The sequence below is a fragment of the Ascaphus truei genome, chromosome 8, assembly GCF_040206685.1.
Source record: "Ascaphus truei isolate aAscTru1 chromosome 8, aAscTru1.hap1, whole genome shotgun sequence".
In the NCBI taxonomy this organism is placed as follows: Eukaryota; Metazoa; Chordata; class Amphibia; order Anura; family Ascaphidae; genus Ascaphus; species Ascaphus truei.
The window spans coordinates 36,647,918-36,720,006 of record NC_134490.1 but is presented as its reverse complement, the minus strand read 5'-3'; the positions used below and the strand labels follow the sequence as shown (position 1 = coordinate 36,720,006).

The window sequence follows — 72,089 nt, the reverse complement described above, 5'->3', positions numbered from 1 at the left end:
GGGGTATACAGACAGGCTGTGAGGCGGGGGTTAGAGGCGGGGGGTATACAGACAGGCGATGAGGCGGGGGTTAGAGGCGGGGGGGTAAACAGACAGGCGGTCAGGTGGGGCTTAAAGGCGGGAGAGTATACAAACAGGCGGTGAGGCGGGGGGGTATACAGACAGGCGGTGTGGCGGGGGTTAGAGGCGGGGGGGGTATACAGACAGGCGGTGGTTAGAGGCGGGGGGTATACAGACAGGCGGTGGTTAGAGGCGGGGGGTATACAGACAGGCGGTGAGGCCGGGGTTAGAGGCGGGGGCGTATACAGACAGGCGGTGAGGCCGGGGTTAGAGGCGGGGGCGTATACAGACAGGCGGTGAGGCGGGAGGCGAGGGGTATACAGACAGGCGGTGAGGCGGGGGTTAGAGGCGGGGGGGTATACAGACAGGCGGTGAGGCGGGGGTTAGAGGCGGGGGGTATACAGACAGGCGGTGAGGCGGGGGTGTATACAGACAGGCGGTGAGGCGGGGGTTAGAGGCGGGGGTGTATACAGACAGGCGGTGAGGCGGGGTTAGAGGCGGGCGTGTATACAGACAGGCGGTGAGGCGGGGGTTAGAGGCGGGGGGGTATACAGACAGGCGGTGAGGCGGGGTTTAGAGGCGGGGGGGTATACAGACAGGCGGTGAGGCGGGGTTTAGAGGCGGGGGGGTATACAGACAGGCGGTGAGGCGGGGGTTAGAGGCGGGGGGGTATACAGACAGGCGGTGAGGCGGGGGTTAGAGGCGGGGGGGTATACAGACAGGCGGTGAGGCGGGGGTTAGAGGCGGGGGGGTTAGAGGCGGGGGGGTATACAGACAGGCGGTGAGGCGGGGGTTAGAGGCGGGGGGGTATACAGACAGGCGGTGAGGCGGGGGTTAGAGGTGGGGGGGTATACAGACAGGCGGTGAGGCGGGGGTTAGAGGCGGGCGGGTATACAGACAGGCGGTGGTTAGAGGCGGGGGGTATACAGACAGGCGGTGAGGCGGGGGTTAGAGGCGGGGGGGTATACAGACAGGCGGTGAGGCGGGGGTTAGAGGCGGGGGGGTATACAGACAGGCGGTGAGGCGGGGGTTAGAGGCGGGGGGGTATACAGACAGGCGGTGAGGCGGGGGTTAGAGGCGGGGGGGTATACAGACAGGCGGTGAGGCGGGGGTTAGAGGCGGGGGGGTATACAGACAGGCGGTGAGGCGGGGGTTAGAGGCGGGGGGGTATACAGACAGGCAGTGAGGCGGGGGTTAGAGGCGGGGGGGTATACAGACAGGCGGTGAGGCGGGGGTTAGAGGCGGGGGGTATACAGACAGGCGGTGAGGCGGGGGTTAGAGGCGGGGGGGTATACAGACAGGCGGTGAGGCGGGGGTTAGAGGCGGGGGGGTATAGACAGGCGGTGAGGCGGGGGTTAGAGGCGGGGGGGTATACAGACAGGCGGTGGTTAGAGGCGGGGGGTATACAGACAGGCGGTGAGGCGGGGGTTAGAGGCGGGTGGGTATACAGACAGGCGGTGAGGCGGGGGTTAGAGGCGGGGGGGTATACAGACAGGCGGTGAGGCGGGGGTGTATACAGACAGGCGGTGAGGCGGGGGGTATAGACAGGCGGTGAGGCGGGGGTTAGAGGCGGTGAGGCGGGGGTTAGAGGCGGGGGGGTATACAGACAGGCGGTGAGGCGGGGGTTAGAGGCGGGGGGGTATACAGACAGGCGGTGAGGCGGGGGTTAGAGGCGGGGGGGTATACAGACAGGCGGTGAGGCGGGGGGGTATAGACAGGCGGTGAGGCGGGGGTTAGAGGCGGTGAGGCGGGGGTTAGAGGCGGGGGGTATACAGACAGGCGGTGAGGTGGGGGTTAGAGGCGGGGGGGTATACAGACAGGCGGTGAGGCGGGGGGGTATACAGACAGGCGGTGAGGCGGGGGTTAGAGGCGGGGGGGTATATAGACAGGCGGTGAGGCGGGGGTTAGAGGCGGGGGGGTATATAGACAGGCGGTGAGGTGGGGTTAGAGGCGGGGGTTATACAGACAGGCGGTGAGGTGGGGGTTAGAGGCGGGGGGTATACAGACAGGCAGTGAGGTGGGGGTTACAGGTGGGGGGGGTATACAGACAGGCGTTGAGGTGGGGGTTAGAGGCGGGGGTTTAGAGGCGGGGGGGTATACAGACAGGCAGTGAGGTGGGGGTTAGATGCGGGGGGGTATACAGACAGGCGGTGAGGTGGGAGTTAGAGGCGGTGGGGTATACAGACAGGCGGTGAGGTGGGGGTTAGAGGCGGGGGGTATACAGACAGGCGGTGAGATGGGGGGTTAGAGGCGAGGGGGTATACACAGGCGGTGAGGTGGGGGTTAGAGGCAGGGGGGTATACACACAGGCGGTGAGGTGGGGGTTAGAGGCGGGGGGTATACACACAGGCGGTGAGGTGGGGGTTAGAGGCGGTGGGGGATACACACAGGCGGTGAGTGCAGGAGGGGGCGCACGCCGAGTGTGGGAGGGGGTGCGCGGGCGCACCGAGTGCGGGAGGGGGGCATACGAGGCAGATTGCCAGGTGGCTTCCCCAAAAATACTGGAGGTGCTATTATCTACATGCTTGCGACGCACATTCTGCTCCATGTGGTTTTCTCCTCTCCTTGGCCCCACCCCCAGGCTCCTGACACCTCATTAGTTACTGCTGTATGGTGGAAGCTGCCCAGCTCCCTGCTAGGGGAAGTCCCACAGCCCCAGCCTGTCAGGTCACTAATGTCCAGAGAGGTAATACCGAACACACATACATGTCCAGTATTATCTCTTAATTTTTTACTGATCAGTGTGTCCAAATACAGGATAGTACGGTTCAATACTGGACACCTGGCAACCCTACGCAGAAGGCTGGAGATTGGGTAGAGGGCACAGGAGGCAGGAGATTGGGTAGGGGGCACAGGAGGCAGGAGATTGGGTAGGGGGCACAGGAGGCAGGAGATTGGGTAGGGGTGCAGGAGATGGGAAGGGGGTACACAAGGCAGGATCTGTCACTCCCACAATAAGATAAGACTTTGTGCTTCAGGCCCAGCTGCTGGGGCCAGAGTATTGTTCTCTTGCAGACCCACTCTGTAAGTAAGAGGACAGTCAAAACTCACCACTTCACTCTTTGTCCCGCTTTAGATTCCGCCAGGTGCCTGTCACTGTGCAGCGGCGGAGTCCCTGGCACCGACTTACAATGGGCACTTTCTCCAAGGACTTCTCAGTATGGGCTTTGTGATTGTTCTCTCCTTCCTCCTTTTCCTCCGCCCTCTCTGTGACATCATATGTGATGTCATCAGTGTGCATCAAGTCTGAGCTGTCCCTGGGCTCTCTTGCAGCACTGCATAAAACAACAGCCCATATATCCATACCTGATAGATATACATTGTTAGACGGCTAAAACTATTGGCAACAAGTTATTATGTTGACTATATTATTGCAAAATATGCAATGAGACGTTTACCCTCCCCCATACCCTTGTTTATGCTTTTGCACCATCTTTCATATTACCTAATAAAAAAATGTTTTTTGGGGGGAAAAAAGAAAACACGTTAATAGTGTATATATCCAAAGTGTGGATATACGATACCGTTATGTGGCTAACGAAACGCTTTCATTTGTGCGAGCCTTTTTATTTGTGCACACGGGAGGGGGAGGCTTCACCCACGGACAATGTTCCAAGCTGCCCTGTTTCAAAGTAAGGATTTTTTTTTTTTTGGCTTAATCCATTGTAACACCGCCCGAAGAAGGGATCAGTGTATCTTGAAAGCTCCCACAAAGAAAAGCATTTAGTTAGCCACAGAACGGTATTGACTTATTTTTTTTGTGTGTGTGTGTGTATATATATATATATATATATATATATATATATATATATATATATATATATATATATATATATATATATATATATATATATATATATATATATATATATATATATATATATATATATATATAAACAAAAAGCAGCAACCAGCACTCCAAGCAACAAATGTAAAGTCAAGGTGCATGCTCCATAGAAATCAATATAGAAACCCTGTCTTCCCATAAGAGAAGGCACAAAAGCAGCAACACTCAGATATAGCAAAAAGACATATATTAGCAGTGACAAAACAGCACACTATAAACCCAACGTTTCGGTCCTGGCAGCACCCCCCTGAGGAAGTTCCTGCCAGGACCGAAACGTTGGGTTTACAGTGTGCTGTTTTGTCACTGCTAATACATGTCTTTTTGCTATATCTGAGTGTTGCTGCTTTTGTGCCTTCTCTTATGGGAAGACAGGGTTTATATATATATATATATATATATATATATATATATATATATATATATATATATATATATATATATATATATACACATATATATATATATACACATATATATATATATACACATATATATATATACACATATATATATATATATATACATATATACATATATACACACATATACACATATATATATATACATATATACACACATATACACACACATATACACACGTAAAGTAGTGCTACGTATAAATATATATATTTATGTTGCCATTCTGCAGCGCAATGTGGGGCAGGGACAATAATAAAAAATAGAACGCATACAACTTAAAACATAATGAAACAATAGGTAATGTGATCCCTATTTCACTGTTGGATTGATGGTGGTGCTATCGGTGCTGCTGCACCGTGGCCTCCTGTGCTCTCCTGGTTTGCTGAGAGAGTCCCGGATTTTCAAGAAATGTTCCGGTTTGTAACTTTTGATGGCAGCAGCAGCAGAGGAGGCCAGCAGCGGATGGCAGCAGCAGCAGAGGAGGCCAGTGGAGGATGGCGGCAGCAACAGAGGAGAGTGAGGACGGTGAAGGCAGCAGCAGGGGAGGGTAAGGATACACACCCCACCTCCCTCACACACAGGCACGTGCATGCACTTACCCCTGCAGACGCACTTACCAGAACTCCCTCCTACTGTCTCTGTACGTTCTACCTACCAATTAGACTGTAAGCTCCTCGGGGCAAGGACTCCTCTTCCGAAATGTTACTTTTATGTCTAAAGCACTTATTCCCATGATCTGTTATTTATATTATCTGTTATTTATTTGATTACCACATGTATTACTACTGTGAAGCGCTATGTACACTAATGGCGCTATATAAATAAAGACATACAATACACACACGCCATCTCCCTCACACACAGGCACATGCACACACCCCATCTCCCTCAGGCACGTGCATGCACACACCCCACCTTCCTCACACACAGGCACGTGCATGCACACACCCTACCATCCTCACACACAGGCAAGTGCATGCACACTCCCCCACCTCCTGTACACACCCCCACCACCCTCACACACAGGCACGTGCATGCACACTCCCCACCTCCCTCACACACAGGCACGTGCATGCACACTCCCCATCTCCCTCACACACAGGCATGTGCATGCACACTCCCCACCTCCCTCACACACAGGCATGTGCATGCACACTCCCCACCTCCCTCACACGCAGGCACGTGCATGCACACACCCCATCTCCCTCACACGCAGGCACGTGCACACACCCCATCTCCCTCAGGCACGTGCATGCACACACCCCACCGTCCTCACACACAGGCACATGCACACTCCCCAGCACCCTCACACACAGGCACGTGCATGCACTCTCCCCACCTCCCTCACACGCAGGCACGTGCATGCACACTCCCCACCTCCCTCACATGCAGGCACGTGCATGCACACTCCCCACCTTCCTAACACACAGGGGCGTGCATGCACACACACCACCTCCCTCACACAAAGGCACGTGCATGCACACACCCTATCTCCCTCACACACAGGCACGTGCATGCACACTCCCCACCTCCCTCACACACAGGCACGTGCATGCACACACCTCATATCCCTCACACACAGGCAAGTGCATGCACACTCCCCACCTCCCTCACACACAGGCACGTGCATGCACACTCCCCATCTCCCTCACACACAGGCATGTGCATGCACACTCCCCACCTCCCTCACACACAGGCATGTGCATGCACACTCCCCACCTCCCTCACACGCAGGCACGTGCATGCACACACCCCATCTCCCTCACACACAGGCACATGCACACACCCCATCTCCCTCAGGCACGTGCATGCACACACCCCACCGTCCTCACACACAGGCACATGCACACTCCCCAGCACCCTCACACACAGGCACGTGCATGCACTCTCCCCACCTCCCTCACACGCAGGCACGTGCATGCACACTCCCCACCTCCCTCACATGCAGGCACGTGCATGCACACTCCCCACCTTCCTAACACACAGGGGCGTGCATGCACTCACACCACCTCCCTCACACAAAGGCACGTGCATGCACACACCCTATCTCCCTCACACACAGGCACGTGCATGCACACTCCCCACCTCCCTCACACACAGGCACGTGCATGCACACACCTCATATCCCTCACACACAGGCAAGTGCATGCACACTCCCCACCTCCCTCACACACAGGCACGTGCATGCACACTCCCCACCTCCCTCACACACAGGCACGTGCATGCACACTCCCCACCTCCCTCACACGCAGGCACGTGCATGCACACTCCCCACCTCCCTCACACGCAGGCACGTGCATGCACACACCCCACCTCCCTTACACGCAGGCACGTGCATGCACACACCCCACCTCCCTCACACGCAGGCACGTGCATGCACACACCCCACCTCCCTCACACACAGGCACGTGCATGCACCCACCCCACCTCCCTCACACACAGGCACGTGCATGCACACTCCCCACCTCCCTCACACACAGGCACGTGCATGCACACTCCCCATCTCCCTCACACACAGGCACGTGCATGCACACTCCCCACCTCCCTCACACACAGGCACATGACGGCACACTCCCCACCTCCCTCACACACAGGCACGTGACTGCACACCCCCCCACCTCTCTCACACACACACAGGCACGCACACACCCCACCTCCCTCACACACACCCCACCTCCCTCACACACACACAGGCACGCACACACCCCACCTCCCTCACACACACAGGCACATGCATGCACACACCCCACCTCCCTCACACACAGGCACGTGCATGCACACACCCCACCTTTCTCACACACAGGCACGTGCATGCACACTCCCCACCTCCCTCACACACAGGCACGTGCATGCACACTCCCCACCTCCCTCACACACAGGCACGTGCATGCACACTCCCCACCTCCCTCACACACAGGCACACTCCCCATCTCCCTCACACACAGGCACGTGCATGCACACTCCCCATCTCCCTCACACACAGGCACGTGCATTCACACTCCCCACCTCCCTCACACACAGGCACGCACACTCCCCATCTCCCTCACACACACAGACAGGCACGTGCATGCACACACCCCACCTCCCTCACACACAGGCACGTGCATGCACACTCCCCACCTCCCTCACACACAGGCACGTGCATGCACACTCCCCATCTCCCTCACACACAGGCACGTGCATGCACACTCCCCATCTCCCTCACACACACACACAGGCACGCACACACCCCACCTCCCTCACGCACAGGCACGCACACTCCCCATCTCCCTCACACACACAGACAGGCACGTGCATGCACACACCCCACCTCCCTCACACACAGGCACGTGCATTCACACTCCCCACCTCCCTCACACACAGGAAGAAGGGGGTAGGATGGTCCGTGGTTCACAGCAACTTCAGCAGCCAACGCATGGATGTCTAAAAAAACTTTATTGATCGCTAGCAGCAAACATCAGGCAACCACTCTAACATGTTTCGTCCAGGCTATGGACTTTTTCAAAGAGTGCTGATAGTGTATGGCAGCCAAATAGATATAGGGAGTGGTGAGTGTATGCCACCAATAGGAACAGGGAACGTATTTAAACCTCACCTGTGGTAAATTAATCATTAAAGTGGATAACTATCTCCACAACAATCCCCATAGCAATGGCTGCACAACAAGGTATTTACAACATACACATGAGAAATCTTAAAAACAAAACAGAACATATAATGGATAAATTTAAAAACACAACTACTGATGTTTTAAGTTACCAGCATCATTATTATTATATAAAGCTATATCAATTAATGGAAGTATACAGATGTATAATAAAGGATTTCATATATCTAGTACTTATAAAGCATTTTCAGTATCAAGATTCACCTTAAAGGGATATAAACATTTTATCAATTTATTCACATAATTCATATCCATGGATACAGTGGCAACCGCATGACAGACGGTAACATCATATGTCACCTCCCAGATCACAATGTAATTGGGTGAACACTGTGAACCCACCCCAAAACTTAGCCATTACCCCATCAGAAAGTGTTTCAGTTCCCACTCCTGATTGATGCCGGCCGGATGGAGTGTGTTCAGAGTGTACACCCAATACATTTCCTGTTTATTTAATACCCCCTCTCTATGGCCTCCTCTAGCGTTACAAGGGATATGTTCAATTGCCATATAGGAAAAGTTAGCTATTCCCCCTTTAGGGCATCTGGAGAAGTGTCTGGGGACTGGATGAGATACATCATTCTTTTTAATAAGCCTGACATGCTCGGCAATGCGGGTCTTGACTGGCCGAATGGTTCGTCCCACATACAATTTTTTGCAACCACATCTCAAAAGATAAATGGTATAGGATGTATTACAATTCAAAAATTCTTTAATAAAATATTTTTTTCCATTGATGTCAGTTTGGACAAATTTTGTACTATGAACATATTTACACATGGAACAATTTCCACATGCAAAAAAGCCTTTAGGAATACTACCAATTCTTTTAAGATCAGTTTTAGTTTGAAAGTGACTTGGCGAGAGGTGCGATGCTAGTGTCTTAGCCCTACGGAATGAAAATTTTGGTCCCTTCAAGGTAAACTCAGCAATATCCTTATCAAGGGACAGGGTGTGCCAATGTTTATGCACAATGTCGCATATAAGCTTGGATTGGCGACTATAAGTGGTGATGAATAATGGACTCATATCACTATACTTGCTCTTAGATTGTATGTACCCTTTATGATGTTTGTCTTTTTTCTTTTGATCAAGGATTCCAGGGCGATCCAAAGTCATAGCGTACTCGTATGCTGTCTGGATATCTGTATATTTGTAACCCCTGGCTTGGAATCTCTCAAATAATGCTTGTGACTGCAAAGAGAAATTCTCATCATCAGAACATATCCGTCTCAACCTTACAAATTGGGCTCTCGGAATACTTTTGATTAAAGATTGTGGATGACAAGTTTTGGCTGACAGTAGTGTGTTCCGGGAGTTTGGCTTGCGAAATATGTCAGTTTGGATTAGCATGTCATGGTCTATGTAAAGGAGCAGGTCCAGATAGTTAATGCAATTTATATTTTGTTCATAAGTGAATTTAATATTAACATTATTGATATTAAGTGTATTTATAAATGCTACAAGTGATGATTCATCGCCGTCCCATATAATAATGAGATCGTCGATGAATCTTTTATAGTAAATAATTTGTGAGCGATAAGAATTATTACTGTGATATATGTATTGTGCTTCCCATAACCCCATGAATAAGTTTGCATATGATGGTGCAAAACTTGTGCCCATTGCAGTGCCTAATAATTGTAAATAAAAACGTGAATCAAATAAGAAATAATTGTGAGTTAATAAAAATTTAATAGATTCTAATAGAAAAGTGCAAAGTGAAGTGGACAGATGTGATAATTGTAAAAAGTGCGTGATAGCTAATAACCCGTGATCGTGATTAATGATGGAATACAGAGAGATCACGTCAAGGGTGACCCATCTGTATTCCTTTTTCCAGACCAGATCCTTTACATCTACCATGAGGTCCGTGGAATCCTTAATGAATGACGGTAATGCCAGTACCAATGGTTTGAGATAAGAGTCCACATACCGCGATAACCCATCTCCCAAAGATCCAATACCTGCCACTATAGGACGACCAGGAGGGTCGACCAGTGACTTATGGATCTTTGGGAGATGGTGGAATACCGGAATCACGGGATGTGGACTTCTCAAAAATTCAATCTCATGTTTGTCTAATGTACAAAGTATCTTTCCAAATTCAATAATTTCATCTAGTTGACTAATAAAGTCCTGTGTTGGATCCTTTTTAAGAAGTTTATACTGATCCGGATTCCCTAGCTGCCGTAATGCCTCCTGTTTGTATTGTAGGGTGGATAAAACCACAAGGGCTCCACCTTTATCAGCATTTCTAAACATGATGTCTTTGTTATGCTTCAAGGTGTCTAGTTCATGAATCTCCGTGTATGTCAGGTTATTGGCATGCATAGATGAGCAGGAGAAACCTTTAGATAAAATTTGAAGGTCTCTTTCTACCAACCTTTCAAATGCCGTAATGAAAGGCCCCCTATTGGCATTGGGGCAGAAGATAGACTTCTTTTTAAATCCTGAGGAGTGGGTGCCAAAGAAAGGTTGGGAGAAAGCATTGATTTCTTCACCTTGCTGCTCAAGTAATGCGTCCAAGTCTGATAATACACAGGTTTCCTGAAAGGTATCAAGAGAAATATTAGTTAATACATCGTTAGTAACAATATTAGGTAGTACATCATCAGTATTGGGTAATACAACATCATTATCAGAGTCAGACAAGTTATTGGTTTGAAAATGTCCTCTTGATATAAAAAACTTTTTTAAGGATAATTTGCGGGTGAACCTTTGGAGGTCAATCACTGTCTGAAACAAGTGGAAGTCCTGAACCGGGGCAAAACCCAGTCCCTTATTTAGTAGAGATAATTGTGCATGGGAGAGTTCCACTCCTGAGAGATTAATGATGTTATTATCACACTCATCTATGTGTACTTCTTTCTTTTTGGTCTCCCGCGAGTTTCCACGTTTTCTCCGCGATCGTCTGGTTCGCGGCGTGATCGTGTTCCTGTGGATAAAAAAGAAGACGAAGAGGGAGCCTGTTCCTGATTTTTTGATCTGGCCCCATTAGATGTGATAGATGACCTGCTGTCGCTCCTAGATCTCCCATGGTTATCCCGTATACTCTCAGTAGAACCTTCAAAAGATACAGAGTGAGATCTCAATTCACACTCTGAGTAGTCTGACTCTGCACCTGAGTTGTCAGCTGATCTTCCCTTTAAGATAGACTTATTAGGGTTGCTTTTAGACCATCCTTTGGATTGAGGTTTAAACCCCCTTGCTGTATTAGATCCCACATTCTCTCTTGTTTGAGGTTTCTGCCAACAATAAATTTGTCCTTTTATGTAATCTACACGGTCTCGTTCGAACTTGCTGTGTTTTTTGTCACTTATTGTGTCCTCTATGGTCTCAATATTAGTCAGCAGGGTTTTGTCGTTTTTTATAAATTGATCCATTTTAGTAAATGGCTTCAAGTTATTCCTCAAAAGGTTTATTTCCAACATTAATTGCTCCTTTTCTTTTGACTTCTGCTGAATGATTAGTTCCATTAGCTTTAGGGAACATTGGTTTAAAGTATCAGTCCAGTCCTGCTCAAATTGCATATTGGTAAAGCCAAATGTTGGTGTCTTTTTTATTCGCAAACCTCGTGGTATTCTTTTACATCTAATATAGTTGTTCAATGAGGTGATGTCCCACCATAGGCGTATATTCAACACCAACAGTCTTTCTAGCTTTACAAAATAATGTGTGAGGTCTGAAGGCTCCTCACATATAACCTCAGTACTTTCATTAAACAAGTGGGCAGCTTTTTTTGAACGTTTGGCATTGTCCCCGCATGCATTGACATATGTATCCACATTTGTATCCTCTAATTCAACATCAATATCTTCCATGGCAACAAACCAATATAATAGTATTGAAAAAATAAAAAATTATTTATTAATATCTTGTTAAAAACTCTCATGCGTTGGCTGAAGCCTAAGTGCAAAAAACAGTAATCCTTAAATTCTTGAGTAAATAATGTCCTTTATATTTTGGAATTTTCCAGGATAGTCCAAATAAGCATATACAATTTACTTATTCACTTATTCACTTGCCCGTGAGCCATCAGGTAGGAATAGATTGCTAGAGAATTTGGAATTACCCAGTATACCGAGGCTGCTAACAGGTAGTGCACACACTTTTTGGCAACTTGATTGAAGAGAGACCCAGCAATGATTAATGAAACAATAAGCCTCCGGTATTGAGAACAGGGAGTTGGGTAATAGTAAGCCGGATAGAGGTACAGGGGGACACCTCCCTAGGGGGCGCCCCCAAGTAAATCACAGCCCGGCACTAACCACCTCAATAATCTCCCTGAAATACCGCGTGGAGGTTAGGAGTACTCACGAAAAAGCCGTCCCTGTTGGTGCAGGGAATTCTGCAGCGGCTTCCTCCTCTAGTGTAGCTGGCGTCAGCGTGCTCCTCCGGAAATGATGACACAGGAAGAAGGGGGTAGGATGGTCCGTGGTTCACAGCAACTTCAGCAGCCAACGCATGGATGTCTAAAAAAACTTTATTGATCGCTAGCAGCAAACATCAGGCAACCACTCTAACATGTTTCGTCCAGGCTATGGACTTTTTCAAAGAGTGCTGATAGTGTATGGCAGCCAAATAGATATAGGGAGTGGTGAGTGTATGCCACCAATAGGAACAGGGAACGTATTTAAACCTCACCTGTGGTAAATTAATCATTAAAGTGGATAACTATCTCCACAACAATCCCCATAGCAATGGCTGCACAACAAGGTATTTACAACATACACATGAGAAATCTTAAAAACAAAACAGAACATATAATGGATAAATTTAAAAACACAACTACTGATGTTTTAAGTTACCAGCATCATTATTATTATATAAAGCTATATCAATTAATGGAAGTATACAGATGTATAATAAAGGATTTCATATATCTAGTACTTATAAAGCATTTTCAGTATCAAGATTCACCTTAAAGGGATATAAACATTTTATCAATTTATTCACATAATTCATATCCATGGATACAGTGGCAACCGCATGACAGACGGTAACATCATATGTCACCTCCCAGATCACAATGTAATTGGGTGAACACTGTGAACCCACCCCAAAACTTAGCCATTACCCCATCAGAAAGTGTTTCAGTTCCCACTCCTGATTGATGCCGGCCGGATGGAGTGTGTTCAGAGTGTACACCCAATACATTTCCTGTTTATTTAATACCCCCTCTCTATGGCCTCCTCTAGCGTTACAAGGGATATGTTCAATTGCCATATAGGAAAAGTTAGCTATTCCCCCTTTAGGGCATCTGGAGAAGTGTCTGGGGACTGGATGAGATACATCATTCTTTTTAATAAGCCTGACATGCTCGGCAATGCGGGTCTTGACTGGCCGAATGGTTCGTCCCACATACAATTTTTTGCAACCACATCTCAAAAGATAAATGGTATAGGATGTATTACAATTCAAAAATTCTTTAATAAAATATTTTTTTCCATTGATGTCAGTTTGGACAAATTTTGTACTATGAACATATTTACACATGGAACAATTTCCACATGCAAAAAAGCCTTTAGGAATACTACCAATTCTTTTAAGATCAGTTTTAGTTTGAAAGTGACTTGGCGAGAGGTGCGATGCTAGTGTCTTAGCCCTACGGAATGAAAATTTTGGTCCCTTCAAGGTAAACTCAGCAATATCCTTATCAAGGGACAGGGTGTGCCAATGTTTATGCACAATGTCGCATATAAGCTTGGATTGGCGACTATAAGTGGTGATGAATAATGGACTCATATCACTATACTTGCTCTTAGATTGTATGTACCCTTTATGATGTTTGTCTTTTTTCTTTTGATCAAGGATTCCAGGGCGATCCAAAGTCATAGCGTACTCGTATGCTGTCTGGATATCTGTATATTTGTAACCCCTGGCTTGGAATCTCTCAAATAATGCTTGTGACTGCAAAGAGAAATTCTCATCATCAGAACATATCCGTCTCAACCTTACAAATTGGGCTCTCGGAATACTTTTGATTAAAGATTGTGGATGACAACTTTTGGCTGACAGTAGTGTGTTCCGGGAGTTTGGCTTGCGAAATATGTCAGTTTGGATTAGCATGTCATGGTCTATGTAAAGGAGCAGGTCCAGATAGTTAATGCAATTTATATTTTGTTCATAAGTGAATTTAATATTAACATTATTGATATTAAGTGTATTTATAAATGCTACAAGTGATGATTCATCGCCGTCCCATATAATAATGAGATCGTCGATGAATCTTTTATAGTAAATAATTTGTGAGCGATAAGAATTATTACTGTGATATATGTATTGTGCTTCCCATAACCCCATGAATAAGTTTGCATATGATGGTGCAAAACTTGTGCCCATTGCAGTGCCTAATAATTGTAAATAAAAACGTGAATCAAATAAGAAATAATTGTGAGTTAATAAAAATTTAATAGATTCTAATAGAAAAGTGCAAAGTGAAGTGGACAGATGTGATAATTGTAAAAAGTGCGTGATAGCTAATAACCCGTGATCGTGATTAATGATGGAATACAGAGAGATCACGTCAAGGGTGACCCATCTGTATTCCTTTTTCCAGACCAGATCCTTTACATCTACCATGAGGTCCGTGGAATCCTTAATGAATGACGGTAATGCCAGTACCAATGGTTTGAGATAAGAGTCCACATACCGCGATAACCCATCTCCCAAAGATCCAATACCTGCCACTATAGGACGACCAGGAGGGTCGACCAGTGACTTATGGATCTTTGGGAGATGGTGGAATACCGGAATCACGGGATGTGGACTTCTCAAAAATTCAATCTCATGTTTGTCTAATGTACAAAGTATCTTTCCAAATTCAATAATTTCATCTAGTTGACTAATAAAGTCCTGTGTTGGATCCTTTTTAAGAAGTTTATACTGATCCGGATTCCCTAGCTGCCGTAATGCCTCCTGTTTGTATTGTAGGGTGGATAAAACCACAAGGGCTCCACCTTTATCAGCATTTCTAAACATGATGTCTTTGTTATGCTTCAAAGTGTCTAGTTCATGAATCTCTGTGTATGTCAGGTTATTGGCATGCATAGATGAGCAGGAGAAACCTTTAGATAAAATTTGAAGGTCTCTTTCTACCAACCTTTCAAATGCCGTAATGAAAGGCCCCCTATTGGCATTGGGGCAGAAGATAGACTTCTTTTTAAATCCTGAGGAGTGGGTGCCAAAGAAAGGTTGGGAGAAAGCATTGATTTCTTCACCTTGCTGCTCAAGTAATGCGTCCAAGTCTGATAATACACAGGTTTCCTGAAAGGTATCAAGAGAAATATTAGTTAATACATCGTTAGTAACAATATTAGGTAGTACATCATCAGTATTGGGTAATACAACATCATTATCAGAGTCAGACAAGTTATTGGTTTGAAAATGTCCTCTTGATATAAAAAACTTTTTTAAGGATAATTTGCGGGTGAACCTTTGGAGGTCAATCACTGTCTGAAACAAGTGGAAGTCCTGAACCGGGGCAAAACCCAGTCCCTTATTTAGTAGAGATAATTGTGCATGGGAGAGTTCCACTCCTGAGAGATTAATGATGTTATTATCACACTCATCTATGTGTACTTCTTTCTTTTTGGTCTCCCGCGAGTTTCCACGTTTTCTCCGCGATCGTCTGGTTCGCGGCGTGATCGTGTTCCTGTGGATAAAAAAGAAGACGAAGAGGGAGCCTGTTCCTGATTTTTTGATCTGGCCCCATTAGATGTGATAGATGACCTGCTGTCGCTCCTAGATCTCCCATGGTTATCCCGTATACTCTCAGTAGAACCTTCAAAAGATACAGAGTGAGATCTCAATTCACACTCTGAGTAGTCTGACTCTGCACCTGAGTTGTCAGCTGATCTTCCCTTTAAGATAGACTTATTAGGGTTGCTTTTAGACCATCCTTTGGATTGAGGTTTAAACCCCCTTGCTGTATTAGATCCCACATTCTCTCTTGTTTGAGGTTTCTGCCAACAATAAATTTGTCCTTTTATGTAATCTACACGGTCTCGTTCGAACTTGCTGTGTTTTTTGTCACTTATTGTGTCCTCTATGGTCTCAATATTAGTCAGCAGGGTTTTGTCGTTTTTTATAAATTGATCCATTTTAGTAAATGGCTTCAAGTTATTCCTCAAAAGGTTTATTTCCAACATTAATTGCTCCTTTTCTTTTGACTTCTGCTGAATGATTAGTTCCATTAGCTTTAGGGAACATTGGTTTAAAGTATCAGTCCAGTCCTGCTCAAATTGCATATTGGTAAAGCCAAATGTTGGTGTCTTTTTTCACACACACAGGCACATGCATGCACACACCCCACCTCCCTCACACACAGGCACGTGCATGCACACACCCCACCTTTCTCACACACAGGCACGTGCATGCACACTCCCCATCTCCCTCACACACAGGCACGTGCATGCACACTCCCCATCTCCCTCACACACAGGCACGTGCATGCACACTCCCCATCTCCCTCACACACAGGCACGTGCATGCACACTCCCCACCTCCCTCACACACAGGCACGTGCATGCACACTCCCCATCTCCCTCACACACAGGCACGTGCATGCACACTCCCCATCTCCCTCACACACAGGCACGTGCATGCACACTCCCCATCTCCCTCACACACAGGCACGTGCATGCACACTCCCCACCTCCCTCACACACAGGCACGTGCATGCACACTCCCCACCTCCCTCACACACAGGCACGTGCATGCACACTCCCCACCTCCCTCACACACAGGCACGTGCATGCACACTCCCCACCTCCCTCACACACAGGCACGTGCATGCACACTCCCCACCTCCCTCACACACAGGCACGTGCATGCACACTCCCCACCTCCGTCACACACAGGCACGTGCATGCACACACCCCACCTCCCTCACACACACACACAGGCACGCACACACCCCACCTCCCTCACGCACAGGCACGCACACTCCCCATCTCCCTCACACACACAGACAGGCACGTGCATGCACACACCCCACCTCCCTCACACACAGGCACGTGCATGCACACTCCCCACCTCCCTCATACACAGGCACGTGCATGCACACTCCCCACCTCCCTCACACACAGGCACGTGCATGCACACTCCCCACCTCCCTCACACACAGGCACGTGCATGCACACTCCCCACCTCCCTCACACACAGGCACGTGCATGCACACTCCCCACCTCCCTCACACACAGGCACGTGCATGCACACACCCCACCTCCCTCACACACACACACAGGCACGCACACACCCCACCTCCCTCACACACACACACAGGCACGCACACACCCCACCTCCCTCACGCACAGGCACGCACACTCCCCATCTCCCTCACACACACAGACAGGCACGTGCATGCACACACCCCACCTCCCTCACACACAGGCACGTGCATGCACACTCCCCACCTCCCTCACACACACACACAGGCACGCACACACCCCACCTCCCTCACGCACAGGCACGCACACTCCCCATCTCCCTCACACACACAGACAGGCACGTGCATGCACACACCCCACCTCCCTCACACACAGGCACGTGCATGCACACTCCCCACCTCCCTCACACACAGGCAAGTGCATGCACACACCCCACCTCCCTCACACACACACACAGGCACGCACACACCCCACCTCCCTCACGCACAGGCACGCACACTCCCCATCTCCCTCACACACACAGACAGGCACGTGCATGCACACACCCCACCTCCCTCACACACAGGCACGTGCATGCACACTCCCCACCTCCCTCACACACAGGCACGTGCATGCACACTCCCCATCTCCCTCACACACAGGCACGTGCATGCACACTCCCCATCTCCCTCACACACAGGCACGTGCATGCACACTCCCCACCTCCCTCACACACAGGCACGTGCATGCACACTCCCCATCTCCCTCACACACAGGCACGTGCATGCACACTCCCCATCTCCCTCACACACACACACAGGCACGCACACACCCCACCTCCCTCACGCACAGGCACGCACACTCCCCATCTCCCTCACACACACAGACAGGCACGTGCATGCACACACCCCACCTCCCTCACACACAGGCACGTGCATGCACACACCCCACCTCCCTCACACACAGGCACGTGACTGCACACCCCCCCACCTCCCTCACACACACACACAGGCACGCACACACCCCACCTCCCTCACACACACCCCACCTCCCTCACACACACAGTCACGCACACACACACCCCACCTCCCTCACACACAGGCACGTGCATGCACACACCCCACCTCCCTCACACACAGGCACGTGCATGCACACTCCCCATCTCCCTCACACACAGGCACGTGCATGCACACTCCCCACCTCCCTCACACACAGGCACGTGCATGCACACTGCCCACCTCCCTCACACACAGGCACGTGCATGCACACTCCCCATCTCCCTCACACACAGGCACGTGCATGCACATACCCCACCTCCCTCACACACAGGCACGTGCATGCACACACCCCACCTCCCTCACACACAGGCACGTGCATGCACACACCCCACCTCCCTCACAGGCACGTGCATGCACACTCCCCACCTCCCTCACATACAGGCACACTCCCCATCTCCCTCACACACAGGCACGTGCATGCACACTCCCCATCTCCCTCACACACAGGCACATGCATGCACACTCCCCATCTCCCTCACACACAGGCACGTGCATGCACACTCCCCACCTCCCTCACACACAGGCACGTGCATGCACACTCCCCACCTCCCTCACACACAGGCACGTGCATGCACACTCCCCACCTCCCTCACACACAGGCACATGCATGCACACTCCCCACCTCCCTCACACACAGGCACGTGCATGCACACTCCCCACCTCCCTCACACACAGGCACGTGCATGCACACTCCCCACCTCCCTCACACACAGGCACGTGCATGCACACTCCCCACCTCCCTCACACACAGGCACACTCCCCATCTCCCTCACACACAGGCACGTGCATGCACACTCTCCATCTCCCTCACACACACAGGCACGCACACTCCCCATCTCCCTCACACACACAGACAGGCACGTGCATGCACACTCCCCATCTCCCTCACACACAGGCACGTGCATGCACACACCCCTCAAACTTCACACACAGGCACGTGCATGCACACTCCCCACCTTCCTCACACACAGGCACGTGCATGCACACTCCCCATCTCCCTCACACACAGGCACGTGCATGCACACTCCCCATCTCCCTCACACACAGGCACATGCATGCACACTCCCCACCTCCCTCACACACAGGCACGTGCATGCACACTCCCCATCTCCCTCACACACAGGCACGTGCATGCACACTCCCCATCTCCCTCACACACACAGGCACGCACACTCCCCATCTCCCTCACACACACAGACAGGCACGTGCATGCACACTCCCCATCTCCCTCACACACAGGCACGTGCATGCACACTCCCCATCTCCCTCACACACAGGCACGTGCATGCACACTCCCCATCTCCCTCACACACAGGCACGTGCATGCACACTCCCCACCTCCCTCACACACAGGCACGTGCATGCACACTCCCCACCTCCCTCACACACAGGCACGTGCATGCACACTCCCGATCTCCCTCACACACAGGCACATGCATGCACACACCCCTCAACCTTCACACACAGGCACGTGCATGCATACACCCCATTTCCCTCACACATAGACACGTGCATGCACACACCCCATCTCCCTCACACACAGGCACGTGCATGCACACTCCCCATCTCCCTCACACACAGGCACGTGCATGCACACTCCCCATCTCCCTCACACACAGGCACGTGCATGCACACACCCCTCAAACTTCACACACAGGCACGTGCATGCACACTCCCCACCTCCCTCACACACAGGCACGTGCATGCACACTCCCCACCTCCCTCACACACAGTCACGTGCATGCACACTCCCCACCTTCCTCACACACAGGCACGTGCATGCACACTCCCCATCTCCCTCACACACAGGCACGTGCATGCTCACTCCCCATCTCCCTCACACACAGGCACATGCATGCACACTCCCCACCTCCCTCACACACAGGCACGTGCATGCACACTCCCCATCTCCCTCACACACAGGCACGTGCATGCACACTCCCCATCTCCCTCACACACACAGGCACGCACACTCCCCATCTCCCTCACACACAGGCACGTGCATGCACACTCCCCACCTCCCTCACACACAGGCACGTGCATGCACACTCCCCATCTCCCTCACACACAGGCACGTGCATGCACACTCCCCATCTCCCTCACACACAGGCACGTGCATGCACACTCCCCACCTCCCTCACACACAGGCACGTGCATGCACACTCCCGATCTCCCTCACACACAGGCACATGCATGCACACACCCCTCAACCTTCACACACAGGCACGTGCATGCATACACCCCATCTCCCTCACACATAGACACGTGCATGCACACACCCCATCTCCCTCACACACAGGCACGTGCATGCACACTCCCCATCTCCCTCACACACAGGCACGTGCATGCACACTCCCCATCTCCCTCACACACAGGCACGTGCATGCACACTCCCCACCTCCCTCACACACAGGCACGTGCATGCACACTCCCCATCTCCCTCACACACAGGCACGTGCATGCACACACCCCTCAACCTTCACACACAGGCACGTGCATGCACACTCCCCACCTCCCTCACACACAGGCACACTCCCCATCTCCCTCACACACAGGCACGTGCATGCACACTCCATCTCCCTCAGACACATGCACAAACCCCTCTCATCGTGACTGACTCATCCGGAGCCTGGTCATTACTTGGTCCATCCCCCTCCCCCAACTTTGTGTTCCACCGAGGTGAGGAGTCATGCCTTGTGACCAATCAGGACTTTGTCTCCATGATGGGAGGAGCTTGCCACACCCTGTGTAGCTTCACTTCTGCGGAGCTATTGACAAGTGAGGAGCTGCTGCTAAGTCCTCTACTTTTCTACTGTATTTACCTCATCTGCTTTGACCAACATCATGTCAGAGTTAGATCTTACGAACTATTCCTTGCCAGGAGGCTTTGTGGTGGCAACCGTTTATGGATGGCAATTTCTACAGTGTGTATTCCCTCACTGCAGACTATCTGGGGGAGAGGTCGGCACGACGCCCAATGTGAACATTGTGGGACACAATACCTGTGACCTGCAAATCCCGTGCCCCCTGCAGAGGTGATGCTGCCGAGTGATCGAAATACTGCGGCTGCTGCTACGGCCCCTGCATACCACACTGCACCGATACTTCTGACTGCTTCCGATCAGGCCCTACTATCCTGGGAAGTGGCCAGTGGAAATGTATACCTGGCTGGGCCTCCTATGGGTCCGTGTACCCCAGTACCTGGACACCAAGGTCCCAACGTTACTGTACCTGAGATGACCCCAACGGTACCGATGCAACGGTTCCAGGACTGGAACCAGAGTCAGCTCGGGGGTGTTGGGTGCGTCTCCTTTGGTGGTGCCGGAGCAGGCCTGCTTCGTGCCGATTACCGCCAAGGGGTGCCAGACTTCCCGACATCCCGCCCCGGAGGATTTGTCCTTACCGATGTCTTCGTCCGATGTAGAAGCTGGTCCCGAGAAGCGACAGAATCACTAGGTCGCGACGTCCGTCTCAAAGGAAGTTGTGCTGCCGGAGGTCCGGGAGAGCCCCGTGCCAGAGGACGACGTCGGAGCTGGCCAAGACGCCACTGCTGAGGAAAAAATCCATCCCGATGTCGTCTCACCCAAGTGCAGGTAGGAGACGTCATCACTTTCTACCCGACAGTCCACTGCGGCCTTGCTGGAGGAGGAACCCGGCGGAGCCCTGTTTTCTGTGGCGCGGGGGGAGGCACTTCCGGTACAACCAGAAGCGACGTCACTGCCCGCACAGAGCAAGAGCTTGCCTGGGAGTCTTACGAGCTTGGCTATTTCCAATCATGTCATAAAGATGGCCGCCATGTCAGTGTGAGGAATCGGGGAACACGTCCCTTGCGGCGTTTCCTCCTCTCTTACCACAAGTACCGCAGCTGCCGCTGCTCCCCTCTCCTCCAGTGCGCACACCCCCGCTCCCGTTACAGAGCGTGCGCGCACCCGCTCTTCATATACTACTGCCACGGAGCTCGGCTCCCCCTCCTCGGACGCGCTGCGCCCCCTCTGCGCGCCGGCGTGCACGCAACGTCGCGCAACGATCCCCAGCTGCGAGTCAAGCCCTAATGAGCCCCTTGTCTCCTGCACCTATCCCGGTCTCCCCTGGGGCCGCGCCCCGCTCCGCCTCCTGTGCTATTGGCTTCCTTCCTGTTTAAATACCCTGCTAGTGCTCAGTTGCATTGCTGAGCATAACCAAGTGTAGCCTTGTGCGGATCCTGTGTTTTGCCTTGCCTTGTTCCAGTATTCTCTTGCAGTGTGACCCTTCGTGTACCGACCTGGCTTGTTTGTGGACCCTCTCTGGCTCTGACTCCGGCTTACCCTCGACTACGCTACCTCTTCACTCCACGACACAGGCTTACGGACCACAACTACGCTGTCTTCTCCACTCCAGACCATTGGCTTACGGACTTCAACTACGCAGCTATCGATAACCCAGGACCCTGCAAGTATACAGGAATAACCCTCTCTCCAACCAACACCCGGCTACGCTGACTATCCGCCTTCCAGGCACGCCTCCGCTGCTGTGGGTGTGTGGCCCTAAACCTGCCCACCTCAGTACCGGGGTCTTGTCTTGTTTGTGGGTTCGCGCAAGCGTTACAGTCAGATGCAAAACCTCCTTTGTTGCCTACCGGAGCGAGTACCGGACGGTGCTCGTCCACATCTGCTCCACTACAGACCCCAACCCGGGGAAGAAGCCAGCGTCGATCGTTTCAGAAGATCCCCGTACCGTCCCCTAGAGGACGTGGCTAGCCTACCGGTACAAATCATGGACAGGTCATGGACATTACTAGGCCCAACTCAGCTGAAACGAATTTCCAGCTCTAGTAGGAACACTTTGCTGCTGTTCTTGAGGATCTTGATTATGATTGTTTTTGTCTTTTCTTTAACCACTTTTCTTCTTTCTATCTTTGCAATTGAGATGTACTTACAAGGAACCAATTGGTGGTCACTTTTTATGTCAAAACGATTAAGGATGTTTCATGTTAGCTGGAATATAGGACATTCTAGAACGGATTCCATTGGCTCCATTCCATGTCCATTTTCTATGTGGTCGATTCTTGAAGAAGCAAGGCACTACGGATTTATAGAAAGTGGATTTATTGCCAGTAGATCGACGTTTCGGGCCTCAGGCCTTTTTCAAGAATGAATGGGTGTATTTATTGGGACTATTGAGACTTTTTTTGTATTATGGCATTCATTCTTGAAAAAGGCCTACTGAGGCCGAAACGTCGATCTACTGGCAATAAATCCACTTTCTATAACTCTGTAGTGCCTTGCTTCCATTTATCTAGGCTGATTTGGAATACCATACAGAGATCCCTGAACCAGGAGCACCGGTAGTTGTATCATTTTGGTTTATTTTTATAGGTGTGCAGCAATTCCCATTTTGCATTGTGATTCTTGAAGAATACATTAATTTAGAAATGATCATATTCTGGAAATTCTACCAATCTATATCCAAATTCCTGTTGCCGTTATTACATTTACCCACTGATGCTTCGACTTCCTGCTGGACACCAATCTACATTGAAATATCCCATAATAATGTTGGGGTGGCAGTCTCCTTTGTCGTTATATTGGTTGATATCATGGTAGAAGTCTTCCACTTAATTGTCTGTGTGACTTATAAATGTAATATAGGTTGAACTCCATGGATGCGTCTTTTTTTAAACCTGATCTACTATGTAACTAGATGTTGGGGCATTCACATAGGTAATTTAAAAATGATATCTTTGTCATTTGAATGGTTCTAGCTGCTCTTTATGATGAACCTTCATGCTCCACTATGTTATCTTTCCATTTCTTGCCAATGATGAAGCCTACGCCACTACTTTTTCCATTTTCTGTACGCCAGTAAGTGTCCATTTGTGAGCTCAATGAGGCCTTCTTCTTTTTTATCTTAACTTCATGAAGGCCAACAACATCCCACTTATTTCTTTACAGGCGGCCTTCCACTTCTGGGAGTGCTGCTTCACCGGAGGGAGTCCAGCAGTTATACTCTAGGTAGCTAGATTGAGGTTTGAATGACAGCTGGTGTTTAACCTCCAGGGATTCTTAGCACCCTCTGCCTTCATCCCTTCTTCCTGAACACTGTCCTGTCCAGGGACAATCTGCCCTTCGGAGAATGAGGGCCATCACTTTTCGGTATGTTTCATAATTGGGAGTTGAGGCCTTACTTGCCATGCTAGCCTTAAGTGCATGTTGGCTTTAGCTGTGTATATTGTTCAAGCTTTAATAGCATGGTTGATCCTGCCAGCACTTTACATCTTCTTGGACCCAGTTGCCACCTTCCACTTTAACCACTGGTTAAGGCAGTGAGTAAGAGTTTCAGGTAAGGAAGTAATGTATATACATGGGTGTGGGTGTGTAAAAGACAGTAAAAATAGGGTGATCGGGGGGAGCAGAATTGTATGAGCACAGCAGGTGGAAGGTGAGCTCTGCATCAACTTCCTTGGTCTGTCAGCCATGTTAACCAGACAATTTACAACAAAGGAGGCTTAATTTCAAAATACATTTTAATATGCTTTACCGGCAATGGTTTACATAGAAGTAATCAATTAGGCATTCTATAGGTATATATTATATTACACAACTATGTTATTTCACTTTAGACCTCTGAAGGACTGCCACTAACATCTACAGTGCGAAAGCTACAGCACAAAATAGCTCACAGACACCGGCCCACTTGGACTGGGTCTCCCAGACACCGGCCCACTTGGACTGGGTCTCCCAGACACCCACCAGCCCACTTGGACCCCGGGTCTCCCAGACACCAACCGGCCCACTTGGACCCCGAGTCTCTCAGACACCGGCCCACTTGGACCCCGGGTCTCTCAGACACCGGCCCACTTGGACCCCGGGTCTCCCAGACACCGGCCCACTTGGACCCCGGGTCTCCCAGACACCAGCCCACTTGGACCCCGGGTCTCCCAGACACCGGCCCACTTGGACCCCGGGTCTCCCAGACACCGGCCCACTTGGACCCCGGGTCTCCCAGACACCGGCCCACTTGGACCCCGGGTCTCCCAGACACCGGCCCACTTGGACCCCGGGTCTCCCAGACACCGGCCCACTTGGACCCCGGGTCTCCCAGACACCGGCCCACTTGGACCCCGGGTCTCCCAGACACTGGCCCACTTGGACCCCGGCCCACTTGGACCCCGGGTCTCCCAGACACTGGCCCACTTGGACCCCGGCCCACTTGGACCCCGGCCCACTTGGACCCCGGGTCTCTCAGACACCGGCCCACTTGGACCCCGGGTCTCCCAGACACCGGCCCACTTGGACCCCGGGTTTCCCAGACACTGGCCCACTTGGACCCCGGGTCTCCCAGACACCGGTCCACTTGGAACCCGGGTCTCCCAGACACCGGCCCACTTGGACCCTGGGTCTCCCAGACACCGGCACAGGTGACCGGGGTAATAAGCACCAAATCACCAAGATACAATCGCTAAATCCTCCTACTGCAATTAGCTCACGGTAGTCACTACACATCAAGAAGAAACATATGAGCGTTGGAAAGCTCTGTACACTTTAAAGCTGCAGTTCAAGCTACCGTTTTTTTTTTAAATATATATATATTTTCCCCATTCAATATGTGCATCAATACCATCTGCACACTGACAAGTGATTTAGCTTAGCTGCAGATCGATCCGTTCTCCTGTAATCGATCCCTTGCTCCGGTTATTTAATTCAGTTCTTGCACAGCATTGTGGGCGATGTAGTCCTGGAATATGATTGGGCAGTTACTAGATACAATTGGTTCACTGCTAGAGAGAGGGCGGGGCTCAAGAGCCAGAGCCTATCAGAAGGGGAAGGAAGGGGCTGTCACTTTGGAAATGCTTCCTACATTAGAAACATTAAAAATGTAGCATTTAAAAAAAAAAAAGTTTTAAAGACAAGTCTTTCCTCCTAGTACAGAATTAAAAAAAAAAAAAAAAAAAACGTACAATATTGCTTTAACTGCTGCTTTAAATGAATCTTTAAAAAAAAAAAACTTAATGTTGGGCACACAACACATAACATAACCTACAACAAATCTCACTTTCATCACAACTATAACATACAGAGCAATATACAGCAGGGCCCCGCTTCTCGGCGCTTCGCTTCTCAGCGATCCGCTGATATGGCGGCACCGAGAAGGGGGCCGCCATGTTGGTTTGTAAATCGCAGGTTGCGCGCATATCCTAGGTTGCACATGCGCAGAACAGAAAAAATGCCGGTTTGCGCATGCGCACAAGTGAAAATCGCCGGATCCGCTTTCCGGCGATTTTCACTATGCGGCGGGCCTCTGGAACGGAACCCGCCGTATACCCGGGGCCCTGCTGTACAGTAATAACAGATCGTGATATAATAACACACGTGTTGCTGGCCTCTGATACAGGATGGGTTCATGGCGCCCCCCTGCGCCATTATAATCTGCTGCCCCCAAATTTCAGCACCTGTGCCCATTAACCACTTCACAAATTCCAACATACAAAACATGTACGTGTCAACACAATGATCAAAATGGATCTGCATATTCATACTCGCACATATACAAAGATAGACTGACACACGTATATATACCACTGACACGTGCAGTCTGCGCTTTTCTGCTTCTATAACTGCTGCTCCCCATGTACCTATCGAAAGTGGGGTACATGTAGTCCCCGCTATCCATCGTTTCACTTTACAACGAATGGCATATCCAACGCTTTACAATGTCTCCCTGTGGGCCGTTTTTCGATGCCGGAATGCGTTATCCGACGCTCACCGCCACTGATTAACATGGGACTCACTTTACAATGGTTTCACTATCCAACGCTACTTCCAGAAGGATTCCGTTGGATAACTGAGGACGGCCGGTATTGTTTCCAGAAGACGCCCTGCACCAACAAACTTTTTATTCCAATTTCAGTTCACCTGCAGTTTTTATACAACATTCAGCCATTTTTTTAGCCTGTGTCTAGGGCTGATCTCTTGCTTTTTTTTTTGCACTGCACTAGTTTTAAACCCCATGAATTCCGTGCACTTAACCCCCTTAAGAATTAAAGGGGTCCACAACGCTGAGCCTCTTTGTAACTCCCCAGTCGCTCCCTACCCCCGTCTCTATAAATATCCCCTTGACGTCCTCTCTGCTGAGAGCGGCCACTTCATACAAAAATAAAGCATCATGTGACTTTTCCAGCCTCCTCATTGGTTAGGACCCTCCAGCGCCTGCGGGGTTAACCAATGACATCAACCCAGACTGCCTTGCACTGTTTGCAGTTTACAGTCGGTTGCCCGGACGACCATGCAAATAAGGGAATGTCAGAACGTCATATCTGACCAATCCTGAAACAGCAAAGTGTCATCATGGGTATATGCGGGGTATATAAGGGGGAGCGGTGGCGTGGCTCATAAGAGCGTGAGAGTGCTGAAGAGGAAGTAGGCGGGGGATCCATAGTACAGCAGCAAACTGACAACCACACAGAACTGGGAACAAAGGCTGTAGGGAGAAGGCAGGAGAAATGAACGGAGCAGTAATAAGGGACAAGTTAATAATATGACGCTGTATTTGGGATTTCAGCGCAACGTGTGAAAAAAACAACACGTGGAAAATTCCCACTTACAAGTCTGAGAAGTGGCAATAAAGACTTTAGCAAGAAGAAACAGATTTTTCAAACGAGGAACATCGCCCCATAACATATTTACTGGGATTTCTGCCAGGATAAGCCCACTGATTTCCCTGTCAAGAAGTGATCCCAAAAGAACTTTAGAACAAGGTATCCCGGTGGGGAAAAGAGAGGTAATACTTTTTTTGTTTGGATTTCCTTTTGGATTAACTGTGGCAGTACTTTCTCTGATCTGAACTGTTGTTTAATTAGAAGGGGGTCTACCATAACGCGGCATTCTGGTGAGGGCTGAATTTGCCCTCACCCCTCCCCAATTGCATCCAGGTTTGTGCCAAGGGATGATGGAAATACCCTTCTACCATGATGATGTGTTAAACCTGAACCTGACTCCTAGTTCTTATCCCTCCACTGTCCGCACCATGATGAAGAGAGACCTGAATCTCAACCTGAGTGATCAGGTGGTGTCACATTTAAAGCCCCACCTGCGTGATGGGGACGGGCTGCTCAACTCCCCCGTCATGGGCCTGCTGAAGCTTGAATCACCTGTGCTGGAGAGGCTGATCATCCAGTCCAATGGCATGGTCACCACTACCCCTACCAGCAGCCAGTTCCTGTACCCCAAGGTGGCCAGTGAGGAGCAGGAATTTGCAGAGGGATTTGTAAAGGCGCTGGAGGATCTGCACAAGCAAAACCAGCTAGGGGTGCAGTCTGGTATGGTGGATCTGAGCTCAGTATCTAATGCTGTCACCATTCAGCCGCCTCTACCGTCTGATGCCCCAGTCTATGCCAACCTCAGCAGCTACCCCAGTGGGGTCATGGGTAACAATGTTAACTACAGCACAGAGACAGTACCCTATCCCCCTCCACCATCCAGTATGGGTCAGCATCAGCATCACCCTCCTTCACACAGGCTGCAGGCTCTGAAGGATGAGCTACAGATAGTGCCAGAGATGGCAAGCTTTGGGGACAGCCCCCCAATGTCTCCCATAAACATGGACACCCAGGAGAGGATCAAAGCAGAAAGGAAGAAGCTGAGGAACAGGATAGCGGCATCCAAGTGCAGGAAAAGGAAGCTGGAGAGGATTTCCAGGCTGGAGGACAAGGTGAAGAGCCTCAAGAACCAGAATACAGACCTGGCCTCCACCGCCAGCTTGCTAAGGGAGCAGGTGGCCCAGCTCAAGCAGAAAGTCATGAGTCACGTCAACAGTGGCTGCCAGCTCCTGCCACACCAGGTCCAAGCCTACTGAGTGTGTATTGGGAGGCGCCTCTCTTGTCCAAACTTATCCCCTTCCAATCAAGGGGGATCTATACAGGGGGTGGAGTACAATGACCAAGTGTCAGGTGAGCTTGGGACATTATCATTAGGTTGTCACCAGAACCCTAATGGCTGAAAACACATGGCCTATTAGTTTGGAAATTCTCCCTTCACCTTACCAGTCAAGCTAAACTGCCCTCTTCTTTGTTGTTCTTTTGGCACAAGAAAACCACCAATGAACTCTGGAAACCAAAGTACTATCACAGGGAGGGTGTGTTTGGAGTCCAATGTAAAGCAAAGTGGAGATCCAAATGAAGACATCAACTGCGCCATGTGGGCAGAAGACTTAAAAATACATTTGCATTGCTGAACAGATGTCTCCTTTAAAGTTATGCTGGACTCGCATCCGTGGGTGGGCATCACAGAATGGGAGTATTACAGAATAAGGACTGTTATTATGCACTCCTGCATTGTATAAATGACTAGAGCTGCATCGCAGACAAGTATTAAGGACTTATCAATATTTCACTCCAAAGATAAGAGCAAAGAGACATATGATGGCCACCCAAACCGTTCTAACCAGCAGCGAACGCCAGATCTGCAGTATGGGGTAACATGTCCTGCCAAGTGCAATCAATAGATTCTGAACTGCCTTAAATGTTTACGAAACTAAAAAAAGATAGTATTTTAACATAGACTCTTAACCCCCCCTTGCTGCTGTAGGGAGCATCCTACAGGCCACTCCAATATCGCTCCAGTACAGATGTGTGACATTTACACAACTTGCGCAGGCTTCTGATTTTGTAAAATAATGTAAATATAATTTACAAAACTATTTTTTTGCTGTTTGGTGTTCTCTGTTGTATTTATGTGTTTTAAAGCTTTTTTCTTTTTTTGTCACTATACATTCCAGTATCAACAATACTACAGTGCTCTTATGTATAATAAAGCATTGTTTAAATGAATATGCTTATCTGTGTATTTATTCTTTCAGTGGACTCCAGCATCTTTACAAGAACTGAACATGGTTCAGATTAGCATCATATCGAGGATAAGATAGATATAGGTTCAGAAACGGGGCACACACAAAAAAATATATAATAAAATAAAGGGAGGGTGCTTACTATCCAAAAAGATACAAAAAAGGAAAACCAGGACAGGCACTCCTATACTCAGTGAAATGTATTTACTATTCAATAAATGTCACTTTTTTTGAGTACAGGAGTGCCTGTCCTCCCCCCTCTTATACATACACACACACACATACATGCATATGCCGTAGCAATTATGGAGTGCCTGCCGTTTTCATTTATACAGAATGCCTAACTGTATACGAGAGAATGTGTGTACACACACACACACACACAGTGTATTTATGACTTCAGCCATTACACACAGCTGGAATTAAGGTGTTTGAACATGGTGACTGTTCTCACCCTTTTATAGGTAAAAAAAAAGACATATATTACATTATTTCCTCTCCAAGTGACGTCATATAATTGCTGTACAGTGCAGCACAACCCTGCTATGGTGGTAACACAATTGTGACCTTGACGCTGGGACCTATGCTTAGGAACAAATTCGGGTTTTCAGGTAAAATGAAAGCACTTGCCCTTCCATGACTGTTTCTACCACTTTTAATATTTGTTTAAAGAAATTCAAGTGTGCTGAACACCTTTTATAATTCAGCAGAACTTTGAACAACACAACCACAAAAGTACACTTGAGGACTAGCAAAGCATTGCGTTAACTGACATCTGGCAGTGAAGAGGTCAATAAACGAGACCACGTATTAAGAGAGCAAAATAAGTATACTCACACCTTTTGCTAACTAAATTAGTTGCAAGGGCAATAGTCATAGGATTCAGGGGCATTCCATAAAGATGCTATCGGAGGGTATAGATCAGGGGTGGCCAACTCCAGTCCTCAAGGGCCACCACCAGGTCAGGTTTTCAGGATATCCCTGCTTCAGCACAGGTGGCTAAATCATGACAGCCACCTGTGCTGAAGCAGGGGTATCCTGAAAATCTGAACTGGTGGTGGCCCTTGAGGACTGGAGTTGGCCACCCCTGGTATAGATATCTCTGAGATCAAAGGAATTCTAAGACACCAACTACTCCACATGGCAGCTCAAGAGTTGCAAGGGAGGTACTCGTGCATCTCCAAATAGGGACTGGGACGTCAAGATCCATTTCTGATCCTAAACGTAAGTACGGTGCGAGGAGCCCCCTGTTCAACTGCTTTATGGGAACTAGGGAGTAAAGAATACCACTACTTTATTTTCAAACTTACAAGGAATTGATTTTAAGAAGCCTCTCCCCATTCTGCTCAAGAGCATCAGTATAGCAGGAAACTTTCCAAAATGCCCCCATTATATGTACATTTTGTGTTTTCACCCTCCACTGTACCACTACTTTTTAAAGGCACGGTTATTACGGTTTACAGGTGCCGATCAACTTTTGATAGGTTGATAGGGTTAAACCTTAGTGACTGCTGCCTACATGAAAGCAGTTCCCTTTTACAGGTGTGTCTGTTTAAATGCACCCAGGCTACTCCCTGCCTTGTTAAGCTAAAGTAATGTGACGGGTGTAAAACTTGTTTTAATAAATTCCCAAACTTGTTCGGCTGCCTCAGAAAATGAAATGTTTTATGAGCATTTATTTACAGAACCAGACTCAACAAACGCCCCACTCAAACAGAAAAGCTAATTAAACAGGACAATATAATGGGGTGCTCAACACCTCTGTGCAGCCAGTCTCACTGATTTGTAGCATGAGCTCCTCAGACTTCAAGAGCCTCACTGACAGAAGTCAGAACTTTTCCATTAAAAAGTCAGTCTTTCATCAAGAGTGATAGACTCCAATTCAGTGAGCTTTGCTGGAAGGTCTGGCTGTGCGCCTACCCATTCCTATTAGAGCGTTGGGGAGAAATCCAATGTCTGCTGCAAACATCAATGATTGAAATGAATGCCCACTGTAGGTTTGTTTGTTTTTTATACACCACAACTTGTTTGTGGATCAGCAAACATCAGACCTAAAACATCATTTAATCAGATATTGAACGTCTATAAAATTAGTATTAGTAAAGTGTTCTTTACATATTAAAACCTGTGTTAGAAGTCTCCCCCACGACTCTCAATTGAAAGCATCTTTTATGGAGATACCTGTTTCTACATGTTATATATTGCTCAACATGTTGTACACACCCTACCGAGTTAATCAGCAGCTAAAGCACAGGGCTCAGCGTCCTGTCTGGTATAGGCGGAGGCAGCTTGTAACATCCCCTCCCCCATCAGAGCTCCAGGAACCAGCTGGCTCCCTCTGATGCAGGAGCAGCCATTTTGTACCCACATCCATTTTGACTGCTGAGCGAGGCAAGACCTTGCCCCGAGGTCTTTCTATACATCTAAATGTGAATACATTTGGTATAACCCCAAACAAAACCACTGGTGGCCCATACTAATCGGGAAGCTGCCAAGGTGTAAAGTGCCAAAGCTGCATTGTATATTCCCCAACCTTAAAAGAGCTATTCAACTCAGGATTAGATTGTAAGCTCATCGGATCAGGGACTCCTCTTCCTTAATGTTACTTCTATGCCTGAAGCACTTATTCTCATGACCTGTTATTTATATATAACCATGTGTATTACTACTGTGAAGCGCTATGTACATTAAAGGCACTATAAAGACATACAATACAATAAATTAAACACATGCAGAGCCCCTTACCCGAGCAACTTTACACTGCAGATGCAGTCGCCTGAGGACTGCAGACAGGGTTACACCCAATTGCAATAGGCAACATCAATTTAGTAGTGATGGGGTTAATGTGGTAGCTGGGGTTAGAGCTTGCAGGGATTGTTTAATGTGGTAGCTGCAGACATTTTAAAGTTTGTCAAGCTGTATTAGACCTGCAATTAATTACATGCTTTACATTTTTCAGTTACATGCACAGCAACACCCTCTTTAGCACTGTAGGTTTACTCCTTATAGTGCAGGCAGATTAAAAGGAAGCAGCGCTCACATGGTCCTTTCAATGCAATAAACAGATGGCATTCAAAGGTCCAAAACATTGAGCCTATGCAGCGTTTATTTTGACATGAAAACATCATGTCCTGTCTGCATATCTGACCTGTGCATCTGGCATGAATCAAATTAATTATTTGTACATACCCCACTAACTTTATTCTGTCAATGAATTAAAACAGATTCTAAACTTTGTGAATCCTGAAGAGGCACATTCCCAAACTTCAGTACAGAAAGGGAAGTTTGTAAAAACCAGCACAGCCCTTAAATAAAAAAAAACCTTCATGCTGTGTAAATGCAACACTTGCACAACCTTGCAATAATGCTTTGGTCTGGAGGCTAGTAAATGGTAGTACAGTCAGTTGGAACAAATACCAGCGAGTCCCATGTGTATTGATGAGCCTTAAATGCATTTGCTTGTTTTATATCTGTGTGACCGATCTGTGGTGAAACCACCAACTACAAACATGCAGGCATCATCTCCAATAGGTTAATATAAATCGATTTTATAATGAACAGCAGTATATCAATGAGATCGAGTACTCACAGGAAATTCTGGTTTGTATTGCTGCAGTCGATGTGCTCCAGCTGGTCCCCAGTTCAGGGGTGGGGGGAAAAAATGGCAGCAGTCCAACTACACATGGAGGACCAATAAGTAAGCTCTATGAAACATTTATTGGCATTTTCAGAGTTTACTTACTAGCCTCCATGTTGTTTCAGACTGTGCACCGCCATTTTTCTTTTACCTCAGTAGTAGGACTATGTACCCCTTTACCAACTAATCTAGTTCCCAAACATCTGGCCACAACATCCCATGCCAGTACAGCCACCTTGCGTGACAACTTTGTAGAACTCCTGCAATATTGCTTGAGGCAGCCCAGACCATACAATTTGGTGTGTCGGCCAGTGTTATCTCCCCCCCTCCCAAGGTTACTATTCATATTGTGTTGATAAGAAATGGTTTTGAACCAACAATGTTGTTTGAACCAACAACAACCAGACCCAACAATGTTGTGACAGCAACAGGGACAATAGAACAGATGCTGTAAAATGTTTTATTTACATTTAAAAACAAAAAACTTTCAAGCTCATGAAGACACCGATATCAGATACGTCACCACAAGAGTCTCGCTCTTCGGACACCACCTGTGGGGGAGAATGTGCAATGTTAAACACAAAAGAACAGTCATTTTAGTAGAATTGTCCATGCTTGCGTTTTTGCAGGGCTTTTATAAAGTCAGCAAAAGAGCAGGATTTGAATACACATTTATAATATGTAAATCTACTTAAACGTTCTTATGTATCTATTTTGTGACCACAAGTGTCTTGAACCTTAAATTCTTGGGACATTCTCCCAAGATTGTAATATTTAACCTTCATGTGCACAAACACTGTACATTTATTTAACCTTAATCAATTAATTAACCTTGGTCCTAAAAAGATGCCACCCAGACTTTGCCTACTATACTGACCCTCAGAATGGCCGGTTACATCTCATATTCCAAGGCGAGTCATCTTAAATCCTAATGAAATGTGTGGCTGTCTTTAATCTGTAAAAACAAGTTCATGTTATTTTAGCTTTGAAACTCAGATCAAAGAAACACCTTGCTGTAATACAAATTGGGCAGAAAGTGATTTTATAAAAATGGCAATTCTGGATCTTGGCAGTTTCCATTTCTGCTTTATAGGGAGATTTATCTGGTAGCACACTGGCAGGTCTGAGGTACCAACATTCAATAGGAGTTGCAGAAAAACACCAGGACATAATCTAGATGTCAGGTCATCCTCACAGGACTTTGCTAATGTATCTAGAAGCACAGGCAGTGCATGTCTCATCTGGACAGTGGAACTGGAGTTCTCATTTCATTAGATTTTAGGTGGCTGAGCCTATTGGACGTTTCACAAGCACAAAATGAGCTCAAGGAGGAGGGATGCGCGGACATGAGCAAAAGAGTTACCTCGAATTACCGGACTAATTCCACAAATGAACTAACCAAGAGCGGCTTTCGTCTCAGGCTTCACAGGAGGCACAACACTTCGTTTCTCCAAGGACACTGCAACTTCCATATGCTAGCAGAGATTCTCAGAAGGTGATGACATTAAACTGTCTAATCTCATCTAATGCTCTGCACATGTGTAAATATGAACCCACCTGAAGATTACATTAGTGTGCAAATCTCTTTAAATTTTGTCAGGGAGCAACCACACTGACTAGATGGCTTATATCAACAGCCAATTTATAGTAGAAATAGTCTTTTGGATGTCAGGATCTTTCTGACAAGAGAAAGCAAAGGGCAATAACAGACTTGTCACTGCATCCCTAGTCAGAAAGAAGACCCACTGCTTCACATGTCACGATTCTGAAAGACTTTGTCTAAACAGACATTGAGCTGTAGACTAAACACTGACAGACGAGCCCAAAACACTGCACATAAAGTGTTTGAGCCCACCTGGCAATGTTAAATGCTAGAAATGTACCTATACCCAGTGTATGTGATAGACCCACCACCCAGCTATTCCTCACTGATCTGTGTACAGTCCCTTGCATGAGCCACGTCATAGTGTTGTGCAGAAGGTAAATGGCAGGAGCGAAGTTCTTTTCAGACGGTCTTTTAATAGACTTCGTGAAGCCAAAGGAAAGTAGAATACAAGAATTCCTTAACCACGTCAATACAATATTCGCATTTCTTCCAGTAAAAAAAGGACAATATAAACAAACATTTTCAAGAACTTCTTGTGACGTTACTGGAGAGATCAGACAGTACAAAATCGATTGGAGGATCGGACATGAATTTCTCTTTAGATATATCAAGGAGGTTTTGCCACTATTTACAGCACACCCAGGCTCTGCCCTGCCTTGTTACACTAAAGGAATGTTTTCAAAGGAGAACTTGTTCAAAAAATAAAACTGCAGGGTCCGTTTGTCCCCAGGACTATAAACAGCAGCATCTGATCTTGTAAGAGGTAATGCTGCAGAGAGAGCAGGTCCTGCAACAGACAGACTGCTCAGAGAGGGGCTTCTTTCTCCACCTCAGTGAGCAGCTGCTATCTGCTGAGGGACTCAACCCACTCCCATGCACTTCACATAACCCAGGGGGATCTCCCTGGGCCTGATCAGCCTCAATGGAACAGCAGAATACGGCATGATGAGCCTTCCAATTAAACTTTAACTTGTATTAAAAGAAAGCCATGACAATGACAAAAATAAAGTGTCCCAAGTAAAAAACCAAGGACATGGCTGTTCCAGACACTACAGGTCAGAAGCTGTCAGATTGTTTAACCAGTTTATATAAAAAGAAAGAAAAGTGAACACAAGTAGATGTACTACACATTAACGATTCTGCGAAGCTCCAAAAATCTTTATAAATACAGCCATTGGAAGGACGATCTTGAGTCAGGAAGGGATTTTACTCGTGTGTAGCTGAGGACAAGAAGCAGGCACAATTGTAAAGGCACTGAAGCATACGGACAGGTTCCAGCATCACCTCCCCTACACTGCTCAGATGTACAGCCCCTCCCAGCTAAACAGCAGCTAAAGCGCAGAGCTCACAGCACTGGCGGTCTTGAGTAATGATCAGGTATTGACAGAGCCTACACATGCATTACAACTACTTCCAGAGGGATCTTTGAAAGATCAGATGCTACATACAGGCCCTCAGGATGGACAGCTACAATACCAAAACTTAAGACATGCTCCCCACTTCACCCTCCCCCCGATCCCCAACTTACCATAACTGTCATAACTCTCTCTGTAGGAGCCTCCTCCGGAACGATCACCATAACCCCCCTGACTCCTGCCACTGAAATAAGACAAATAGAACACCAAGAGTCAGTTCCTCTGATCCTGCAGATGACTTGTGCTGTGTGATTGAAGGATGGTATATCAAGACCACACACAAAATTCAGCAGCTGTCTTACCTGCCATAGTAATCCCGGGAGCCTCCACTGCTGCCACCACCATAACCTCCACTACTCCTGTTATCAAAACGGCTGCTTCCATAGCCTCTCTCCCCACCACCTTTAAACAAGAGACTGGGGTCAATGAAGACAAGAGCAAAACATGGCAAAACAACAAAAGCTTAATTAAGACCTCACACCCACCTCTGCCACCACGGAAAAATCCTCTACCGCCAGATGAGCCTCCTCTGTAGCCTCCTCTCCTGTCACCAGAGGATTTGCCAGCCTGGTCAACACGGATCTGACGCCCATCCACAGACTGCAGAGAAAAATCAGTCACAAATGGAATACATCTACAAAGAAGCAACTTGAACCAGAGTAGTGTTTATACATGCATTTCTACAGAATGCATGTGTACATAGATATAGATATCTATATACACAGATAGGTGTATATATAGCCAAGAACATCACGTGAGCACATTCACATGTCTTAGACAGGTCTGCAAACTTGCCTTTCACCATTATCACCTAACAGTACTCCCACTGCAGCAAGGGATTCTGGAAATGACATGCAAATGAGCAGTGTGTATGTATATAGGCGCGGCTATGCAAGTGCGTCTATGTATATAGGCGCGGCTATGCAAGTGCGTCTATGTATATAGGCGCGGCTATGCAAGTGCGTCTATGTATATAGGCGCGGCTATGCAAGTGCGTCTATGTATATAGGCGCGGCTATGCAAGTGCGTCTATGTATATAGGCGCGGCTATGCAAGTGCGTCTATGTATATAGGCGCGGCTATGCAAGTGCGTCTATGTATATAGGCGCGGCTATGCAAGTGCGTCTATGTATATAGGCGCGGCTATGCAAGTGCGTCTATGTATATAGGTACATCTATGTATATAGGCACGTCTATGCAAGTGCGCATCTGTATATAGGCGCGTCTATGCAAGTGCGTATCTGTATATAGGCGCGTCTATGTAAGTGCGTATATGTATATAGGCGCGTCTATGTAAATGCGTATATGTATATATACTGCAGCAAGGGATTCTGCAAATTACATGCAAATGAGCAAAGTGAATAAATGTGTATAAATAAATTATATATAATGGTGTATGTGTATAAATAAATTATATATAATATAAATATGTGTGGGTGTATATATTAATGCGTATATGTATATAGGCGTGTCTATGTAAATGCGTATATGTATATATACTGCAGCAAGGGATCCTGCAAATTACATGCAAATGAGCAGAGTGAATAAATGTATAAATAAATTATATATAATGGTGTATGTGTATAATAAATTATATATAATATAAATGTGTGGTTGTGTATATATAAATCTATATCTATGTATGTGTATGTGGATATATGTATGTGGATATATGTATGTGTGTATATGGATATATGTATGTGTGTATATGGGTATATGTATGTGTGTATGTGGGTATATGTATGTGTGTATGTGGGTATATGGATGTGTGTATGTGGGTATATGGATGTGTGTATGTGGGTATATGGATGTGTGTATGTGGGTATATGGATGTGTGTATGTGGGTATATGGATGTGTGTATGTGGGTATATGGATGTGTGTATGTGGGTATATGGATGTGTGTATGTGGGTATATGGATGTGTGTATGTGGGTATATGGATGTGTGTATGTGGGTATATGGATGTGTGTATGTGGGTATATGGATGTGTGTATGTGTGTATGTGTGTATGTGTATGTGTGTATGTGTATGTGTATGTGTGTATGTGTATGTGTATGTGTATGTGGGTATATGGATGTGTGTATGTGTGTATATGGATGTGTGTATATGGATGTGTGTATGTGTGTATATGGATGTGTGTATGTGTGTATATGGATGTGTGTATGTGTGTATATGGATGTGTGTATGTGGGTATATGGATGTGTGTATGTGTGTATATGGATGTGTGTATGTGTGTATATGGATGTGTGTATGTGGGTATATGGATGTGTGTATGTGGGTATATGGATGTGTGTATGTGGATGTGTGTATGTGTGTATGTGGATGTGTGTATGTGTGTATATGGATGTGTGTATGTGTGTATATGGATGTGTGTATGTGTGTATATGGATGTGTGTATGTGTGTATATGGATGTGTGTATGTGGGTATATGGATGTGTGTATGTGGGTATATGGATGTGTGTATGTGGGTATATGGATGTGTGTATGTGGGTATATGGATGTGTGTATGTGGGTATATGGATGTGTGTATGTGGGTATATGGATGTGTGTATGTGGGTATATGGATGTGTGTATGTGTGTATGTGTATGTGTGTATGTGGGTATATGGATGTGTGTATGTGGGTATATGGATGTGTGTATGTGGGTATATGGATGTGTGTATGTGTGTATGTGTATGTGTGTATGTGTGTATGTGTATGTGGGTATATGGATGTGTGTATGTGGGTATATGGATGTGTGTATGTGGGTATATGGATGTGTGTATGTGGGTATATGGATGTGTGTATGTGGGTATATGGATGTGTGTATGTGGGTATATGGATGTGTGTATGTGGGTATATGGATGTGTGTATGTGGGTATATGGATGTGTGTATGTGGGTATATGGATGTGTGTATGTGGGTATATGGATGTGTGTATGTGGGTATATGGATGTGTGTATGTGGGTATATGGATATGTGTATGTGGGTATATGGATATATGTATGTGTGTATATGGATATATGTATGTGTGTATATGGATATATGTATGTGTGTATATGGATATATGTATGTGTGTATATGGATATATGTATGTGTGTATATGGATATATGTATGTGTGTATATGGATATATGTATGTGTGTATATGGATATATGTATGTGTGTATATGGATATATGTATGTGTGTATATGGATATATGTATGTGTGTATGACACACACACACACACACACACACACACACACACACACGTATGTAGATCTATATCTTCCACCTCAGCAAGGGATTCTGCAAATGAGCAGTGTGTGTTGGCAACAGGATGTGGTGACGTTATGTTCAACCATTTTTAATAGCACTGCAGGAGAAAATTGAGATTTTAAAGATAGACAGGGATACGCTATAGATATCTGTATCTATGTTTATACACATGTCTACTTTTCCTCGTGTGAGAATCTCTAGCTTTTTCTATATATCTACACCTTAAGTACAAGTCTAATTTATTTATACAAACAGGCAAGTTTATGAACAAAGATGCATAAACTTCTCATGTCTCATGCACGTGTTGGACTTTTATATAAATACTGCATATTTTATGACTAAATCCCCAGACCAACCTTTCCATTCATGGCTTCCATGGCGTCCTTGGCATCTTCTGGATTCTCAAAGGTGACAAAGCCGAAGCCCCTGGATCTCTTTGTCTCCCGATCTTTCACCACAACCACTAGAGGAAAAAAAAAACCTGTTAAAAACTTTATCTAAAATGGAGGAAATTAAACAGTAACCCCGTGGGACAAGCGATTTAAAAAAAATGGGGGGTTGGCAGCTTTATCACAGATGGCGGAAATGAGGAGTGTAAAAAGCCGGGTGTTTTGGGTGGGCAGGACTTTGAAAGGGCTCTCATAAATTAAAAATACATTCTAAAATTAAAAGCGGATTGGGGGGGACATGTATAGCTGAAGATGGGGGGCGAGGCTGCCCCACATGGTAGTTGGGTGTGACCGCCACGTGCGCCGTTCGGACTCACCCTCTGAGATCTGTCCGTATTTGCAGAACACTTGCTCCAGATTCTGTTCATCTGTATCAAAGCTCAGACCACCAACAAAGAGTTTCCCGTCATCAGAAGACATGATGAGACCTGCATGAGAGGGCGTGGGTCAGCGGGGAGAACACGAGGGAGCGGAAACATTCCACATAACGTGGCGCTTGAGATACTAAAATGGCGGCCACCACGTGGTACAACGCAGAAGCACGCGCCTAGTGGCGTCACGTGGGATAACCCCCATATTATAAAGCGGGACTTACACCACCAGTACGTGAAGCCAGAAGTTACGAGAACCGCGAAAAACTTAAAATGGCGGACACCACGTGATGTCGGTTGGACGGAGAACGCCCTGCTCATCCACCGAATAAGCGCCAGTAACGCCACCACAAAAGCCCAAATGTTTTCGAGACTGTCCGCCATAATAATTATTTTCACATTTCAATTACCCATCCCTTTAAACCGATATGCATAAACCACCGACAAAAAAATGTTACGCATGAACAGAGACGGTGGGATTAAAACCACACAATGTATACGCGGGTATTTCCCTCTGGTAAAATATTATCACAATTAAATTCCGAATAAAATAGTCGTCAATTAATCCCTTACCGTGAGTTGAGACAGCGGAGAAGAAACTCGAGCAGTGAACAATGCAGAGTGCGCAATACAGCCGCGTGAGCGACCTTATATACCCAGTTCTGCCCCGCCCACCTCATGAATAATTCAAGATTGACGTCAGGATTGTACTACTTACTTGAACATACAGGGGTGGAGGTGGGGTCTCGTCGTGTCAATCAAGAAAAAGACGGCTTGTAAATTAAATAGCGCGCAAACTCGTTATTCTACCAAAATCAATAAATAAAAGACGGTTAGTAATATTGACTGCATGGTTCTTGGTGAAATTAAGGGAAACACCCCCATGTTCTCAAATGGAGCATCCCGAGTTGCGAAAGCAGCATTTGGTGATTATTCAGAAAGTAGGCGGGCTAACCGCTTGGGGGCACTGTTGTTGGCTGCGTGGTGCTGCTGGGCGGTGCTGAGTACTGTACCGCGTTGCGGCTCCGGAACAAAGAGCCGAACAGGGCCGCACACGGAGCTCAGGCGCCATTTTAGGGCTCGGAAGCCCATTGAGAAAGCGCGGTCTGTGCGAGACACGAACGCTCCTTCCTGACACAAAAATATTTATCTCTAACAGTTTTTTATTAACAAGATTTAAAAATGTACTTCAGTGTTATCTACAACAGATACAATTGTGTCCCGACTATTCTTTTATACCTTTTTGGTTCACCCCGTTCCCGCCCTTTTTTTTTATTATCCCGCCGAAAATAATAAATGATCAAATAGTGTTTTCTTTTGAAATGCAGTTTGCACTTAAGTTACCGATGGGATAAGTTACCCACTGAATTGCCTGTACGACACTTAAAATAGCTCGGTGAGACATAGACGCTGTATATGTTGAACATGGAACAACATATGTCGCATTGTGGTTTTATTGTGCTTCAGTGCAATGTATGGGTTGCACACAAGCGCTTAGCTGTACACAAAGTCCAGAGCTCAGACCCCCCACTAGAGCTTAAGGCGACATAGGCAAATATGCATTGAACATGGCCCTGATGCACAGTAAAAATGTAATTGTGGTTTTAATATGCATCAGTGTCTTATTCACCAGAGAACACAAGCTGTGTTTCCGCACGCGTACTAGAACGCCGAATTGGGCAACCCCATCGCCAATCGCCACAACTGGCAAATTGGCCATGAAAGTGGCGCATGTTTGCCAGCGTGTCCGGAGTAAAATTTGTCTAGGCAGGAAGCGTTACGGCGGCCGCTTGAAGTGCTGGTGCTGAGGGGTCAGTCCACGGACCGTGGCTGCCAGGAGCAGTGAGGAGTCCCAAGTGGAGTGAGGGGAAAGTTTTACATGGTGTAGCAAATTTAAATTGTAGTTCAACACCAGTGGCTACATTAAAAAATAGGTTGCCCACCTACGATCGATAGATACATAAAGCTTGGCCCCCTGCAGATGCATTTACCAGAACTCCCTCCTACTGTCTCTGTACGTTCTCCCTACCTACCAATTAGACTAAGCTCCTCGGGGCAGGGACACCTCTTCCTTAATGTTACTTTTATGTCTAAAGCACTTATTCCCATGATCTGTTATTTATATTATCTGTTATTTGATTACCACATGTATTACTACTGTGAAGCGCAATGTACATTAATGGCGCTTATATAAAGACATATACATATATATATATATATATATATATATATATATATATATGCGCTTAGTGCAACTGCCACCATATGCATTGAACATGGCACTGATGCACAGTAGAAATGTGTAACAAACATTGTGGTTTTACTTTGGATTGCAAGTTCTCCGGGGCAGGGATTTCCTTTCTGATTTTGCTTGTTGCACTTACTGTATAAAGTCCAGAGTACAGCTGTAGGCACTATACTTATACATACTGTGCATGATGCACACGTTATCCATGTCACACACCAACATTTTGCATAGGGATATCTTCCCCCATTGGATACCCAAAAACATTCTAGGGCTGTTCAGTACACTCTTGGGTATAAATGATTTATTGTGTCAGGGAGGTTCCCGATTACCCCCCCAGTGAGCAAGTCTGCAGGCCCGGCATAATAAATACTGCTCAACACTACACGCACATTCTGTCATACTAAAATTAATGTATATAAAGGATTATAAATGAGCAGTGGTCGACAAATCACCAAAAAAATCTACTCGCCACCTAGTACCCCACGTGTGCTGCTTGGGCCAATAGGAGCTCGCCACAATGTTAAATCCACTCGCCCGGGGCGTGCAGATGTATAAGTTTGTCAAACACTGTAAATGAGTAATTAAAAACTTCCAACATCTAACTTATACAATATCTGTGGCAATGCCCATCCTCCCCCCATTGTAAGTATGTTCCTGCCAGATAATCTGCAGACCTTAAAATAGAAGCAGAACCAAAGAATCATAGGGCTGTAAATTTGTTGAGCAGGTTGTGAATATTAACAAATGTATCCACAGCATAAATATATTGCATGCTTTAATAGATCTATCACATTGTAGTTCTGTAGTATGCAGACAACCCATTAAGGAATAAACTATTGCAAGAACAATGAAATAATTGCAGTCAGGTTGGATAAAAGGCAGTCTGTGGGCCAAATTCAGCCTCTCAAGGGACTTATGATAGTTGCAAAGCGCAATTCTAAATTTATTTATTTTGGGCAGTGTAAATTTTAAAAGGATGGTGTAAGAGACACCATGAAGCTGGTATACATTCCAGCCAAGCAGTGGTTTCTCACACCAAAATTCACTTATAAAAAAGGTTTAATACCACCTCTCCCCCCATGGATGCTTAGTTCTATTTCTCACTGTTCCTTTCATCCATTTACTGCCCCTTTATCTACTGCCTTTGCAATTCCATCTCCTTTAAAAATTAGAATCATTATTTTTACATGTTAAAACACTTGCAATGCAGACGGTCCTCAGTTATCAGTCAGAAGCAAACTGCTGTCAGGCAGTGTGTATTGTTGGACAATGCGTTAAATGGAATGCATTATCTGGTGACAGATACAGCAAATATTACCTGTATTTATAAATCAGTATTGCTGACCTGAGCTCTCAAACGATCGATATGACAAAGTTCTAATAGAGTTCACCGGACCTGTCACCTGGGCACTCCTAAATTACATACTGATCATGGGGGTTCACAAAGTGCATAAGGGAATGAGCATACAGAAAGTACCGATCCGTAAGTGATCAGAAAAGGTCCCCAAATGCATGTATGTAGAAAGAGAGCACTATATTAGTCCATGAGAACCTCCAATATGGCAGTCATGTGATCAGCTATACTCAAACTGGTCCAAATAGGACCCCAAAATAAGTTATTACACCCACAAATATACATGCAAAGGTTAATTACAGGGGTTTAAAGTCCCCAGGGTTGGAGAGGGAACAACCTTGTAGCCTACTCCAGTATGCTACCACCCCACCATGGGGATTTTAAACCTTATGTATATTTGTGGATGTAATAACTTTTATGTTGGGGTCCTATTTGGACCAGTTTTGAGTATAGCTGATCACGACTGCCACATTAGAAATCTTTCTAAATGCACACATTGAGTGAAGCAGATGGGAACTTTTTCTGATCACTTGCGGATCAGTACTCTATAATCTGGAAGTTCCTATTTAGCCTGCACCATCACTACTGATCTACACAGCTGCCTCTATTTCATGTGTATAGCACAAACACACCCAGTAGTTAAATGTATACAAGCTTCCCACAATACTTGTTGCCCTATTCTTCCCCCTCCAGATGACACCTTTAGAAAACTAGGAGTCATGGTGAATGTTCTACCTTACTGACTATATTATATGAAGGGGCAAACTACTTTTGGGGGGGGGGGGGGGGTGTTCTTGTCCGATCAGTTTGCTCCTATTTAAAAATAGGCATCACCACTTGTGATGAGAACCCTCACTAGTGTTACAACTCGCCCACGGTCTGTGCCAATGCAAGGCGGTGCACTTATGAACATTTCACATTGTATCCCCTTTCCCAAAATAGAATAAGTACAAAAGGTTTTAAAAAAATATATAATATGTTTATTTAAATATTCAATTAAGCCTCCAAAACGTCACTGGGGTCCGACTCCAACACAGCACCTAGAGAGAAAACATGCATTACATCAGTACAGTGTAGTCAGCAAGTCATTACGTTTCAGGGTTCAATCCCAATAGACCACTTCAATAAATGTAGGGGCCTCTGAATTAAGGTGTTGGCCATTCAAGTCTCTTATTTACCAATATCCCACCATCCTTCTAAAAAAAAAAAAAAAAAAGGCATCTAATAAAATTAAGGGGCAGGGTCAAACAAAGAATTTGCTGAACACGTAACACAAAAAAAAATTTTTTAAAAAAAGCCAGGAGGGAGAAACTCTTCCACATCTGTCCAAACAAAATGTGAACTTAAACCCGGTCACATAAAGTATCAATTAGTTCACTTTGGTGCAAAGAGTAATTGCCCCATTAATAAACGGATATATACTTCGATTGCAATCACTTTGGGAAGGGTCTGCTCTCCTAATGTGGAGATTAACATATTGCACCCATCCAGTTTGTAATTATAATTTTCCATATATGGCAATTTTGTACAATGTTGGTGCCATGTAAACACAACTATACATACAGGGCCTACTAGGATTTCCAGTATACATTACCATAACAAATACATACCTTGGACCAGACTGCTGCGTGTTACATCTCCAAATGCAGATTATAGCTTTACGAAGTGTGGTTGCCATTAATCTGTAAAAAGAAGTTTCATTTTAGTTGCGCTCGAGTTTTAGTCTAGAACTCAAATAGAAACATATGGCTGTAGCACAAATTGGGCAGAATGGTATTCTCTAAAATGGAAATTGGAGCTTGGCTTTTTTTCCAGTTGCCTTATAGGGAGAGTTATTTGGTATTAGAACAGTCAGATCTGATGCCTCAACAGTCAATAGGAGTTGCAGAACACCAGGAGTTTCTGTAGACATAGATGTCAGCCATCCTTACAGGACTTTGCTAATGTATCTAGAAGCACAGGCAGTGCAAGTCTCATCTGGACAGTGGAACTGGAGTTCTCATTTCATTAGTTTTTAGGTGGATGAGCCTATTGGACGTTTCACAAGCACAAAATGAGCTCAAGGAGGAGGGATGCGCGGACATGAGCAAAAGAGTTACCTCGAATTACCGGACTAATTCCACAAATGAACTAACCAAGAGCGGCTTTCGTCTCAGGCTTCACAGGAGGCACAACACTTCGTTTCTCCAAGGACACTGCAACTTCCATATGCTAGCAGAGATTCTCAGAAGGTGATTGTGTTGAACTGTGTCTAATCTCATCTAATGTGTGTATAGATATCAACCCACTTTCTAAAGACTGCTTTAGGATTTTACAGGAACTGAACTACAGTGTAACATTACTTGTTTCTAGAACAGGGAATATAATATGGGCAGCTAACTCAAGATACTTTTATAGGGAGGCTGTAATCTATACAGGAAAAATAGTGTAGTGTAACTGATATTTTTTTTTTTTTAAGTAACATGTCATTTGGACAAGGACCTAGCCATTTAGTTTCCAAATATGCACATGTAGAGTTAACAGATTAACCCAGAACACACTATTGTTGGGCTCCCACCTGATCAAGTTAATGCTAGAAATGTACCTATACACCCAGTTTATGTGATATACCCACCACCCAGCTATTCCTCACTGATCTGTGTACAGTCCCTTGCATGTGCCATGAGCCACGTCATAGTGTTGTGCAGAAGGTAAATGGCAGGAGCGAAGTTCTTTTCAGACGGTCTTTTAATAGGCTTCGTGAAGCCAAAGGAAAGTAGAATACAAGAATTCCTTTAACCACGTCAATACAATATTCGCATTTCTTCCAGTAAAAAAAGGACAATATAAACAAACATTTTCAAGAACTTCTTGTGACGTTACTGGAGAGATCAGACAGTACAAAATCGATTGGAGGATCGGACATGAATTTCTCTTTAGATATATCAAGGAGGTTTTGCCACTATTTACAGCACACCCAGGCTCTGCCCTGCCTTGTTACACTAAAGGAACGTTTTTCAAAGGAGAACTTGTTCAAAAAATAAACTTCAGGGTCTGTTTGTCCCCAGGACTATATACAGCAGCATCTGATCTTTTAAGAGACTAGGCTGCAGAAAAGAGCAGGTCCTGCAACAGACAGGCTGCTCAGAGAGGGGCTTCACCTCAATGAACAGCTGCCATGTGCTGAGGGACTCAACCCACTCCCATGCACTTCACATAACCCAGGGGGATCTCCCCGGGCCTGATCAGCCTCAATGGAACAGCAGAATTAGCCTTTCCATTATTAACAAAACATTAACTTTGTATTAAAAGAAAGCCATGACAACGACAAAAATAAAAGTGCGTCCAAAGTAAAAAAAAAACTAAGGACAAGGCTGTTCCAGACACTACAGGTCAGAAGCTGTCAGGTTAACGAGATCTGTTTATATAAAAAAAGTGAACACAAGTAGATGTACTACACATTAACGATTCTGCGAAGCTCCAAAAATCTTTATAAATACAGCCATTGGAAGGACGATCTTGAGTCAGGAAGGGATTTTACTCGTGTGTAGCTGAGGACAAGAAGCAGGCACAATTGTAAAGGCACTGAAGCATACGGACAGGTTCCAGCATCACCTCCCCTACACTGCTCAGATGTACAGCCCCTCCCAGCTAAACAGCAGCTAAAGCGCAGAGCTCACAGCACTGGCGGTCTTGAGTGATGATCATGTATTGACAGAGCCTACACATGCATTACAACTACTTCCAGAGGGATCTTTGAAGGAGCAGATGCTACAGGCCCTCGGGATGGACAGCTACAAACCACAGCTTGACATGCTCCGATTCATTCCCCTCTGATCCCCAACTTACCATAACTGTCATAACTGTCTCTGTATGATCCTCCAGAGCGATCACCATAACCCCCCTGACTCCTGCCACTGAAACAAGACAAAGACCATTAAGAGTCAGTTCCCCTGATAGAACACAAGATTACATTTTCAACAAGGTGGGGGAAGATTAGGGTCACCGGAAGCCATGGGGCAGACTACATAGAATACAAGTGATGGTTATGTAAATTAACAGCTGTCTTACCTGCCATAATAATCCCGAGATCCTCCACTGCCACCATAACCTCCACTACTTCTGTTATCAAAGCGACTGCTTCCACCATAGCCTCTGTCTCCACCACCTATAAGGGGTCACATTAAGGGGTCACATTAAGATACAGGAGCAGAACCTGCTGCTCAGTAACAGAAGTCAGTCACACTGCAATATATTACCTCGTCCTCTGCCACCACGGAAGAACCCTCTGCCTCCAGATGAGCCTCCTCTGTAGCCCCCTCTCCTGTCACCGGAGGATTTGCCAGCCTGGTCAACACGGATCTGACGCCCATCCACAGACTGCAGAGAAAAATCAGTCACATACTGAATACATCTACACAGCTGTATATATTACAGAACGTATATATTAACATATCTAAAGTAAAGAAAGTCTATAAAATGGACACATATTTAAGCTATACAAACATGCAAGTATATGTTGAAAAAAAATAAAAAAAACGTCAACCACATTAACCGTCTGGTTCCAAACTGTTTATATAGTTTGACTAAATCCCCAGACCCACCTTTCCATTCATGGCTTCCATGGCGTCCTTGGCATCTTCTGGATTCTCAAAGGTGACAAAGCCGAAGCCCCTGGATCTCTTTGTCTCCCGATCTTTCACCACAACCACTAGAGGGGGAAAAAAAAAAAAACCTGTTAAAAGCTTTATCTAAGATGGAGGAAATGAAACAGTAACCCCGTGGGACAAGCGATGCAGACACAAAAAAACACTATGAAAACCAAGGGGGTGCGAGTCGGTAAACAAAAAGCATTAGGGAATCTGGGAAAAGTCTAAAAAAAAAAAAAAAAGTGTATGAAACAGGAACATGCGAGGGATATGAACACACCGAATACTATTGTAATGGGTCTGACCCCTACATGCGCCGTTCAGTTCGGAGCCCGGACTCACCCTCCTGGATCTGTCCGTATTTGCCGAACACCTCCTCCAGATTCTGTTCATCTGTATCAAAGCTCAGACCACCAACAAAGAGTTTCCCGTCATCAGAAGACATGATGAGACCTGCGGAGGAAAAGCGGAGGTCAGCGGGGAGAACGCGGGAGCTAAGACATTCCAGCGTATCGCTCGATGCACTAAAATGGCTGCCACTACGTGATACGTAACGCGGTTGCGGAATCACGCACTGCGTTACTTGACGTCACATGGGCGTCGCTATAGCAACACCCTCTAGTGTTTAACGGTGCGCGTGACCATCACCATTTTACTGAACAATCATGGGCCTGTTGCATCGAGCCCTTCACGCATCAGAATACCACAGTACACAAAAATATAGAACACCGCGCCGTTGAAACAGCACCGGAACCGCTCCCCTTAAGCAAGACAAGTAAACTTAAACGTCTAATATTTACACGTTGAGTTTACACTCATACCGTAAACAAAAATTATATTATATCAATTATATATTTATATACATATTCTCGCAACTGCATTAACAATTCACCGACTCGAAACAGAATTTGCTGCACATCAATTCATCTAGCGGGTTCGATTTGCGGTTTTTTATAAATACGTTTTTAAAACAAAGCCGCGTGAAACCAGCACAGTAAACCCCCTATAACATAAATCTCTTACCGTGACTTGCGACCGTGAACAAAGAAATCGAGCAGGAAACAATGCGGAGTGCGCACTAAAGGCTTGTGCGCAGGTATATATACTATGCCTTGCCCCGCCCACTTCATGTATAATGAATGATTGTGACGTCAGGGTTGTACCACTTACTGGAATTGGGGAGGAGTTGTTCTTGGTGTCAATCGAGTGATAGGCAGAGTGTGAATGCAATAGCGCGAAAGCGTTATTCTACTAACAAATTAAATAAATAAAGAGGCATTGGTAATGTTGGCTGCAGGCTTCATGCTGACAGGCACAGAAACATCCCCATACCTGTAAATAAAGCATCCCGAGAGTGGCGGGAGCAGCAACTCATGATTATTTAGCAGGTTTGGCGGGCTAACTGTCTGGGGACATTGCTATTGGCTGAGCGGTGCTGCTGGGTGGGGTTACTGTTACTGTAGCTGCGTTGCGGTTTGGAACAAAGAGTAGGTCAGGGAGCTCGGCCGCCATTTTAGGGTTCAGAAAACCGGCAGAAAGCGCGGAATTTGCGGCCTATGTTATGTGTGACATGTACAAGCCAGCCCTCGGTGTTCGCCCTGCACCTTCAAAACAATAAATATATATATATTTACACCACCCCATAAAAAAAAAAAACAGAATGCCCATTTCAAATACTATATAGATTAACACGGTTATTGTAAGGAAAATTATGTGCAATGTTATTTGTTATCAATAATATGCCCCGGTTTCTATTTCAGTAGAGGTGTCTAATTAATCTTTATATAGTAATATGGCAGCTTGCGTGATAAGGTTGTAGGTGGACATGTTCTTGTATAGACCTTTTTAATATCTCAGCCTTGTTGAGTTTGAAAAATATATAATAGATTCGGTCTAGGCTGTGAAACCATTTAGTGGACAAACATTGAGTTTTTAATAGATTAAATAGTACACTTGAAGAAGAAACCCCATGTCATGAAAAGGATGCACATATATAATATCTAGGAAAAACTCGGTCCGGTATAAGGCATAACAAGCTACATAAAAATCTAGCTTTCTCCAGCTTCAATAAATATAAAATCCATTTTATTATCCTATCCTGGGTGTTTTGCCCTCCCCCTTCCCCCAACCCCAGCCATCTAATGTACATATTGTAGCACCATATATCAGAAACAGCAGAAAATAAAGACAATTATATTACATCAAATTTAATTCTGCGTAGCTCCTGTCGTGTACATGTTAACATTTTTAAGCCCCACATATTATTTCCTCTTACAATTTCTTTTTGCACCTTATTATATTTACAGTTCCTCAGAGTCTGTGTTTCAGGGCCCTGTTCGGCCACAACTGAACATGACTGAGCTATGTCACTACCAGAGACACGTTAAACTATTATACACATCAAACATTGGGTCAAATCTTCATTTAAACAGTATACCAGTCAGATGTACTCTGCGAGGCAATTCTCTAATTTTAAGCAATTTAAGTAACAAGAGATTTGTGAAAATGTTCAGCTTGTCGGTCCCACCCCCCCCCCCCCCCCAACAAAATCTGAAAATGCCTTTTTGGATTCAATGACTACTTTATTTGTTATGTGCGTACGAACGCAATGTATCTGTATATGTTCTCTGTTTGTTTCCAATAAAGGAAAAAGATTGTAAAAAAAAAAAAAGATGTGCAGTTTTTCTTTTAAAAAAATTTTTAAAAACCCATTAACATGAAATTCGAACTTGTGAGCTTGTGATTTATTTATTTTTTAACTTGGTGAAACTTCCAAACCTGCAAAATCTCTTGCTCTCGTTATTTTATTATCCTTTATATGTAAAGCACCAACATATTCCCCAGCGCGGTACAGTGGGGGTACAGAGTAACATCAATTACATAAACAGAATGACACAAATAAGGACAGACGAGTGCAAACAGATATTGAAGGTAATGAGGGCCCTGCTCCTCAGAGCTTACAATCAATCTATAGCAGGGGTGCTCAACAACAGCCCTCAAGACCCCCCAACAGGTCAGGTTTTCAGTATATCCCAGCTTGAGCACAGGTGGCTAAGTCTTCGACTGATTGAGCCCACCCCTGATCTAGCGGGAATAAGGGGCATTGTTGAAACGAAAGGTAAAGCGGCTGCTCATTGTGGGATGGAGTATGCCTCAGGATGGGGTATGGTCCAGTTGGTCCCGTTAAGGTTTGGGGATGTGGAAGTTAGGGGGTTTCAAACTATCAAACATTAGCGGATGTTCTTGTGAGAGCACGGTCAATAATAACTAACAAATGTAAGTGGATACATTCCTAACAGTGCATTCCCAAAGAGGCAGGAGGAATCTTCCAGAAATATTCAGCTCCCTTTATTCGGGGAACCATATTCTTATTATTATTGATATTTTCTACCGGTGAAATGGCAACTACTGTAAATATATACACACAAGTCAGATTTTTAAATCATAAAAAGAAAGGCAAGAGTCACTGCAGAAATCCTAAAAATAGCTCATGAACCTTTGAGAAAATGTGTGAGTGGACAATGTGGTTTTTGTATGTTTGAAAGCAGCAGCTGCTGTTGACCAGCACAGACACCCAGGAGACAAGAGGCCTTTAGGGACATTACCCTGAGCCCACGTCTCTTATGTGAGGAGGGGACGAGCGCATTGCAGAAATGTTCTCACAATGGCAGTAATACAATACGGCACCACAACAGATGTCACAGCCAGACTGCCAGGACTGCCTGCCACAGGGAACAGGATGACTGTCCCACTCAGGGGGAGGTGACACACACACGAAGACTCCATGGCTGATAATTAACACCTCATATTAACCTTGGCCCCTTGCAGATGCACTTACCAGAACGCCCTCCTACAGTCTCTGTACGTTCTCGCAACAAATTAGATTGTAAGCTCTTCGGAGCATGGACTCCTTTTCCTAAATGTTACTTTTATGTCTGAAACACTTCTTCCCATTATGTGTTATTTATAATATTTATATGACTGTCACGTGTATTACTGCTGTGAAGCGCCATGTACATTAATAGCGCTATATAAATAAAGACATACATAATACATACATACAAGACTGAGACAAGTTATCAAAAGTGAGAGCGCTGCCCTTGAAATGCATGGGAGGCAGTGAAGGGGTTAACACACTGAGCAATATAATAACACACAAAGGGATATAATAACATGCAACGCCATATTCCTCACATGGTGTATAAGAACACACTGCGTAATGCCCTGCAGTGAAGGAGTTAATACTTTCCTGTCCCCTCCCCCCTGGCTGCTGAATGACAGGGAGGGGCAGAGAATGCTGGGGAGGGGGAGGTAGCATTGTCCTTTGTGTGAGTTGTATAGGGAAATAGAAACAACTTTAAGTTATAAGAAAATAATTTAAATCTAACCACCAATAAATAATTCAACTTTAAATGTGGTAGAAAAATCATGTATCCTCTGCAGTTATTGTCCCAGGGGGTCTGAGTCAGTGATTTTGCGGTCAGTCTCACTGATTTAGGAACACAAAGAACAAGCAGGCGCTCCTTATAGTAGTGAAAGTGAGCTATTCAATTCCAAGTGAGATATATCCCACTCTTGAGATAAATCTCACTCTAGGCCATAGGTGTGCAAACTTGGGGGTGCAACATTTTCTGGGGTGGATGCGCCGCGCTTACGGAGCCCCTGCTCTCTTCCCCACAATATCTAAATAAAATGCCGGTGAGCACGCAACACCTCTGTATGGCCGCGTCCACGGTGATTGTGGGCGCGCTCGAGCACCGTGAGGTCACGCTTGGATATAGCTGGGGCGATTCCGGGCCTGCAGGGTTGTGTGATGCGGGGAGTGCCCGTGATGTCACGTGAGCGGTTCACCCTCATTTTCTGAACCACGCACTTGACCAGGGCATCATTTTATGTCTTTTCATGCATCGCTTCTACCCACGCTTACGTGCACATGCGCGCCAGTATGGACGCCAAGATTGAGTTACACTGTTTTGAGCAGCATGCTCGCAAGCGCGCTCACCCTGGACGCGGCCTTTGTCTCTTACCTTCTCTCCGGCGCCTTCTGGTGATGCGTCGCTATGACAATACGGAATCAAATGGCAACACGTTGCCATGGCAATGCGGCGTCAAGTGGTGCCGCCTATGCCGGAGAAAAGGTAAGAGGAGAGGTGGGGCGCAAACAAAAAAGTTTGCGCACCCCTGTTCTAGGCCACACTTAAATACCAATCTGTGTGCCTAATGTGTATATCTGTGTCTTAGCATATATATATATATATATATATATATATATATATATATATATACACAGTGGTTGACAAATCACCAAAAAATCTACTCGCCACACAAAAAAATCTACTCGCCACCTAGTACCAAACGTGTTCTGCTTGGGCCAAGATTTACTCGCCCTGGGGTTAAATCCACTCGCCCTGGGCGAGCAAATGTATAGGTTTGTCGAACACTGTATATATATATATACACGTGGATAAATATAAAGTGAATATATATAAAATAGTATAGGGATTTACAGATATCATCCAAGTGATAATGATTTAAAACAAATATTAAAATGTGATAAGAAAAGAGTATAAGAAAAGAGATTCACTACTCAAAGCCCAAATGAACTGCCCTTGTAGTTCGTATGTATGTATGTATGTATGTATGTCTTTATTTATATAGCGCCATTAATGTATAGTGCTTCACAGCAGTAATACACGTGACAATAATGTAAATAACAAATAATACAAATAACAGATCATGGGAATACGTGCTTCAGACATAAAAGTAACATTTCGGAAGAGGAGTCCCTGGTCCGAAGAGCTTACAATCTAATTGGTAGGTAGGAAGGACGTACAGAGACAGTAGGAGGGCGTTCTGGTAAGTGTGTGCGTCTCCAGGGGGGCAAGCTTTATATATCATGTGTATAGTATTAGCCACGGTGCTACTCATATGCTTCTTTAAGCAAGTGTGTCTTAGGCCGCGTTTATAGTGCCGGCGACGCGACCGACCATTGGCGAAATGTGCACTTCAACGTTGAGCGACGTCGCTGGCGACAAGGCCAGTGATGTCACGAAGGGGGAGGGCAGAGGGCAATAGGCGCTCTGTGATTGGTGTAGAGTCACATGTGGCGACTGTCTCTCCAATAAATCAAATTCTACCGACTTCAACATTTTTGGTTGCTCCGTCGCCGTCGTGCCTCCGTCGCCGTCGTGCTTACTATAAGCGCATGCGGCAGATTCAATGTATTTGTTTTGGCGCAACATCGCCAGGCACTATAAGCGCAGCCTTAACATGGATCTTTAAGGTGGATAGAGAGGGCACTTGTCGGGTATTGAGGGGAAGGGCACTCCAGATGTGTGTGGCAGTCAGTGAGAAAGGTTTAAGGCGGGGGAGGGCTTTAGATACAAAGGGGGCATCTTGAACAGAACGCAAGAGTCGGGATGGTGCATAGCGAGAAATTAGGGCTGAGATGTAAGGAGGGGCAGAAGAGTGTAATGCTTTAAACGTGAGGAGGAGAATTGAGTGTGAGATGCGGGATTTGATAGGAAGTCAGGAGAGGGATTTCAGCAGGGGAGACACTGAGACAGATTTAGGAAAGAGTAGAGTGATTCTGGCAGCGGCGTTTAGGATAGATTGTAGGTGAGACAGGTGAGAGGCAGGAAGGCCGGACAGCAGGAGGTTACAGTAATCGAGACGGGAGAGAATAAGGGTCTGAGTCAGTGTTTTAGCAGTCGAGCAACAGAGGAAAGGGCGTATCTTTGTAATATTGCGGAGGAAAAAGCGACAGGTTTTAGATACGTTTTGAATGTGAGAGAGGAATCGAGTGTGACCCCTAGGCAGTGTGCTTGGGCTACTGGGTGAATGATAGTACTCCCAACAGTAATGTGGAAGGAGGTAGTAGGGCCAGGTTTGGGAGGAAGTATAAGGAGCTCTGTTTTTGCCATGTTAAGTTTAAGTCGGCGAAGGGCCATCCAGGATGATATCGCAGAGAGACATTCAGAAACTTTGGTCTGTACAGCAGATGTAAGGTCAGGGGTTGAAAGGTTTGTGTGTCGTCAGCATAGAGGTGATATTTAAACCCAAGAGATGTGATTAGGTCACCTTATAGTTAGTCTTCCCGGGAGCGCAGAATCTCAACCGAGAATGAAAGATACAGCAATATGGTGTGGAAATATATCAATATCACACTCATATGGCCCTAAAGAGTTAAATACACATCCGGGACTTTCTAGTGTGGTATTCTGTAAAAAGTCAGTCTGATAGGAAATTGGATCCACAGGGACACTTCTCCCAATGGAAAAAAAAAAGATATGAGAGAAAACAGTGCATGGTCTAAATATTTTTATATACAGGCATACCCCGCATTAAGGTACGCAATGGGACCGGAGCATGTATGTAAAGTGAAAATGTAGTTAAAGTGAAGCACTACCTTTTTCCCACTTATCGATGTATGTACTGTACTGCAAACGTCATATAAGTGCGTAACTGATGTAAATAACACATTTGTAACAGGTTCTATAGTCTCCCCGCTTGCGCACAGCTTCGATACAGGTAGGGAGCCGGTATTGCTGTTCAGGATGTGCTGACAGGCGCATGCGCGAGCTGCCATTTGCCTATTGGGCGATATGTCCTTACTCGCGAGTGTACTTAAAGTGAGTGTCCTTAAACCGGGGTATGCCTGTAAAAAGGAATATATCATACATGTGTGTGTGCTCACACTTTTACAAATCTTTAATACATATTAGTAAAATAGAACATCTAGGATAACAGGTTCCTGACTCAGGGACAGATCTCACTGCCGTCTCTCTGAAATTTGGCGCCATCTCTGAACCACCCACGTCTAATTTCAGTCGCACACTTACTGGCTTTGGTCCCATCTCTTCTCCGAACGGCGACTCAACGCGTTTCGCTAAAAGCTTTGTCAGGAGTCTTCAATAGGATGGTCTAATAAGTTATCTTATATAACCCACCGTATATATACACCCCACTCTCCTACTTCTCGTAATTGGCCCTATCTCCCTCATAATTGCAATCTCATGAAAAACATACAAAATGAAAACTGGAATTTAAAAAAATCCGACGGCATACAAATATTGCCAAGAAATATAAATTAAATACCTGTATCAATATGCATACATTATTAGTTGCAAACGTCAGAGAGACGGCGGTGAGGTCTTTCCCTGAGTTGGGAAACTGTTGTCCTAGATGTTCTCTGTTTTACCGATATGTTTTAAAGAAGTGTACGTACACACATGTATAATAAACTCATTTTTATATAAACATATCTAGATCATCTGCACTATTGGTCTCTCTTTTCTCATCCCCCTCAAAAAAAATCCCACTGGTAAAACTACTGTCCCGGTGTCATACTGTTCTCATATTATACTGTCCCGGTGTCATACTGTGCCTGTGTTATACTGTTCTCATATTATACTGTACTGGTGTTATACTGTTCTCATATTATACTGTACTGGTGTTATACTGTTCTCATATTATACTGTACTGGTGTTATACTGTGCCTGTGTTATACTGTTCTCATATTATACTGTACTGGTGTTATACTGTTCTCATATTATACTGTACTGGTGTTACACTGTTCTCATATTATACTGTGCCTGTGTTATACTGTGCCTGTGTTATACTGTATTGGTGTTATACTGTGCCCGTGTTATACTGTTCCCGTGTTATACTGTACCCGTGTTATACTTTTCCCGTGTTATACTGTTCCCGTGTTATACTGTTCCCGTGTTATACTGTGCCCGTGTTATACTGTGCCCGTGTTATACTGTTCCTGTGTTATACTGTTCCCGTGTTATACTGTTCCTGTGTTATACTGTTCCCGTGTTATACTGTTCCCGTGTTATACTGTGCCCGTGTTATACTGTTCTGGTGTTATACTGTTCTCATATTATACTGTGCCTGTGTAATACTATTCCCGTGTTATACTGTGCCTGTGTTATACTGTTCTCATATTATACTGTACTGGTGTTATACTGTTCTCATATTATACTGTGCCTGTGTTATACTGTTCTCATATTATACTGTACTGGTGTTATACTGTTCTCATATTATACTGTGCCTGTGTTATACTGTGCCTGTGTTATACTGTGTCCGTGTTATACTGTGCCCGTGTTATACTGTGCCTGTGTTATACTGTGCCCGTGTTATACTGTTCCCGTGTTATACTGTACCCGTGTTATACTTTTCCCGTGTTATACTGTTCCCGTGTTATACTGTGCCCGTGTTATACTGTGCCCGTGTTATACTGTTCCTGTGTTATACTGTTCCCGTGTTATACTGTTCCCGTGTTATACTGTGCCCGTGTTATACTGTTCTGGTGTTATACTGTTCTCATATTATACTGTGCCCGTGTTATACTATTCCTGTGTTTATACTGTTCCCGTGTTATACTGTTCCTGTGTTTATACTGTTCTCGTGTTATACTGTTCCTGTGTTATCCTGTTCCGGTGTTATACTGTTCCGGTGTTATACTGTTCCTGTGTTATACTGTTCTAGTGTTATACTGTTCTCATATTATACTGTGCCTGTGTAATACTGTTCCTGTGTTATACTGTTCCTGTGTTATACTGTTCCTGTGTTATACTGTTCTAGTGTTATACTGTTCCTGTGTTTATACTGTTCTCGTGTTATACTGTTCCTGTGTTATACTGTGCCTGTGTAATACTGTTCCCGTGTTATACTGTGCCCGTGTTATACTATTCCTGTGTTTATACTGTTCTCGTGTTATACTGCTCCTGTGTTATACTGTTCCTGTGTTATCCTGTTCCGGTGTTATACTGTTCCTGTGTTATACTGTTCCGGTGTTATACTGTTCCTGTGTTATACTGTTCCTGTGTTATACTGTTCCTGTGTTATACTGTTCTAGTGTTATACTGTTCTCATATTATACTGTGCCTGTGTAATACTGTTCCTGTGTTATACTGTTCCTGTGTTATACTGTTCCTGTGTTATACTGTTCCTGTGTTATACTGTTCTAGTGTTATACTGTTCTCATATTATACTGTGCCTGTGTAATACTGTTCCCATGTTATACTGTGCCCGTGTTATACTATTCCTGTGTTATACTGTTCCTGTGTTATCCTGTTCCGGTGTTATACTGTTCCTGTGTTATACTGTTCCGGTGTTATACTGTTCCTGTGTTATACTGTTCCTGTGTTATACTGTTCCTGTGTTATACTGTTCTAGTGTTATACTGTTCTCATATTATACTGTGCCTGTGTAATACTGTTCCCGTCTTATACTGTGCCCGTGTTATACTGTTCCTGTGTTTATACTGTTCCCGTGTTATACTGTTCCTGTGTTATCCTGTTCCGGTGTTATACTGTTCCTGTGTTATACTGTTCCGGTGTTATACTGTTCCTGTGTTATACTGTTCCTGTGTTATACTGTTCCTGTGTTATACTGTTCTAGTGTTATACTGTTCTCATATTATACTGTTCCTGTGTTATACTGTTCTAGTGTTATACTGTTCTCATATTATACTGTGCCTGTGTAATACTGTTCCCGTGTTATACTGTGCCCGTGTTATACTGTTCCTGTGTTTATACTGTTCCCGTGTTATACTGTTCCTGTGTTATCCTGTTCCGGTGTTATACTGTTCCTGTGTTATCCTGTTCCGGTGTTATACTGTTCCTGTGTTATACTGTTCCCGTGTTATACTGTTCCTGTGTTATACTGTTCCTGTGTTATACTGTTCCCGTCTTATACTATTCCCGTGTTATACTGTCCCTGTGTTACACTGTTCTGGTGTTATACTGTTCCTGTGTTATACTGTTCCGGTGTTATACTGTTCCTGTTTTATACTGTGCCACTGTGCCTGTGTTATACTGTGCCTGTGTTATACTGTGCCTGTGTTATACTGTGCTTGTGTTATACTGTTCCTGTGTTATATGGTTCCCGTGTTATACTGTTCAACACTGTTCCCATGTTATACTGTTCCTGTGTTATACTGTGACCGTGTTATACTGTTCCCGTGTTATACTGTTCCCGTGCTATACTGTTCCCGTAGATGTGATGTAGCGGTCAGCGCAAGGTGTTGAACTCAGAAAATAAAAGATAGTAAAATACACAAAATTAATGCATGTAGTAGATAGACATAGTTGGTCTTGGTGGTTAATGAGATTGGGGAAGGGAGGGGGAGGGGAGGGTAATGGAGGGGAGGGAGTGGAAAACAGATGGTGGTGTAACAATAATAAAATAGTAGAAACAATAATCATATGTTTCAATGACTCACACGGCCTAATGTGAGACCCTTCCCTCAGAGACGAATTTAAGGAAATGGGACACTGCATATAAATGCTCCAGCAATGTAGGATATATAAGAAGAAAAACTCACACGGCCTTGTGTGAGCCCCTTCCCTCAGTGAATGATGTTGTCAATCTAATAGGGATCAGTCTCGTCTTTCTTTCAATATCTCCCAATGGAGGCAAAGAGTGGATAGCTCCTCTCCCAGGTGCCCATATATCAAGAAATGGGCAGAGCCTGGATTAGTAACAGTAAAAGGTTTATTATAACAAATAAAGATAAAAACTTTGGAGCACTCACACAAGTGCATGCTCCATTGGGAGATATTGAAAGAAAGACGAGACTGATCCCTATTAGATTGACAACATCATTCACTGAGGGAAGGGGCTCACACAAGGCCGTGTGAGTTTTTCTTCTTATATATCCTACATTGCTGGAGCATTTATATGCAGTGTCCCATTTCCTTAAATTCGTCTCTGAGGGAAGGGTCTCACATTAGGCCGTGTGAGTCATTGAAACATATGATTATTGTTTCTACTATTTTATTATTGTTACACCACCATCTGTTTTCCACTCCCTCCCCTCCATTACCCTCCCCTCCCCCTCCCTTCCCCAATCTCATTAACCACCAAGACCAACTATGTCTATCTATTACATGCATTAATTTTGTGTATTTGACTATCTTTTATTTTCTGAGTTCAACACCTTGCGCTGACCGCTACATCACATCTATTGCCGTTATAAGAAGATCCCGGGTTTCATCTTCTTCTTGGTCCAGCTGCAGAACTACGACAAGGGCTAGTATACACTCACTTCCTTGGTTTTACACTAGCCCACAGGCGGTATATTTTTTTACGCCATATAAGGTAGGGAGCGCCCCAGTTTTTCTTTTTGTTTTTATACTGTTCCCGTGTTATACTGTTCCGGTGGAGACGATTTTCTACCAGAGGAACTTTTTACAAAAGGTTCATTGATTTGGGGTCAGATTCACTGATTTGGGGTCATTGTCACCCATATAACACGCAGAGAAGTACAACATGTAAAGCCATATAATAACACACAGAGTAATATAACATGCAGAGCAATTTAATAACACGCAGAGTGATATAATAACATGCAGAGTGATTTAATAATGCAGTGATTTAATAACACACAGAGAAATATACCATGCAGAGCGATTTAATAACACGCAGTGATATAATAAAATGCAGAGTGATTTAATAATGCAGTGATTTAATAACACAGAGTAATATACCATGCAGAGCAATTTAATAATACGCAGAGCGATATAATAACACGCAGAGCGATATAATAACACGCAGAGTGATATAATAACATGCAGAGTGATTTAATAATAAATACAGTGATTTAATAAAAGAGTAATATACCATGCAGAGCGATATAATAACACGCAGAGCGATTTAATAACATGCAGAGATATATAATAACATACAAAGTGATTTAATAAAATGCAGAGCGATTTAAAAACGCGCAGGGCAATTTAATAACACGTAGCCACATTGCTCACATTTTATAACACACTGTGTTTAGATTGTAAGCTCCTCGGAGCAAGGACTCCTCTTCTGAAATGTTACTTTTATGACTCAAGCACTTATTTCCATGATCTGTTATTGGTATTATTTGTTATTTATATGATTGTCACGTGTATTACTGCTGTGAAGCGCTATGTACACTAATGGCGCTATATAAATAAAGACATACATACATACTGTGTAATATTGTAGGGAAGGAGTTAATATTTTTCCGTTCCCTTCCCCCTCAAGCTGAATGTCAGTGCAGGGAGGGGCAGAGAATGCAGGAACTGGTGGAGGATAGCATTGTCCTTGTGGGTGTTGTTTGGACATCCCCTGAGCCCTGCATGCCTAGGGGGCACGGACCTCCCTCACACAAATAGAATTCAAGCAGCCATGGCAACCCAGCCAGCAGATTACTTTTTTTGCACCTGGCCTTGGAAGTGGGAGATTAGATGGCCCAAGGTGCAGTACAGCTAGCGCACTGTGACCTTGGGCCCTCAAGATTGTGAGGCTGACAGTGCAGAATTATAATGTGCTTGTAGATGAAGCATTGAAAAGAATGTCCTGATTCTCCCAGTCGCGGCCTTCACAGGTCTGCGGACACAAACAGGCCAGGAATAAACGTGGACAGCATACATTAGATTTCTTATTCTTTCCCTGTGAGTGGGAGGTTCAAATCATTGAATCTAGGTTCTCTCATTAGTAAAGTATCCTGCTGGGGGTTTGTAGAGAAAGGGGAAACAGAGCGTTAGGAAAAGAGAAAATAACATAAAGCTAAACTGTAATACATTAGTCAGCTTTAAATGCAGCCTAAAATCACATATCCTCCCCAGTTATTATCCCAACCCAGTCCTAATCATTCCCTAAGCACTACAGTGAGATGCTGAGCTTTACAATATTATTCTTATGAGAAGCAGAAACCTGCCACCTCTCAATGATTTGGGATCAGACTTACTGATATTTATGAATTTTTCAAATATGTGACCAGGGACAATACATTGATTTTCCTCCCGCTTTCAAGTAGTTTTATAGGGTCAGACTCACGGACTGATATGGGGTCCCAGTCAGGCTCACTGATATGATGTCCTGGTCAGACTCACTGATATGGGTCAGACTCACTGATATGGGGTCCCCGTCAGACTCACTGATATAGGGTCAGACTCACTGATATGGGGTCCCGGTCAGACTCACTGATATGGGGTCCCGGTCAGACACTGATTATGGGGTCCCAGTCAGACTCACTCATATGGGGTCCCGGTCAGACTCACTCATATCTGGTCAGACTCACTGATATGGGAACAGGCTCACTGATATGGGGTCCCGGTCAGACACTGATTATGGGGTCCTGGTCAGACTCGCTGATATGGGGTCCTGGTCAGACTCACTGATATGGGGTCAGACTCACTGATATGGGGTCCTGGTCAGACTCACTGATATGGGGTCCCGATCAGACTCACTGATATGGGGTCCCGATCAGACTCACTGATATGGGGTCCCGGTCAGACTCACTGATATGGGGTCAGACTCACTGATATGGGGTCCCGGTCAGACTCACTGATATGGGGTCAGACTCACTGATATGGAGTCCTGGTCAGACTCACTGATATGGGGTCAGACTCACTGATATGGGGTCAGACTCACTGATATGGGGTCAGACTCACTGATATGGGGTCAGACTCACTGATATGGGGTCCTGGTCAGACTCACTGATATGGGGTCAGACTCACTGATATGGGGTCCTGGTCAGACTCACTGATTATGGGGTCCCGGTCAGACTCACTGATATGGGGTCCCGGTCAGACTCACTGATATGGGGTCAGACTCACTGATATGGGGTCCCGGTCAGACACTGATTATGGGGTCCTGGTCAGACTCGCTGATATGGGGTCAGACTCACTGATTATGGGGTCCCGGTCAGACTCACTGATTATGGGGTCCCGGTCAGACTCACTGATATGGGGTCCCGGTCAGACTCACTGATATGGGGTCAGACTCACTGATATGGGTGGGGTCCTGGTCACACTCACTGATATTTATCAAATATTTTACCAGGAAAATACATTAAGCGTTACCTATTTATCTATGTGGTCAGACTCACTGATTTGTAACGTCGGTGTTTCACACATTTCATTTGAGTCTCACTGCTAAATATCAAAAGTTTTCCATTAACATTCTATATTTACTATCTGAAAAACGCAAATCTCCCTAATTTACACCCTTGGACGTGACATCGCTGCCCCTGTCCGCATGCAGCAGACCCTCTCTTCCCATTGGCTACTCTCTGGCTTTGTCTGCCCGGCAACAAGTTAGTGCTATAGCACTCTCAGCAGGGTGGGGGGAGGGGAGGTGGCGGGGACATCTGTGTAACAAAGGACAGTATCATGGCGTTTGCAGCTCATTAATTGCCGGGCTGGGCTGGGCTTTGAGGAGGCATCTCCTTATAGAGTTGGGTAAGGAGGCAGATTAACATGAGAACATCCCAACCTCAGGGCAGTCAGTCTTGAAGAGAGGAGGGAGTGGCTTATACTTAAAGATACATCCCTGATACTTTACACATCAGTTAACCATTACATATATCACCTTACTTTTGTTGTTTTTTTTTAATGCTAAATCGTTTTAATCTTGGATACATTGTCCCTAAACATCATACATTTTGTTGCTGTTACAACTCCACCCCTCCCCCTACCCCACACGAATAACAGTTTGTAGACCCTCGAACACCAGACACATGAAAATAGGTACACTTTATTTCATCGGTTAATGTGGGATATAGTAGCTTACATGCAAGTTAGGGAGCACCTCCTATGAAGCCCCCATAACACATGCCATTTATTATATGCAAACATTTTATGAATGAAACACTTTTATTTCTGGATCTATTGTATATATCTACTAATATAGACATAAGACAGACTTTCTCATACAAGGTTGTTCATTTACCAACTCAGCCATGGGTTTGAAAGCTGCTGTAATTCGCTGAAGGTTCTGAGATTTAACCCACGGGAGACAGGGCAGTGAAATGCAAAAAAGAAAAACGTTTTCCTGCGAAACATGCTGTGTGCGCCTATCTAGTTTCAGCAAAATAGGCGAATGTAGCAATGTCGCAAGCGAGTGTACGATATTTAGCAAAATTAATAATAATAATAATAATAGCAGTTGTACGCAGCGCTTTACAGAGACATTTTGCAGGCACAAGGATCTTACAATCTATGTTTTTGGTGCCTGAGGCATATTAAACGAAATAGTGAAAGGTAAGTACAAAAAAAAGCACGTGAGAGACAGCTCCCTCTGCGGCGCACCAAAGTGAATATCTTCATGTATAGTTCATTGATTTAAAACTTAATCTTTATTTCAATTTAATCTAAAAAGAATTGGCACCCAAAGTATAACAAGTTAATAAAATATATATAAAATGCCAGATCTAGGTGTGGAAACTAATAAGTCTGCCTGGACATTTAACCACAGTAGGTTGTAATAGAAGGCAATTGTTTGGACGATGGCTAGCGGAGCTCTTTATCAGATATTGTGTTTGGACTTTAACTTTAAACTAAATTGCCAGGCACATCGAGGTGATGCTTGGCGAATGGCAGGCCCACTCCCCACATGGCTGGCTTTTTTGTGCGACTCAACAACGGAATTTTTTAGCATGGTTCACAACCTCATGAAATAGGGACAATAGGTACACCTAGTTTCAATAGGTACAGGACATGTAGAATAGTATCGGTGCAGTTGGAGGGTGTGAGTTGTTTGCTCTGCAGGGATCCCCGTCTCACTTAAAGCAGAGATATCTGCTGGCCGTGTTTAGATATTTGTGGACATAATAATATCCCTGGGAATAATCTTTAATAGACAATGGCACAAAAATAGGACAAGGAGTGAGAGCAGGAAATACAGAAATACACCAATGTGCCACCGTGCCCACAGCACTTTCGCGCCACGTGAGCGCTCTACTCCTGTCTTTAAGGCTATGCTTATAGTGCTGGCGCCGGCAGGCTACGGTCGCTGGAAAAATCAAATTGAGATGACTTCCAGCGATCGCGACCAAGCCGTCACTCCGCGCTTACTATAAGCGCACGCGACGGCGACAATGCATTTGTTTTGACGCGACGTCGTTGTCGCCTTTCCAAGTGAGCATTTGCCGAATTATGTGCCTGGTACATCATAAGGGGCCATGGCGTTCCAGGTACGTCAATAGGAACTCATTAAACATGTCACTGGCTGCCCCTTTATATATGGCGGTCCTGGCGTGGGTGCATGCATTGTGCCCACGTTCTATATTTCAGGCTGTGTGCTGTACAGTGTGACAGGTCAGGTCTTCTGTGATGGGAACATGCAGCTCGCTCACATTCCTAGAACAGCCCACGCTCTTCTGTCACGTGAGACGAATACTGATACAGACACTGCCTGCCATCTAGTGGTGGCTTGCAAGGATACTGCCGTTCATTATTAATATGATTTATTCAGAGCTGTGCTGAAGCCGGTATATCCTGAAAACCTGAACTGTTTGGGGGGAGGGGGGTTGGGCTAGATGACTAGATGACTGGGAGGGGGGTTGGGCTAGATGAGTTGAGCACCCCTGATATGAAGCCATACTTCTCACCCTACTGCACCACGAAATATGTTGGCTCTATATGAATAAACCATATTAATAATGATGTGAGGTAACAATATAACATGCTCAGTTTCATTAACATTAACCCATACAATATAGTCTGTAGAGCAAAGAGCTTACAATCTAAAGGGACAAAAGGGGAGACTAGACTCATTGCACAAACATTCATAGGAAGATTATAATATGTGCGTGACTATTTATAATGGCCACCACTGTGAGTTTTCTTGGGACAGCCCGCGTATCTCCGCTTTGCTCGCTGGCACCGTTGCAGTCCCTGCAGGATTTGTCCCTGAACCTGCGCCTCTAATAGAAGCCATTTGTATTGTACTTCCTGTGGAATCTGATTCTTTGCTGTTTGGAGCGTGTGTTTTTTTTTTAGGCCTTCATGCAAAAAAACATTGAAATGTACTTTCTTAAACTTAAAAATTGGTTTAGAAGGTTAGACAAATGAGCGCTTTCCTTTGTAATTCTTTATGAAGCAAGTGAGATTGTCATTTCCAAAGGCTGCAGTACTGATCTGGCACAGCAGGGGGCGGGCGGGTACCATCCAGCATGAGGACCTGGTTGATGTAAGAGCAGCACTGAGCTAAGTAATAAGGCACCCGAGGGAAACCCCAGAACTGCTACATTTATTTATTATTTATTTATAAAATGTTTTACCAGGAAGTAATACATTGAGAGTTACCTCTCGTTTTCAAGTATGTCCTGGGCATAGAGTTATGATGACAAATAATACATGGTTACAATACATTGTTACATAAGTGAACAGGGTATACATTATATACAAGACATTGCATGCACAGTTAGAGATAATATATGTTATAGGCGTATGTAGCAGTTACAGACCAGATTAAAATGTGAGACAGCCTTAGTTTTGAAAGAATTTCTCCCGACGGGGCTCAAAGTGATTACCAATGACAGTGTCATAGGATAACATGCATAAAAATACATTACTGTATAGGCTAAAGCTGTAAAATTCTGGGCATTATTGAAATCCCTGCTCTCTGATTGGGTAAAATTCTGGGCATTATTCATTCAGTAATGCCCGGAATATTTGGCAGCTTGCAAAGGGTTTATTTCTAGCCAATCAGCTTTTCCTTTTGTCAGAACAGCTCTGAGACAGGGCGGGGGATTGGTCAGGAGGCAGGAACAGCTCTCAGACAGGGCAGGGGATTGGTCAGGATGTAGCAGCCAGGCAGTGACTCCTCCCCCTCCCTCCGTGCACAGAGCTCCACGCCAGGAGGGAGAGAGAGTATTTGTAGCTGCAAAGTAAGGCCTCGGTCCCGCTGCGCTCGTTGGCGCGGGCGGCCACACGCGAGTTCCCCACCAGCAGGGGAATCCTCGCGAGCCGGTCCCGGTCCCCCCTGGCGGCACAGCGCACTACACACTGTGGCGTGTCAGCCGCTATGGGACACAAGAAAATGGTGATCCCTAGCGTTGACGCGTCACGTGGTGTGGCTGTGAGCCAATGGGGAGGGGAGGCTTCGGGAGGAGGAGAGGCTTCGGGGAGCGGGGAGGAGTGTGGAGTGAAAGCAGCGTGCCTGTCTGTGTGTGTGTATGTGTCTGAGTGCCTGTCTGTGTGTGTGTGTATGTGTGTGCCTGAGTGCGTGAGTGCCTGCCTCTGTCTGTGTGTGTGTGTATGTGTGTGCCTGTGTGTGTGTTGCCTGTGTGTGTGTCTATGAGTGCTTGTGTGTGTTTTACTTACCATCAGCAGCTCGGGGTCCGTGGAGGGAGGGGGGGGGGAGAGTAGCGGGTCCCTCGGCTCAAGCCATGCCCCCCTCCCTGTCAAACCTCCCACTCCCGCCCACCTTCCGCTCCGGCTCCCGCTCCCTACAGACCGCATATCGCGGTCTGTGTATGTCAGCGCCCCGCCTGTCTGCAGTGCGGGCGCGCTGACTCTGGGAGCGAGGCCTTAGCCTAAGTGTCTGTCTGCAGAGTTTGTTTGTAGCTGCAGTTTTGGTTATCTAGTGTGTGTGTGTGCTGCAGCAGAGCTTGTGTGTGTCTGCTGCAGTGTGTGCCTGCTGCAATTTGTGTATGTGTGTGGCTGCAGAGTTTGTGTGTGTGTGTGTGTCTGCTGTAGAGTTTGTAAGTGTGTGTGTGTGTGTGTCTGCTGCAGAGTTTGTGTGTGTGTGTAGCTGCAGTTTGTGTGTGTGTGTAGCTGCAGAGCGTGTGTGTGTGTGTGTAGCTGCAGAGTTTGTGTGTGTGTGTAGCTGCAGAGTTTGTGTGTGTGTGTAGCTGCAGAGTTTTGTGTGTGTAGCTGCAGTGTGTGTGTGTGTGTGTGTGTGTGTGTGTGTGCGTAGCTGCAGTGTGTGTGTGTGTATGTGTGTAGCTGCAGTGTGTGTGTGTGTGTGTGCGTGTAGCTGCAGAGTTTGTGTGTGTGTAGCTGCAGAGTTTGTGTGTGTGGTGTGTGTAGAGCTGCAGTGTGTGTGGTGCTGTTGTATGTGTGTGTAGCAGCAGCAGCAGCAGCAGCGTTTGCATGTAGCTACAGTTTGTGTGTAGCAGCAGTTTATGTGTGTGTGTGTAGCAGTGTGTGTTTAGAGCTGCAGTGTGTGTGTAGAGCTGCAGTGTGTGTGTGTGTGTGTGTGTGTGCACTTTGGGGCGGCAGTGTGTGGCTATAGATAGCTGCAGTGTAAGTGTATATAGGAGGTGCTTTAATGTATTTACCATTTTATTTTAATTAAAAAAAATCTACATAACTATACAAAAGTGTCTATTATTTATGAAAAAAGCTTACATTTAGCCTATAATAGTAATAATCCCCTCAGAACAGGGCATTACTGGCCAATAATGCCCTGGCAGGGTTAAAGCCCTCGGCTTCGCCTCTGGCCTTCAACTCTTCCAGCCAGGGCATTATTGGCCAGTAATGCCACGTTCTGAGGGGATTATTACTTAATTAACATGGGCATAAGTTATACTATTCCCAGAAGTAAATGTAAAAACAAGCATCAATACAGGGCCTGCGTTAGAAAAGAGCTGCATATCTCTAACATTGGGGTAGAGCTCTGTATGTTAGAAAGATTTAAGTTGTACTTATGTATGTATATCTTTATTTTTATAGCGCCGATAGTGTACTCAGCGCTTGACAATGACAATACCGTACAGGGAATTATAATAATACAATAAGCACAGCAAAGTCAGACAATAGGAAAGGAAATCCCTGCGGCAAAGAGCTTACAATCTAAGTATTTATGCTGTACAGAGAGCCGTTTCTAAGCAATCCTGGTAAATTTGTAAGTAAAAAACACCACACAGAGAAAACACAGCACAAACACATAGTGACAAAGCACACGCAGACAAACAGCCTGTACATAGAGCACAAAGGACATACAGCATGCACAAGTACACAGCATGTACACAGGGTAGCCGACACACTTCACCGGGCCCAGAACTAGAGTCTCCACCTGTGCCCCACCTGTCGGCAGCCGTCCGAGTGCCCCCTCTCTTTCTCATACACTCTCCCCCTCCTCTCTCTCTCCAACTCACCCCTATCCTACGTTACCCCCCTCTCTTTCTAACGCCTCCTCCATTTCAATCTCCCCCTTCCCACTCCCTCTCTCTTCCTCTCCCCCCCTCCCCCTGTATTTCTCCCATGTGCTCTCATCCCCCTCTCTAAAAATGTTACTGGGAGGTCTCCGGGCAGGAAGGGCCCCACAGCCGGATGCGTAAGTTGGACTAGGTGGAAGCACCTTGAGGGGGTGGCTAGAGAGGGTCCAGCAGCTGAGGGAATCTGGCCGGGCCCCCAATAGCCTCCGGGCAAATGTCCCAGCTCTCCCCCTGTCTGTGGCCCTGAATGTCCACAGAGTACACACAGACCACACAGCACAAATACACAGCACTTACAGACACACGCCACAAATACACAGCAAGCACAGACACACGCCACAAATACACAGCATGCACAGACACACGCCACAAATACACAGCATGTATGACACACGCTACAAATACACAGCATGCACAGACACACGCCACAAATACACAGCATGCACAGACACGTCACAAATACACAGCATGCACAGACACACGCCACAAATACACAGCAAGCACAGACACACGCCACAAATACACAGCATGCACAGACACACGCCACAAATACACAGCATGTATGACACACGCTACAAATACACAGCATGCACAGACACACGCCACAAATACACAGCATGCACAGACACGTCACAAATACACAGCATGCACAGACACGCCACAAATACACAGCATGCACAGACACACGCCACAAATACACAGCATGCACAGACACACGCTACAAATACACAGCATGCACAGACACACGCCACAAATACACAGCAAGCACAGACACACGCCACAAATACACAGCATGCACAGACACACGCCACAAATACACAGCATGCACAGACACACGCCACAAATACACAGCATGCACAGACACACGCCACAAATACACAGCATGCACAGACACACGCCACAAATACACAGCATGCACAGACACACGCCACAAATACACAGCATGCACAGACACACGCTACAAATACACAGCATACAGACACACGCCACAAATATACAGCATGCACAGACACACGCCACAAATACACAGCATGCACAGACACGCCACAAATACACAGCATGCACAGACACACGCCACAAATACACAGCATGCACAGACATGCCACAAATACACAGCATGCACAGACACACAGCACGTACACTGAACACACAGACAAACAGTACATAAACTGAGCACAAACATAGAGACATACAGACATACTAGTGCTTCCAACATCGGCCAGGTCACCACGAGTCTCTGGCCAGGTCACCACGAGTCTCCGGGCAAGTGTCCCGGCTCTCCCACCCAGTCGGTGACCCTGCATGTGCAGAGTACACACAGAGCACATAGCATACATACACAGCACGCACAGCATGTACACAGAGCACACACAGAAACACAATACATAAACATAGCATGTACAGACACACAGCACGTACACCAAGCACACACGGAAACACAGTACATAAGCTGAGCACAGACACACAGACATACTAGTGCTGACCAGATACACTGCAGCAAATTCCTGCTTGCAGAGCTTACAATCTAGTTTTGATGGCAAAAGTACCAGCAGATAAAGTGACACCTAAGGTCACAAAGAAGTGTTTAGAACTATCACTCAAACCAGGAATTCTAATACAGAGTCACAAACACAACTTCCTAAACAAACACACTCAGGTCAAGTAAAACACACCGTACAAAGAGACACTCAAGCACAGGGGACCCACAGTAACACATTCAAGCAGAGAGGACACACAGTAACACATTCAAGCAGAGAGGACACACAGTAACACACGCAAGCAGAGAGGACACACAGTAACACACTCAAGCAGAGAGGACACACAGTAACACACTCAAGCAGAGAGGACACACAGTAACACACTCAAGCAGAGAGGATACACCGTATGTACACAGAACACAGAGCACATGTCGACACAGAGGGCACACAGAACACACAACACGCACAAATCCACAGCATGTACACAGGGCAGCCACAGACAGATTTCCCCGGGCCCAGGACTACAGTCTCCACCTGGGACCGCCCTGTTTGGCAGCCCCACGAGTCTCCCCCCTCTTTTTCTTTTACACTCTCCCTCCCTCTTTCTCACTCCCACCTATCTCTCACCCTGTTCTCATCTCTCTTTCCCACTCACCCTCTATTTCTCCCCCCTTCCCACTCACTCTCCCTCTCTATTCCTTCCCCCCC

The 72,089-nt window shown here is 45.8% G+C and overlaps 3 protein-coding genes across 6 annotated transcripts; 1 reads left to right on the top strand and 2 right to left on the bottom strand.

Moving 5' to 3' along the window:
• Positions 1-27,561: 27,561 nt before the first annotated feature.
• LOC142501485 (transcription factor JunD-like) lies at positions 27,562-30,007 on the top strand. Its single transcript, XM_075611448.1, has one exon. It carries the CDS (start codon positions 28,126-28,128, stop codon positions 29,032-29,034), a length of 909 nt encoding a protein of 302 aa, XP_075467563.1. The 5' UTR covers positions 27,562-28,125; the 3' UTR covers positions 29,035-30,007.
• A 4,098-nt stretch (positions 30,008-34,105) lies between these two features.
• Positions 34,106-41,422, bottom strand: LOC142501483 (cold-inducible RNA-binding protein B-like). 2 transcript variants are annotated; one of them, XR_012803504.1, is made up of 8 exons: positions 41,312-41,422; positions 40,685-40,795; positions 40,275-40,381; positions 37,168-37,282; positions 36,985-37,084; positions 36,796-36,866; positions 34,539-34,616; positions 34,106-34,212 (listed from the first exon to the last, which is right to left on the bottom strand). XR_012803504.1 is itself a non-coding variant. In XM_075611447.1 (7 exons), the coding sequence occupies exons 2-7, from the start codon at positions 40,785-40,787 to the stop codon at positions 36,474-36,476; spliced, it is 510 nt and encodes a 169-aa protein (XP_075467562.1). In that variant the 5' UTR covers positions 40,788-40,795; positions 41,312-41,422; the 3' UTR covers positions 35,661-36,473. The 2 variants fall into 2 exon arrangements, 1 of the variants encoding a protein (XP_075467562.1); XM_075611447.1 differs by lacking the exons at positions 34,106-34,212; positions 34,539-34,616 and adding an exon at positions 35,661-36,487.
• Positions 41,423-45,297: 3,875 nt separating this feature from the next.
• On the bottom strand, positions 45,298-50,117 carry LOC142501482 (cold-inducible RNA-binding protein B). Of its 3 annotated transcripts, XR_012803503.1 has the most exons (8): positions 49,992-50,117; positions 49,311-49,421; positions 48,924-49,030; positions 48,579-48,699; positions 48,391-48,487; positions 48,169-48,236; positions 45,951-46,022; positions 45,298-45,380 (listed from the first exon to the last, which is right to left on the bottom strand). XR_012803503.1 is itself a non-coding variant. In XM_075611446.1 (7 exons), exons 2-7 carry the CDS (start codon positions 49,411-49,413, stop codon positions 47,857-47,859), a joined length of 510 nt encoding a protein of 169 aa, XP_075467561.1. In that variant the 5' UTR covers positions 49,414-49,421; positions 49,992-50,117; the 3' UTR covers positions 47,050-47,856. The 3 variants fall into 3 exon arrangements, 2 of the variants coding, with proteins under 2 accessions (XP_075467561.1, XP_075467560.1); XM_075611446.1 differs by lacking the exons at positions 45,298-45,380; positions 45,951-46,022 and adding an exon at positions 47,050-47,870; XM_075611445.1 differs by lacking the exons at positions 45,298-45,380; positions 45,951-46,022 and having other exon boundaries at positions 47,794-48,236.
• Between the last annotated feature and the right edge of the window lie 21,972 nt (positions 50,118-72,089).

Excerpts from the sequence above, each read along its gene's own strand:
- LOC142501485 (XM_075611448.1), top strand. The coding sequence starts at position 28,126 with ATGATGGAAATACCCTTCTACCATGATGATGTGTTAAACCTGAACCTG.
- LOC142501483 (XM_075611447.1), bottom strand. The coding sequence starts at position 40,787 with ATGTCTTCTGATGACGGGAAACTCTTTGTTGGTGGTCTGAGCTTTGAT. Across the intron at positions 40,382-40,684 it reads ATACGGACAGATCTCAGAGG|TGGTTGTGGTGAAAGATCGG; the intron begins GTGAGTCCGAAC and ends TTTTTCCTCTAG. Across the intron at positions 37,283-40,274 it reads TGGAAGCCATGAATGGAAAG|TCTGTGGATGGGCGTCAGAT; the intron begins GTTGGTCTGGGG and ends TTTTCTCTGCAG.
- LOC142501482 (XM_075611445.1), bottom strand. The coding sequence starts at position 49,413 with ATGTCTTCTGATGACGGGAAACTCTTTGTTGGTGGTCTGAGCTTTGAT. Across the intron at positions 48,700-48,923 it reads TGGAAGCCATGAATGGAAAG|TCTGTGGATGGGCGTCAGAT; the intron begins GTGGGTCTGGGG and ends TTTTCTCTGCAG. Across the intron at positions 48,488-48,578 it reads CCGTGGTGGCAGAGGACGAG|GTGGTGGAGACAGAGGCTAT; the intron begins GTAATATATTGC and ends GACCCCTTATAG.